General features: G+C 35.8%; 1 protein-coding gene and 1 pseudogene across 4 annotated transcripts; both read left to right on the top strand.

Moving 5' to 3' along the window:
- The first annotated feature begins 27,387 nt into the window (after positions 1-27,387).
- On the top strand, positions 27,388-54,129 carry PABPC4L (poly(A) binding protein cytoplasmic 4 like). Of its 4 annotated transcripts, XM_048212321.2 has the most exons (5): positions 27,388-34,020; positions 34,797-34,859; positions 36,920-37,033; positions 37,141-37,371; positions 38,987-54,129. In XM_048212321.2, the coding sequence occupies exon 1, from the start codon at positions 28,241-28,243 to the stop codon at positions 29,351-29,353; it is 1,113 nt and encodes a 370-aa protein (XP_048068278.1). In that variant the 5' UTR covers positions 27,388-28,240; the 3' UTR covers positions 29,354-34,020; positions 34,797-34,859; positions 36,920-37,033; positions 37,141-37,371; positions 38,987-54,129. The 4 variants fall into 4 exon arrangements, with proteins under 4 accessions (XP_048068278.1, XP_048068276.1, XP_048068277.1 ...); XM_048212319.2 differs by having other exon boundaries at positions 27,388-34,859; positions 38,987-52,239; XM_048212320.2 differs by lacking the exon at positions 36,920-37,033 and having other exon boundaries at positions 27,388-34,859; positions 38,987-52,239.
- An 11,186-nt stretch (positions 54,130-65,315) lies between these two features.
- On the top strand, positions 65,316-66,950 carry LOC113255789 (alpha-enolase-like; annotated as a pseudogene).
- Positions 66,951-72,089: the final 5,139 nt, after the last annotated feature.

Here is a 72,089-nt window from a genome sequence, read left to right as displayed (position 1 = left end):
TCTCCAAAACAGTTCCATTTGGTAAAGATTATTATTAATATTCCCATTCTAGAAATAATGAAACTGAATCTTAGGAATGTTAAGTAACTTGCCTGAAATTTCTCATCAAGTAAGTGATAGATCCAGGATTGAATTCATGTATGACTCCGTGAGTACTCTTTACTCCTACACTACTCTGTTCCTTAAGCTATTTCTTTCTTTCTTTGTGCTTCTGGGAAAAAAAAAAAAATCTGTTCACATTTGCTCATTAGTACAAATCCTGTTTATTTTCAGGATTGTCTGTTTATAATTCTAATCTCTGTCACAGTACAGTGAGTTTTTTGAGGGAATAAATCAAATCCTAAGAAGTATAGCATAGTGTTTATATGCAGTTAACTCTGGAATCTAACCGCATAGGTTCAAATCTGTCTTATGCCACTTCTAGCTGTGTGACCTTGGGTGACCTAACTAAATTTCTGTTTCCATGTATGTAAAGAAACAGGTTCCCCAAACAGTGTCTGACATAGAGTAAAAAGCAATAGATAAAAATTAATCACCACTAGTACAGGGTCTGGTGTGTGCAGGTATGTAATTTATGATGGTTGAATGTATAATAGGATGGCCACAAAATGCGAAAGTAGTTTGTTCAAACATACACTGACTTATACTGTATATTCTATTGAGCCCCTTAATTTAGCGCAGTGCCTTGCAATAAAATGCCTTCATTCCAAAGTACTTATTTTAAAAATCAATTAGCACTTTCTTTTTTTAGTCTCAATTGATAAGCTAAACAAGGAAATCATCTTGACACTGCATATTTACACAATGTTTTATTATCTTGAATTATGTTACCTACTTTTATTCTCTGTCTTATTCATACTGTAGTCACTAAATTTAACTTTTTGTACATTGGTACTATTTACAAAATTCAAAAAAACACTCAAAAGCTACAAATGTTAAATGCTATAGCCTGAAAACATTCCTAAAAAAGTTCTTAAGGTGCTTTGAACCCTGGAAGTATTACCATGGACAAGGGAAAAGCTTCTCAGACCACACACTGAAGTAGACAATATCTACACATAATTATTAGAGGTTTCTGAAGAAGGCAATAAAATTTTGTTTACTTATGCTTATGTATGAAGCGTTCTTATTTTTTACACATTTTCTGTTCTTTTTAGACATATTTTCCTTTCTTTTTATTACTTTTCTTTTTACATTCAACAAAACAAGTGATAAATAATTCCAAATGAATACCGAGTTTCACTTGTAGTGATCTTCCTGTTACCATACTCAATGGATGGGCCAAACCTTAAACAATTTCATTTCATTTTATTTTTTTTAAGATTTTTATTTATCTATTAGAGAGAGAGAGAACGAGCAGTGGGGAGGGGCAGAAAGAGAGAGAGAAAGAAGCAGACTCCTTGTTGAGCAGGAAGTCCAATGTGGGGCTCAATCCCAGGACCCGGAGATCATGACCTGAGCCGAAGGCATCTGCTTTACCAACTGAGCCACCCACATGCCCTCCTTTTATTTTAATAATTTTTTTATTTTGTTTTGTTTTCAAATGTTCAAAGAAAATGCAAGAATAGTATAAGGAGCTTCCAGATACCCTTTACTCAGATTCATTAATTCTCATGCTTTGCAGCATTAATTTCTTCTTTGTCTCTATGTATATATTTACACATACACATTTTATTTTTTTCTTAACTATTTGGGATTAAGTTGGGAATCTTACACTCCTTTACTTCTCAGTACTTCATATGTATTTTATAAGAACGAGCAGATTCTCATACACAGATACAATACATGATAAACGTCCAGAAATTTAAAATCAATATAATATTATCTAATCCACAGTGCATATTCCCAAAGTACCCCTGACAAATTACTAATTAATTGCGATGGGGAAAGAGCAACTTGACAGTGGAGAAACCTGGCATGAACTACCCTAAAGAAGTGATTAAAATTAACATCACTAATAGTACAACAAGCTGCGCACTAACCTGACACGATGTGCGTCCTGAAATAATGATGTGTTATCATTTCTTGGAAATGCTGCCAGAAATGCAGCCTGAATCTGAATATGAGGATACATCAAACAAACCCAAATTGAGAAGCATTCTGCCTAAAAATTTGCTGTGTCTGTCAAACATGTCAAAGTCACGAAGACAAAGAATAGGTAGCAAATTGTTCCAGATTAAAGACTTACTATTAATTAAGTAGTAATTCTTAAAAGGGTAAATATGTTACTTCAGTTTTCCCTTTACTTATCCATATATTACTGACTACTTCCTTCTCTCACTTTTTTATTTTGGCACACTTTGTTATTCTTATTTCTTTTAATGGTCATCTTTATAAGTTTAAATACAATTCTTTTATATTCCTGTTTTGATTTATGTAAATGTTAGACAATATTAATTCTCAAGTATAAAAGAGGAGGGCATTTGGATAATTAGTATTCCTTTTTTCTCTCTGTGTGTTAGTTGTATTATTCTTTTTTTTTTTTTTTTGTACCTTTTTAGATTAGGTCACATTTACATTCTGTTCTGTAGCTATAATTCAGTTTATCAGGATTGTTCTATGTGTTACCTCTAAAAATTAAACATTGTTAAGTGGCATTTATAGTAGTATGATTATATAAACATTATTCATCTTAAAAACTAATTAATGTAATTGGATCAACTGCCATCTGCTTTCTCCTGGGAGTTTTTCCAAGCTTTTTTGTATGTTCTTATTTTTTTATGCCTCATGGTTTTATTATTTTATTTACTTATTTCTTCTTTATATATTTTCTATTACTTCCATATGACCTTTTAAGAGTAAAGTAGTTATATGTAAGGAGTCTGCTGGTTTGAACCATAATCACTCTTTATATACATTATGTTATTTTTCTCAAAAACTCAATGATTCAACTATAAAGAAGTGGAAGCTTATACTGTGATATTATTTACAAAATAATTCCTATTTTGCCTTTATAACTTTAACACTTTCATCAATTATGCCCTACTTGATAATCAAGAAAGAAAATGATAATGTAATTAGAAATATATTCATTTAATATATTTCTTAATGAAAAATAAAGGGGGAAAGTCAAATACCTGCAAGATATCTAAAAATGCCAAAGAATTTATTGTGAATTCCTGACACTGGGTCTAATTTTCCTAATGAATCAATAGACTTTGTGAACTTTTTTTTTCCGTTAGCTGATATAGACATGGACTGTATCTATTCTTCCCTCAAATTGTTTTTATCAACTTCCAAAGTCATTAAGATTTTCAAATAAAACAAAAAGCCAGATAGTGAGAAAGTTAAACAGCGAGAAGGCAACGGAGAGCAAGAGTAAGGGCAAACGGTGCGAATACATAGATAGGTAGATAAATAGCTATTACACATGGATCTCTATGTCCAGTGGTTCACCACAGTTTCACTAAGCTGTTAAACTTCAATACGGGTTTAATGTGAGAGCTCGTGGCATTCATCCAAGTGTCTAGTAGAGGTCTCTTGGGATTATGACCAAATTAACATCATGCAGAGATGGATACCTTTATAAATTTTGAAGGTGAAAGGATCCTTATTCAGAGGATCATTGCATCTTATCAGAACTCAGTTGTTAGTAGGTGGGAGTATGAATATGCTCGTGTGGATGCCTGTGGATACTGAACATCAGGGGGACGGCCTGGGTCAGTTCTGTAGCATTGTTTCTCTTTGCTGGGTTATGCCAGAGCATGACTTTCTGTTAGATTTTGCTAATATGAGCCTCTCAGAAAATGAAAGCATGAACAGCATCTGCTGTTCCTCTTCTGTTGTCCCAGCAGTAACAGTCAGGATGCACCATTGAACTTATTTTGTTATTCCTTGAATCAGCCTCATCATGTTTTCTCAGTCTTTCATGGATGTAAAATAATTTCATGTAAACAATTTCACTTAAACCAATAAAGATAACCATTAAAACAAACAAGAATAATAAGAATAACAAAGTGTGCCAAGAATAAAAAGTGGAGGGGTAGGCAATTAATAGTACAGTGATAACTAAAAGAGAAAACTGAAGTATCATATTTGCACTTATAAGAATTCCCACTTAACCAACAGTAGGTTAGTACCGTACTTTCAGAACTCCGAGCCTCAACTCCGTGGGAACTCTTCGCCAAAGAATTATTACTGCATTTGTGTAAAATTATTCAAACAGCAATACTTAATGATGATTTTTTTTCAAAATTTTTACATTGTGGAGATTTTTAAAAATATTAATGACTCAGTAACAGTATCACCTTAGCAATTCTAAATTTTTTGAGAGTAGTTTGGCTCCGTGTGAGATATTTAACTCAGTTTAAAGACTTTAAAACCAGTTACTCAAAGGCAAGAGATTGCATGGAGACAAATATTTCAGTCATAAAAACAAAGGTCAAATATCAAATTGAATTTGTATTAAATCTGTAGCAACAGTGGTTTAAATGTTGATCTACTTCATTCTGGGGCGTCTTGAAAATTCACATATTAAAGTATTTCTGTGGAAGATAAATGAAAAAATAAGAGAGTTATGTTTCTGAAACTAGAGTTTAGAAACTTCCAGGAACAAAGGAAATTTATAACAAACTTCTTATAAAGCAGCATTCTCTCTGGCTTCTTTTATCTACTATAATTCCCTATCAACTATCTTGCAACAAGGATATTTATGTATCATTTTGAGTGGATTGCTCTGCAAATAAGTCATTTTACACAGAAGCAAGCATAGTTTGGTGATATTTAATCTATTTTATTCTGTTCCTCTTTCTGTGAAAATATTGCCAAATAAAATCTTAAGTGAAAAAAAAATCACTAAAACCACTTTAAAAATAGAAAATAAGTATACTATTACTTAACATACAGACTGGCACTGTTTACATACTAAAGTAAATATTTCTACACCTCTCCAAAATTCCATCTGTACTGCTGAATATGTCAAATGTAGGCACCTATAGCATAATCAATTTTAGGAAAAAAATGTTTCAACAGTAAGTACATAGTTTTGCAAAGTAAAGTTGATCGAATTTTGAAGTATTAGTTTGGGTGTAGAAAGCATAAAAGCTCATCTAAGAGCAAGCTAAACTCTTTAAAACTAGAAAGAACACATTTCATCAACTATACTTTATGTCATTTCACAAAAGATATGATGGGGTTTAAAAAATGCATAAAATATTTTTAAAGAAACATTAAAATATAAAGGAATTTCAGTTGAAAGAATATAGAGAAATCTGGTAAAACTAAGGATTAGGTTAACACCTAAGAATCCGTGGCATTTCGTCCTATATGGTTTGCCAGAGACAGGTCAGTTATTGGCTTCAGTGTTATGATTCCTTGAGCCTTCCCTTCTGTCTAGTATAGTCTGAGGATAGCAACTCTAGACTCCGATGAATCTGAAAAGCGTGTTACCTGAAACGGCTATACCCACCCTACACTTCTCATTTGCTACTTTCACCTCTTATATTTTAGACAGTTACCTAGCATAAAAGGAGCAAAACCAATAACCGTTTGGTGTTTTAGAAGATCGTCTAGATTTTAAGCTAGTGTAGATAAATTAGATTATGTAAATATTTGCAGTTAAAATTATTAAGTTATCCTATTTTCTGGCTTGTCTTTTTCTCTTTGGACATAAGTGAACCCAAGGGAAAAGTCTGAAAATGAAGATTCATACTTGAATATTATCCAGGATATATTTGAATAGTACCTTCCTCCCATCCCCTCCCTCACTCCAACACATGAAAATGCATCTTTAGAACACGTTTTTAAACTTTTAAGAATAAAAAATACAAAAATCACTCTCTCAATGTTATATTCTTCATTCAATTAGTAAATATTATGTCCTAAAACTTGTGGGTTTTTTTTTTAATATTTAGGATAGAGAGGGAGAAAAGAAGGTGGAGATTCAGATGTATGAAGTTGTTGAACAAAATAGAGTATCAACGTTATTAACATAAAATTTAAAAAAAGCACAATAACACTCAAGAGTACAGAGTTGCCTATTATAGGGAGAATGGAGAATGCAGTTTGGATTCCACACAAAAATGGAGCTTCCCTGTATTTGCCCCCCTGCACCATCCAACCACCAAAGCCAATGGAGTCTAAATTATAGGATTCTCTTGTTGCAAAAATTGTGTCTGAGTAGAAGACACTTATCTGGACAGCTGCGTGGGGGATTGAAACAGCTAATAAAATTAGCAGAGCAGAAAGTACAAAAGAGGAAAAGAGGTTGGGCCTGTCAGAATCCTAACAAGCTTCACAGAATCAGATACAAAGGATTTCTGGTGGCCCTGGAAGGAAAGAAAGAGTCTGGCCTGTTTCAGCTATTTAGATTTATTACAAATCACTTTCGAGACACACTATCCGGATTATGTGTCAGTGGATGTCAGTTTCTCACCAATTTCACAATCAGATCAAGAATTTCTCCTTCCATAAGAGGGAACAAGGAAGTGGGGAGAAGAGGAATAGAATGTATCTAGGCTGATATGAACTCTCCTGAGGAATGGAATCTAAGCCCCCTACTCTCTAAAATAATGAAAGATGGAGGCAATAATTGTTTTCCACTCTTACCTTCACACACAACAGCATGATGCTCTCATCAATTAAGTATATTATGCTTGTTGGAATGGGGCAATGATATTTTAAATTCCTTTTGTTGTTATGTATATGTCATATTCTGAAGCATTTGGGGAAAATATTTTTAAAACACATTTAACCTTTACTTATTTCAAATAAAGCCAATGGCACTCAACTTAAAAATAAAGTTTCACTTGATTATTAAGTAGAGACTCTAAAATATGATATTGTGACAAAAATTGTTTATTTTAGCAGTCCTCCTCCAAAACAGAATATCAATTTTTTTAAGTGTTGTGGACAAAGTGTTCTATCTTGAACTTCATTTCGTAGTTAATCTTGAAGTTAGATAACATACAGGTGGGACTTACCATGGAACAAGATAAGCATGGACATCCTGGGGCATGTGTTCTTATCCTGGTTCTGTAAAAATCTGGCTAAACTAGGTGATATAAGGCATATAAGTATTTGTACTTGAGTTTTATTGTAATTGTCATTTTGCTTTGTTTTACATTTAAAAATATAATGAGTTGAAGATGATCTCCAAAGTCATCTCCAATTTCAATATGTGGGCTCACAGATGTGTCTTGATTATTTTGATTATTAAAAAAAAACAATACTTGATAACAGTACTTGTTCATGTTTTAACTTTTTTTCTTAATTTTTTCCAAGAATTAAGAAAGATATAAAATAAAAATGAAACTGTCTTCTTTCTAGATCTCTACTCTCAGAATTCTATACAACAAAGAGACTGGGATAAGAAGAATGGTAGATAGTGTGTGAAATGTTACTGTAAGAAAATTTTAATTAATTAATGATTTCTGGCATCTTATAAAATATAAAGCTTTTGATTCAATATTAATTAAAACTCCTGCTTGTGATGGAAAATCATAGAGCATGGGACTGATGTGAAACAGACCCCACTTCTTACATCATGTGCAGGGGAAGGGCGTATTGAGTTCATTGAACTGTAGTCACATAGTGTGGCCATTATGGTGGATATAATGCATTCTGCTTTTCTAAGATGCTCTGAAATCTAACTCCATTTGATCTGGAGATTTGGAGGTGACAAGCCATAGTCAGATTATTCTGGGCATAAATGCCATGACAACTTTTCCAAGACAAATCCAGCCAGACCCTGAGAATACTTTTTTTCTGGAAGAAAGAGAAGGGGAATGGGCTTCACGTTAAATTTGACCTTCTTTCTCCAAAGTCTTGTATAATAGGCCTACTTCCTATCTGAAAATCCTGGTTTGAGTGATGGATAAATTGATATGTTTGTGTTCTTTGTGTTTGTATTTGGTAGGTTTACCTTTAACCTTAGTTTCTCTTTTAAAATGAGGACCCTTAATATGACTGAAGATAAAGATGGTGCTCTTTTGACTGTCATACCATTCTAATATACAATATTGTCTGTGTAACTTAAGTTTTTCAAGAATATCTTGGTCACATAAGAGCATTTTCTAGTGATTATTAGAATAATCAATGCTAGATGACCACAGACAAAACTCAATGCCTACATTCTCTTACCATTTTCATAAAGCAGGAGGAAATAAAAGACTTTATATATTCTGTGAGATAGGTGTCTGAACTAAAATTCTTCTAAGACTAAAAGGATGAATAATGGTACACTAGTCTTTCCCAACAAACCCAGTCTTTCCCAAACACTCAGTTCTCTTATTTCCTTGGTCTCCTGACCATGTCCCAATAGTTGTAGCTTTGATGAAATCTCCGTAGATTACCTTGGTCCCTCAAGGTCATTTCAGCTGCACCCTGACATTGTTTTCCCCACCCAGTTTCTCCCTCTCCCATGAAATTCAAATCCTCACTCACTAATTAGAAGTGTAGCAGGACAGGTAGACATATTGATGAAATTAGCTCACTGTAATTTTCAGTAAAGAACCCCTACTCCTTCTGCTCTGCCTACCAGTCACTTGGCAGGTTGTTAGATATTGTATTCAACTGCCACATGGCTAGAGTGAGAGCATGTAAAGAGAGGAAATACTTTTTAAAAGAAATATATAGATATATTGAATGTTTCTTATATGCCGACCATATTGTATGAATTGGGAAATGCTAGCAGCAGCTCAGTGTTACAAATTAAGAAAGAGAGACATGAAGAAAGAAATGCAGACTAAGGACTTTCAGAGCTCCAAGGAGTCAGTGGTTGGGAAAAACGGAATTACTTTACCTATCCCTGGTATTCCATGGACATTTTAAACCTGGTTATTTGAACCAAAACTTTATAATTTAGGGAAAAAAAAACATTTTTAATTCTTTGGGAAATCATAGATTTTAATTGCCACAGTTTCATCACCCTCCCAAATAAATTACTTCTAACTTTTTATGTTTCATTTAGTCTTTGGGCCCTTAATATCTTCATTAAGTAAATATCAGATGGCTAAGAAGAAACAATTTCAGCAGAGTGGGTTGGGAAGAATGCTGGAGAAGAAGAGATTTCAACAGCATTAAGAGAAATAATATTTGGAATTTATCATTTCTTTCCTAGCCAGTGTTAATTTCTGTAAGTCAATAAGCCAAATACATTTACGCGTCTTTGTTACAGGTAAGAAACTCTCATTTTCTTATTTATGTGAAACAAGTTGCTCACAATTCTTTTCAGCTTATAATATACCATAGTTTATGGACTTAGTATTTTAGAGTAGATATTCGTACATGCAAAATCTCCGTGTTACGCTTCAGAAACCTCTTCTTACCAACAGATTTGTAATACATTAACCAATCAAAACTATGTCTTTATTTATTTTGATAGATTTTGAAGTTTCTGTTACCATTTGGGAATGGGTGATAAGTAGTAATAAGAAATATGCATTAATATTTTATTGAAACTTATTTATTTAGGTATTTATATGCCTGTTACCCTCCTTACCCTCCTATGCTATATGCACCTGTAGATAAGAACTGTATCTAGCATCATTCCCCCCCTCCCAGCATTTAATACAATGCTTGGCAAATACCAAGCAAATATTTGTTGAAAGCATGTCTGATTTGATTACCACCGTTTTATATACGTATTAAAAGTCACCTGAAATAGCACATCCTCAAATAAAGGAGGATTTGACATTCAGATACACTTGTACATTTCCCACATCTTTTTACTCCCTTCAGCATAAAAAATATACACACAAACATTTAGCTATATATAATCCATAAACATCTGTGCATAAAAATATATGCATATACATTTGTAAAGAGTTTTAGTCTTCTAAACCCAGAGTTTATACTTGAGAGAAGAATTATACTAATTGCCCTTGCAAAAATCAAGCAGAATATTTACTCAAGTAATCTGAAGATATTTAAATGTAGGTTCTGAGAATTATAGATATTGGCATTCCTCCCTGGTATATGTGAAAGTGAAGAAAACAGTAGAAATAAAATTTTGCTGCTGTATTTTAATTTTAATGATAGTTATTAATGTCATTGCTTTTATCAACCTTTAAAGAAAATATTTCTATGAATATGCATCTGTAGTTTACTGAAAAGACAATGGACATAAAGAAAATATATCAAGAATTAACAATAAACAACAATATGCACTGATTACCTAATACTCTCTTTAAAATATCTTTCTACTGTAATTACTCAACCAACCAACCGACATGAAACAGTCCTATATATAGTTTAAACTTTTGCATATTTTGAGCACTGATTCTAATTTTTTAATGTCTTGTCTCCATAAAATTATTAAGTATACCATAAATAATAAAGTAGGAATAAATCTTGAAGATCATCTATTCCAGCCTCCCATGAAATAATGCCCCTTATCACACTTCTGCTGTGTATTCATATAGCTTCTGCTTGAATACTTAAACTTGTTACTACAAAAACCTCTAATTTTCATTTTTAAACTCCTGTAATTTTTAATGAATCCCCAAATTATGCTAAATTGCTCCTTAAATAACTTTACTAGTCCTGCCCTTTAACATAAACAGAGTAAGTTGGAACTCAGTTTCTCAAAATAATTGTGAAATTCTCCGTGAACGTCTTGTTTTCCAAGATAAATTTCCTTGTTCCTCGAAATAGGTCTTACGATAAACCCTATTTTTAGCTTGTTCTACTCTTACTTATAAATAAGTCATGAAGACTAATGTTTCTTAAATAAAAAGCAATTTTGTCACTATTTAGCGTTAAACAAAGGGCAAATATCAACTATAATAATTAGATTGTGAATTCCAAAACAGCACTTTTTTGGTAGCACTTTGAGCTTCACAAGAGCCACATGAATTGTTATTACAGAAACACTTAATATCACTTAGATGAAACATAAAATATGGCTCGCAGGCAGAGGAAAGAGAGGTAATGTTAAGGTTGTTAGAGAAAGAGAAATATGATAGGAAGCACCAAGAATTTTTCCTTGGGAGTTAAATTACTGAGTTCTACATTTTCACCACAAATGGCACTGCAGTATACAGGATGAGGTAAGTCTATGATCAAGAAATGGATTTTGTGTGTGTCTGTGTGAAGAGAGTGGAAATAAACACCATTCAAAATGAATACGCTAATGGCCATAAAAGGATTAAAGTATCAATAAAACAAAAAGTACTTACTAATAATCAATAAAGGAAGACAAAATAAATTGTGGTTTACTAGAGAAAAAGTAAAAGGTTGAAATGTTTTTAAAGACAAATTATATTGGTGAGAGAAAAAAAATAGAGGGTTGTTGAGGACATTTTAAAATTCACATGACTTAAAAAAAATAAATGAAAACTCCATTTCAATAAAAGTTGTCATAGCTTAGAAGGTCTGCCAACAGAAATTGTGTATCTAAGTCTTCTAAGCACCCTGTTCTCCTGCAGTGTAAGAGGGGCTGAATGTCTGCCCTTGCCTCATTTGCATGTTATATGTAGAATGGGGATGAAGATGCTGGTAAGATTGAAACTAAAGGAATGCTGTGCAAAGTATTTTGGGCTAGAGAGAATGAGGTGGGTAGAAAGTGATGTCCTCAGCAAGGGAAATCCTTCAGCGGCTCACCAGTGTATGGAGTAAGACCCCAGTCAATTAATGGGGGCCAGAGGATTCAAAAGTATTAAAGAACCATAAAGAGGGTTGTAGGCAAATAGGTAAACTAAATGAGTGCTTGAGTCAGATCCTACTGACTAATACTGGCTACAATGTAAAGGAGAGCTACCAGAGAAAGCAGAGACAGAGACACTCTTACCCCACTACCTTTCCAGAAACAGCCTCAGAATGGCCATTCAACAGTATCTGAAGTAAAAGGTGTATTTCTACAACATTTCTCATCAATGAAGCCAAAAACTGACCATAGAGTCAGGCAGTCTAGATTTGTATCCATATGACCTTAGGCAAGTTATTGAAAGTTATTGTTCCTCATCATCTTCATCTGTAAATGGAGCTATTAATAGGATCCACCACATACTGCCTTACAAAAATTAAATGGGATAATTCACACTTGCAATAGAATATGGCTCATAGTAAGCACTCAGTAAGTGTTGGCTTTCATTATTATATCAGATAATTTTGCATTCATACATATGTCATAATTTCTCCTTCACAAATGGAAAAATCAATTCTAGAAAAAATTCATAAAGATGATTAGCCTTACATCACCAGAGAAATAACCTTTTTCCTCAGGTTGACCTAATAGGATTCCAGGTCCGTTTATTTTATTTCTGGAACATGGCCATCTTTTCAATATCGTTTTTTCTCTCTCATTCTGTTTTCTTCTGGATCATCTCCTCTGAAAATTTCCTGAATAGAGGACTTTTTGTGGTTCATCTAAAATTAGCCTGTATCTCTTCTGGGAACAGAACAGCTGGAGAGGATTCTAGCTGTGTCGGTGTGAAAATTCCAGAGGGTCAAGGAGATCCCTGGGGCTTTATTAGCTCAAAGTCCCTGTCTGTCAACGTGGCACATCTTCCCAGAATCCCCTGACACCTCATCCATGGCCTGTTGATGCATTTGTCTTCACTGTCTCCTTGACACACTGTCTGTTAGGAGCTCACAAATTGTGGTCTTGCAAATTATTTAATTAGCTGAGGGAGGAAGAGATGCGGTAGCAAGATATAAAGGGAAGGTAAATTAGAGAAATACCAGGAATAGAGGCACAGAGAACGAAAACAGTATATTGTAAATGGCTCCTGGATTGAGTCAACAAGTGGGAATATGAATTCGAGTGATGATGGAAATGGAAAATTTCTTGAAGCTTTGTTTTTATTGGCTTTGTTTTTCAAAATGCCTACTAGACTAAATTAGTTATTGTTAAAAAATTAGAGATGGACAACATAGAGATTATAGTCAACAATAATATATTATAAACTTCAAAGTTGCTAGGAAACTAGATCTTAATTGTTCTCACTACAAGAAAGAAATGATAATTATGTGACATGCTAGAGGTATTAGCTAATGTTACCATGGTAATCATATTGCAGTATATAAATGTATCATCAAATCAACATGTTGTCGTACACCTTAAGTTTCCACAATATTATATGTCAATTAAATCTCAGTGAAAAATTAGAGACTCAGGTATGTTCACTGAGACATCAAAAATATATTTGAAGTTAAAATTACATATGTAATGGAAATAACCTTTATTTGATAATTAGAGACACATAGATTAAAATCCTCACTCTCTTCTATTCCAATTAAAGTAGTCTCTTCTATCCTGTGGGGGATACTTTTCAAGACCCTCAGTAGATGCCTGAAACTGCAGATAGGACTAAATTCTATGTATAGTATGCTTTTCCTATACATATATACCTATGATAAAGTTTAAATTTAAAATAAGTACAGTAAGAGATTCACAATTATAATTACAAAAATTAAATGGGATAATTCACACTTGCAATAGAATACGGCTCATAGTAAGCACTCAGTAAGTGTTGGCTTTCATTATTATATCAGATAATTTTGCATTCATACATATGTCATAATTTCTCCTTCACAAATGGAAAAATCAATTTCAGAAAAAATAATAATGAAATAATTATAACAATTATAACAATATATTGTAATAAAAATTAAATGAATGAGGCTTTTCTTTCTGTCAAAATATCTTATTATACTGCACTCACCCTTCTTCTTGTGATGATGTGAGCTAATAAAATGCCTCCATGATGAGAGGAAGTGAAGTGAATGACGTAGACATTGTGATGTAATGTTTGATTACTATTGACCTTCTGAGGATAAGTCGGAAGAAGGATCACCTGCCTCTAAACTGTGGTTGATGGCAGGTAACTGAAACCCAAGAAAGTGAAACCACTGATAAGAAGGGACTATTGTACTGGACAACTTATGTAGTGTTCTTGTATCTGATATCCAAATCTAAAACAATGGGAAATATATCTCCCCTTTAGGACTCTTGTCAGAAATGAAAAGGCAAGAATATATAAAACTGGTAATAATAAAACAATAATTTTTAAAAAATTGTAACTGTTGGTTAAGCTTTTATTCTGTGCTTAATACTTTATATACAAATGTACAGTTTAGGGGACATAGATGATGTGTAACATCATAGTTGCTTTTATTAGTTAAATACTAAATTTTATTAGAGTAATTTTAGGAAAAAATTATAATTCAGATTACATACCAGTTTGATCTCTTGTATATATAACAACTTTAAGCTATTTTAACTCCCAATACCACTGTCTTAACCCAGGTCATTATAAGTAATTATCCAAATGACTGTGTGGCTATCTAGACTCTCTGTCACTTTAAGCCCTTGTTCTTCCCATCCTCATCGCTGGTGGAGCAGTTCCTTTAAGAATGAAACATTAAAGAAACATTATGTTACTTTAAAAAATATTATGACAAATATCAGGATTTCATTATTTCATTCTTTTTTATAGCCAAGTAATATTCCAGTAAAGTATATATCTTCTTTATCCAGTCATCAGTCAATGGATACTTGGGCTGTTTCCATAATTTGGCTATTTTCAATGACATGGATGGAACTAATGAGTATTATGCTAAGCAAAATAAGTCAGCAGCAAAAGATAAATACCATATGATTTTACTCCTATGTGGAATTTAAGAAACAAAACAAACTAGCAAAAGGGGAAAAAAAAAAAGAGAGAGAGAAGCAAACCAAGAAACAGACTCTTAACTATAGAGAACAAACTGATGGTTACCAGAGGGGACGGGGAGGGGGGGATGGGTAAACTACGTGATGGCATTAAGCAATGTACTTGCTGTGATGAGCCCCGGGTGTTGTATGGAAGTACTGAATCACTATATTGTACACCTGAAACTAATATGAGTATGTTAACTAACTGGAATTTAAATAAAAACTTAAAAAATACATTATGAGATAAAGAGGTAATCAAAGTTAACAGTAATGGAAATAACATTTATTTGATAATGATAAAAAAGGTTTTGTATGTACTCCTCTTGGAAAAATATCAGGATTCATGATCAGTGAATTTTGCTGGCCTTGACCATAAGAAGTGATACAAGATAAGCTAGGAATCCTGAGGAAATACAGAACAGAACTAGATATGAAATAAAAAAGAGATAGCAATGAAAAAGAAATTGTGGTTTGCCCTTTGAGACTGACTCTATGCGTCTGAAGGTGATTATGATTGGCTGTAGACAAAGCTGAATTTTTCCTGATCAGTGTACCGGACTTGCTCATGGTTGTCGTCTTTGTGGGGCACAATGGCAGGTTTGCATTTGTGGGGTCTCTCCCTCAGGATTATTGAACTCTGGTGCAGTAACTGATTACCCTGAATCAAATTACAGTTATTAGAAACTGTTGGAAGAATTGTGTGTAGGATTAGTTGTGATATAAACTTGAAAGTTATAATCCTATGACCCTCTTTGGGGGAGAGGAATCCAAAGGAGATAGATATCTTAGCAGTAGGACAGCTGTGGACTATAGATTTAAAACAGAGAATTTCTAACTAGAAAGTCAGCCAAGACTATGCCTTCTTTTATTTATGTTTATTAGGATGATCCATACTGAGAATTTTCTTCATGAAATATTAGGAAAGGAAGCCCATGATGACTAATGCTAAGATGCCAGGCATTAATATTTCAATGTCTCATTCCTGAAGAAATAAAGTGGCAAGTAGGCGATGGTAGAGTTAATTGAAGAATTCCAGTAAATTCTGAATTGTACCCCACCCACCAAGGAACCATGAGCTTTTAGTCTTAGAAAGGAAATAATATAAGCAATCCAGATGCTCCTCAATATCTTCATATTGCAAAAGTCCAGGATTTTTGTAGGGCACATGTAATGATGCTTGAGTTCGAAGACCAAACTGAAATGTTCCAGAGCCTGAAAAACAAGATTATGGAGACTTTAGAGGCTTTTTGCTCAGGTGGTGGTGGACAGGCTAAAAATACTCCCCGGTAAATTTTTGATGGAGTAGAAAATGCCAAAAATAGAAATCCAAGTTGCTTTCAATTTTGTTGTGAGGCTAATGCTAATTTTGCAAAGGGCATTAGAAACAAAGGGGGCTAAGGAAAACCACTGAAACTCAAAATAGAGAACTTACAAAAGAGAGGGACTAAAGCCACATGCCAGGCAGCTTGCAACCTTACTGATTGCACTTACGTGCATCATAGTTTGGCCAGTGGAGATGAAGAAGTGGTGCTGAGTGCAGGGTTATACTGGTAATAGAGAAGAGAGAAAAAAGAATGCCAGTGAGGTAAGTGTTATCTTCCTTCAAAGTCATGAGAATTCTGCTCCATATATGGCAGAGGTTATCCTTAACATGTTCAATTATTTGTTTAGTGTCAACAACTGTGAAGGCTTTGATTTTACCCTACCTGCAAAGTATTCCACTACCAAGTTAGCATCCCAGTGCTGTGGATCTGGGCAGAAGATATAAAATTCCTGAATCAGATGCCAAGAACTTCATCACTCACTGTAGTAGCAGCAGCTGGGGTATAGACATCTTCTTTTGCCAGTTCCCCAAACACAATTGCCAAAGGGTTATATGAAAAGAGTCAGGTAATCCCTAAATATTGAGTAGGTTTCATTAATGGAGGGGAACTTGAGCTTAGGGAACTGCTATCTTTTAGAAAGGATTGTAAGAATGCTTGTTGTTGCTTTGGATAGAGACACTATCTCTATCTTCCGAGACTGTTCACTATATAAACATCCTAGAAAAGTCTGGAAAAATGGTAGTCCTTGCTGCTTCTCACAATTCATGCAGAGACACAAAAGACCTGTGGACAATCATTCCTTATCAATATCCATCTCTTCTATACCATCTTGTCTTCTGGCAAACGTTCCCATGAGTATACAATTTTGTTGGTCACTCTAACCAACAGCAGCTGGGAACAGATCCACTCAATTTATCTCATATTTATTGTCAATATTAAGACTATTACCAAGAGGACTCCAAGCAACGGGTTGAGACAAACTTGTAATATTACTTTCAACCATTTATACCACACTTCTAGACCCAACCAACTGAAAAATTCCTATAGACCATCAGGCTCTACTTTAGATGGAGAATGACTTTCTTCTTATTTTTCTCCATTGACCTTTCCATCTGGCCTGAGGTACTAATCCTGGTATGGTTGGATATATATGTGATTGTACAGAAACTGCCTTGGCTTGCAAGGATAAAGTCTGGATAATTCTATTATCAATAACAAACTTGGACAGTGAATTGAAGCTGACCTGAATGTCTTTCAGGGCCAAAATACTGTTATTAATCACTTTAGATAAAGTCAGGAACAAATGTCGTACCACCAATTCTAACTGGGTGACTTATATTACGGGGATAATTGTCCATAGGTTGCACATAAATTACAAATCATTTACCGCTCTGGGAAGATTATCCACAAATTTCCTCATTTTGCAGACCTCTCCACAGCCTTTGACAGCTACATGATGTATACATGGTATTTCCTTACACACCTGAAGGTCTCTTATGGCCATTTCTAAGGTGCAAGCTACCATGTTTTCAGGCGAGAGGCAAGTGAATGCCAAGCTTCTAAACAGAAGTACAATCCCACAGATCCACATAACTCCCCTAGAAAGAAAGTCTCTTTATAGTTTTTTGTGCCCTTATGTGGGTCCTACATCAGTCAGTTTGGTAGGGCCTCTGATGTGTTCCTCCTCTCTAGCTGGTTCATCTTAGCATTCTTAGTTTAATTCAAATAAGCAGGGTTTTTTTTGTTTGTTTTGTTTTGTTTCTGAGGAACTGTCAGGCAAGAGCCAGTCCAACCTATTTTTTCAGTCTGTGCCAATATCTAGGTGGCATTCATCTATTGAATGGAATGACTGAATAATAGTCACGAAAAAGGAGCAGGGAAAACATCTAAGATGTTGACAGGAAGTGCAGGACCCAAGACCATCTCTTGCTGTTTTCAATAGTCTTTACAATGAGTTTAAGGGTAATGGCATTTGAATTACAGTCAGAGCAATGTGATAAGAGATGGAAGACAAAGTAGTCAATTTAATTTAAAGTGCTTGCCACAGGTTGAGAGCAGCACACCAGCGTCTTTTTTTCTTCATGAGCAAGTGTCTGGCATGATTCTGAAAAACAGAGATCATTGATGTTCCTCCTTTCACCATACCTCCTGGAGTCTAAAATATTCCCTGGGTACACAGATTGGTGCTCACCTTCTTTTTGCCACATAATTGCTGTGTCCCATTTCTGGATATATAACTTCACCCATTATCGAATCATCTTCTACTTGCACCCAGACCTTTCATCCATAAAGGCCAGCTACCTGAGAGCACACATTCCCTATTTTGGTTGGCACAGACCACAATAAAGGGACTGGTGAGTAGCGTACGGCTGAATACTAGTAGGAGTAGTATAAGGTACAACTGATAAATGGTCATTACTCTTATGGTCTAGAAATATGCCAGTCGAAAAAAAGGTATCCAGGTAGCTGCATTAGAAGAGAGTTTGAATCACTTGAACTCCTTTCGGCCAGGCTACTACTTGGAGGTTATATTAACTGATCTAGCCTGGTGATGACATAAGGGGAAAGAAACACCAGCATGGTCATGAATGGGCAGAGTAGAATGCCAACTATTCATAATAGGTCAAAAAATCCGTGGCTTGATCCTGATCATTACTCGAGAAGTGGCCAAATGAGATGATCACTTGCTGTGGACAGCCATACTCAGTGATTAAAATCTCTGACTGAAAAATCTGGACCAAGAGAAGTTCAAGAAAGTAGAGTCAGAATCATTTTCAGTTAATTTTTGGGAAGGACATTCTAATTCTCCATCTACCAGATATCCTTAGGTAGTGCAGAATATGGAAAATCTATTAAATATCATGAATATCAACATATTGCTTAGTGGCTTTGTGAAAAAAAGTATTCCATTGTCAAACTAAATATTCTTGGTATAAAAAAACACAAACATATGACATTTTAGCTTCAGAGGCTACAATGGTGCAATCACAATGGTGCAGACGGAACTTGAACAGTGACACTATAACCTGATAAATGTGTCAGTGGTATGGTGCTGCTCCAGGAGGGGGTAACCCCATTAGAGCTTTCCAGGAGTGGGCAGAACTCAAAGTAGTGTGACCTTTCTCACTTCAGAAATGTAGTCATGAAATGTAAAATATAATGATGGACTCAGCAGCATTGGCGGCAATCTGCTAATTAAGAGTTTAATCATCTGCTTGGTTGCTGTCAGTCTCCTGAGTGAATGACCCTCAACATGGACATTCCAGTAAGGAACAGCTATATATGTCCAAAGTTCAGTGCTCCCGAAGGGAATTGTCTTTAATCTGCCAAATTTGTAAGAATGTCCATCTAGCACCTAAGTTACTAATATAAATCCAGTTGTACAATCAACAGAAACAGTATATTTGTGTTCTTAAATGATCCACAAGGTCCATTCAGCTTTTCTTCCCTACTATAAATAATGCCCAAACCCTTCAGTGGGGCACTCCCTCCTTCCAAGGAAACAGGTAGGATTGTGACTTGGGCATCAATAGCCAACAAAGCCATGGAAGTCTGACTTTCTCCCTTCCCCTAAAATACCTCAACATGCTTGAATGGTTCTGTTTGACATCTGGTTTCCCTTTGGGGACAGGCGAGACTTGGGCCACTCACCAATTATCTTTCTTATTAAAGTGATTGAGGTGGGGGTAGAGGTGGAGAAAAGGATCGGGGTTTGCAAATAAGGAAAGCTGCACCTTGTCATAAAATAAGGCGTCACATTTATTATCAGGTTCAAGTGGTGTGATAGTAGGTTGGGATTCAACTAAATGAATTTCCAGTATTTTTACCCTGCTCAAAGATCTTTATTATGCAGTATGTTCTTAATGACTGGCACCATCTCTTTCAGTCTTGGGGAGAGTCTATTGAACAGCCACTTGCAGTTGGGGCTGCTGGGTTTGTGTGCTTTAGCCAATTTGGGCTTGCCTCATGGGGTAGTAGCTTCTTAAAGGAACAATTCTGAGGTATTTGTTGCTCTATTGTTATAATAATATCTCTTAAGTCTTCACTTTGTTTTAATATAGGAGCTACGGGACTTTTCCAGAGGAGTAGAAAGGGGTTTACTACAAGATTTTGTATACATTTCATTTAATCAGTGATTTATTCTTCAGTGGCTCACCTGCCTCAAATCCCATCAGGACAGTAAGAGCATGAATACTGGTCAATTACTCATCTGTAGGTTCCCACAAGAGTTCTTCTGTCTCAGGAAAATCTGGTGGGCCAAAGCTGCTTTCTAGTAGTCAGTACCTGCTGAAAAACAAAGCAACACAAATCTGGAGACCTTTACTCTTATCTTCAAATGGATCTGAGGCTGATGGAATAGACTACAAGAGCAGCTGAGGCAGGAGATGGCATGCTGTTGCCGTTCCTCCTTAACAAGCCTTACATGTCCCAAGCATCCTCATCTACCGTGAGAATCAGCCAGAGTTCTGTTGGTTGTTAATGCCTACAGTGTTCATGAATTTCCTTCTTTCCACATTCAGCGGAGGTACAAGTTTCTGCAACTGTTGTCTGAGAAACCTCAGAACAGTGTGCCAACCCTGGATTAATTTTAGTATTAGTGGTTTCAAAGGGATGGACCCATGGCTGACTACCAGATTAGTGAGGAAATCACCTCCCCAAGAAGTTAACAGTCAGGGCACCATTTGGGCGGCTGACTTTGTATCTATTTCCCTATTGTTACCCTGAAGCGACCTCCCCAATTCCTCCAGATTAACAGTCAAGAAACTGAAAAGCCATTTTTTTTGTCCTATAGATGATATTATTTTGTCAATGCTGGTCAATGATTTTTGCTGCTGAATCTCATAGTCTTCCCTGAAATCCCATTAACTTACTTATGAGGACCTTAACCTTCCTTTCCATAAAGCTATGGCTATGTCAGTATTGCATCCTCATCACTAAAACTGTCAAGAACTATGAAGAGTCTGAGATTTCACCTTTACTTGTAAGCTACAAGTTTAGCTTGCCACATTTTTATGGGTACTGGTAAAATAAACAATGCTCCTGGGTGAGAGACAAAGACTTTATTACTCGTAGTAACAACAGTAGCAAATACACAACAGTGGTGTGTGTGTGTGTGTGCGCGTGCGCGTGCGTGTGTGTATGTGTGTATATAACAGTTCTGCAAGCCCAAATTTTCCCATATGGTGTTGTGTGAACATCTGGGTGACACGGACACCCACAGTGGGCTTCCTAAGAGGAGAGTAACCCAGTGCTCAGAAAACCTGAATATTTTATAATGGAGAGGAAGCATGCCTGTTCTATGCTCCAAAGAGAGATAGTATCTCTATCTTGCTAGGCTGTGAATAAACCTGCACTTTGCTTCAGAGAGGGAGCACTACCTCTATCTTTCAAAGCTGTTTGAATCATCACTTAAACTATAGTGCCTTAATTGACAAGCTGTGCAGAAATGTAAGCGATCTATAAACAGTAATTGTGTACCAACACTCAAAGCATATGCTTTGAGAACCTATTGCATGCTAGCTCTTATTCTAGCCATTTAGAATATGGTGGCGACTAAGACACAATTTTCGCCTTCATGGAATTTACATTTTAGAGATGGTGGTGGTGGTGGTGTGCTGTGTGTGTGCACTGGGGGGCAGTGACAGAAAATTAAAAATACCAAACGAGTCTGCATGAGTTATGTACGGGGTGATGGGACTATTAAAGAGGATATCACATAGCAAGTAGCTAGAGAGGACAGTTCCTAAGCCAATTGTTTAGTTCTGACAGTTTGACATAACAGCAAATATCAGAAAATGCAGTAACACACCCAGGTAAGATCGCAGGAATTGCTACCTGAGGAAAAGATTTTGCTAAAAACAGAAGTTTTTAGCAAACTGCAGGAAAGAGACTTTATAACTTCAAGATTTTTTTTGAGTATTTGAGTTTGCCAGTTGCAGCCAGAAACTTCGACCAGGCAGAAAAGTTGTTGCATCATAAAATGTTTTTACCTGATTACAGAAATAGGTCTGGCACAGGGCGGGGGGGGGGGGGATGATAATCATCCACTCTAAACTAGTAACAGCCTGCTCACATTACTTAATATGGCACCCCTTCAGGGATATGCATGAAGGAGTGAAGGAGAATGAGAAGGAAAAATCAGTAACGCCTAAGGATCAATTCCCAGGAACCCTGTCAATCCTGTATCTTCTCCTGCACTGACTTCTATAGATCTTAATGCAGAGACCTTTGGGCTTAAGCACACAGAAACTGGGACACTGTTTTCTTGGTAGGAATTTGACTGACTAATGCCAAGGACTGCAGTGTAGACAAAGACTAGAATGATGATCAGGAAAGATCTCTGTCCAGAGTAGATGACGGTTCCCCACAACCGGTGTCAGAAAATCATCCCTGTGTGAATGACCAGTAATGACATAAACCTCTCTATGGAAGATGCTAGATCTTCCCTGATATGAAGAGTAAGATAGTAGCTTTCAATCCCTCTCTCTTCATCAAGGTTAAAGCACAAAAGACTCTCCTTTGCAATGGCACATGGATTCCATTAAGAAAAGAGAGTGATTTTGAACATTTTGAAATAAGTCAAGCAGAGAAAGACAATTATCATATGGTTTCACTCGTTTATGGAACATAAGAAATAGGAAGATCAGTTAAGAGAAAGAAGGGAAGAATGAAGGAGGGGTAAACAGAAGGCGGAATGAACCATGGGAGACTGTGGACTCTGGGAAACAAATTGAGGGCTTCGGAGGGGAAGGAGGTGGGGGATTGGGATAGGCCGGTGATGGGTAGTAAGGAGAGCACATATTGCATGGTGCGCTGGGTGTTACATGCAACTAATGAATCATCGAACTTTACATCAAAAACCAGGGATGTACTGTATGGTGACTAACATAATATAATTAAAAAAACATTTAAAAAAACTGGGGATGTACTGTATGGTGACTAATATAACAAAATAAAAATTATTAAAAAAAAAAAAGAGAGAGAGAGAGAGCCAAATTTTCTGACTCTTTGTTCCTTCTGTTCTTCCTTAACTTTACCCCTGGTGAGGTTGAGAAGATTTTGGCATAATGATACAATGGATTGGTGTTATGAGGAGTGATCAACACTAATGCTAGAAAAGTCTTATTGCTTTGTAGAAAGGATCTCTGAAGAATCTGAGAATGCAGAGTGAACAGTTTTCTGGGCTTTGGCAATGTGTCGCAAATGTAAGATGAAGTCAGAGTTCTTGAGCAAAGGGAGAAGGTACAAGTGAAGTGGGGAAGGCACAGTGACAAAGTTAAAGGCTTTGGCACCCATCTGAGGGCAGTCAGATTGCAACTTTAAATGTTTTTCCCACCAGTGGTGTCTTAATTGCCACCATATTCTCAGTTTCTAGAACTATTCTACCAGTGGTTAACTACCTCAGGCAATGATTCAAGAAGACTTCAGAAAGTGCTTTGGTCTAATTAGTATAAGAGAATTTTATTTTAAAATGCAAAGTGGTTCATGATTACGCATCTTTACATTATTCCTGCTTCCTGTTTCCATGACTCCATGACTTTCATATTATCTTCACATTACCTTTCTGAAATATAGTATAAACATGTCATTTCGATCAGTTATTCCAATAGTTCTCATTTAGAATGAAGTCTGTACCATAGCCTAGCAAGTGAGGTACTCTGGCTTATTGCCCCTTGTCTTCTCTTGCCTCAATTCCTGCCACTTCCTTCTTCACACTTTGTATTTCAGCAATATTAAATGGATACTGATTGCTACTAATTTATCCCTAGATTTTCCTGGAGTTCACAAAAAGACACCCAAATTTTCTTTAGCACCATCTTCTCTACAAAGACTTTCTTAACCTTCATAGAAAGAATTCTTCAAATATCTCCTGTGCTACATTTCTATATTACCTATTTCAGATTATTGATTTTACATCGTTTTAGTTTAGTTTTTTTTTTTTCTAATAAGAGCTGTGAGACTTTTGCCGAAAAATGATGTCTTATTCAGTTTTACTGCAATGATACCTGCTATTTTTACTAGTAAATGATATTTTGGATTGAACTGAACTTTGGTCAAGATCTACTAGTAATCAAATGTAACTTATTGTGTGTGATGGTTCGATATGCCCATATGGAGAAAGCTAACTCTGATATGTAAATCACATTCCTCATGCTAAAGAAGTTAACACTACCTTTGGGTAAAAAATATCAGAAAGCAATTAAAACTGAAAAAAGACCATAATTGTCAAATGAAATGGGACTCAAATAATCTGAAAGAGACAATATACTTTAGAGTAAATATTAAACATGGCACTTTCAAATACAATAAAAGCAAGTTTTATTCATGTAATTACTTTCAATTAAGACACTAAAGATCATTGTGAGCAAAAATAAGAAAAATTTTATTAATAGTTGACTACATCAGAGCAATGATTCAAGTAGATGTCGGAAACTACTTTGGTCTAATTAGTACAACGGCTTTTATTCTGAAACGCATTTTCATACTCAAAGTAGCTATTTATTCATTTCTCCAAAATAAATACCAAAGTAAGCAATGACCTGCATTGACATCAATATCAGTGAATAGGAACACTGACAGTTTTCCTGTCATTTAAACAAAGCGACCCTTTATTCCCTCTTAATTCTGTGACCCACCCACATAACAAATCTGTACATTGAAGGGACAATGGAGCTGAGAGAAACATAAGGTAGACAAAATTACAACTTACTTCAAAATGAGGCAAAATAGTGGCCCTTAACTGAAATATGTTCAGAGTAGTTGAGGGAGTAAGAAAACATTCAAGTCAGCAATATACATAGCTGTACCAATGAGCTAAGGAAAGCATAAGACAATATCATAGGTGATAATTTTAAGTCAAGGTTCATCAAAGCCAATGAACTCATGCCAAAATTGGTATCATATATACAGTGGATATGTTAAATAAATTGTTTCAGAAAAGGAGAAGTAATCAGTGCAGTCAGCTGAACTATTGAGAGAAAAAAATGTTGGCACCAATGGAGCTGAAGGATGACAGAATCTGGATAATCAAAGAACGGCATGTGCATCTGCAACGAATGAAGGACTGGCTTGACAGAAGATACATGTACCTGTGACGGGATTGAGTTTGCAAAGTTTTGGAAGCCATTTGTTATTTTTCACTAAAATCTTATGGAAGAAAGATTAGCAAAATTAATTTTGGCAGCAAAACACTAGATGGACAGACTGGCATATAGACAGACTGGCAGACGGGCAAAAGAAGATGAATGAATAAAACTCATGCAATGATACAGAAGGAAATGAGGCAAAGACAGTGCAACTGGAATGGAAAAACAGGGTGAATGGAAAGGCTACCCAAATTAAATTAGTGAATGAACACAACTGACAAAAGAAAAAGATGAGATTTAGAGAATTAAAAAGAGGGAAGTATCACAGATGTTTAAAAGCACTTGCTTTGTTAAAACATAAAAATAAAAATAGTGTAATAAGTAGAATAGACAAGAAAGAGAATGATTGGTGGTAATTTAACAAATTCAGGTTTGTATCTATTGCACATAAGTAAATTAGAGACAAAAAACATAGTACTAAATTCTGAATTTGGAAACTCTTCCTCATTTTTCACAATATGTTGAGTAAAGATCACATAAGTAAAATGGAAAACCCATGAGTTCTTGAATTATTTTGGTATCTTGTTATACCTGAATTACTATTGTACGAAGACCTAATGAGGTCTTAGGAATTTTTCCAAGAAACAAAAAGTCTTGAGACAAAATTCTCAGGAAAAATATAGTTTAAAAAATCGATTTTTTAAAATCTATAATATTGAGTATGACGATAATTTTATTTAAACAATGCCAAGTAGTGTCTGAATTTTTAAAGCATGTGCTGGAATGTTGCTGATATCCATTGATGTATCTACTAACTACATGACTGGTCTTTCTTCCTTCTTTAGTTTTTTAAATTTTTTTTTAAAGGTTTTACTTATTTGAGAAAGAGAGAGTGAGTGAGCAGGGGGGAGACGGGGGAGAGGGAGAAGCAGACCTCGGCTGAGCAGGGAGCCCCACGTGGACTCAATCCCAGGACCCTGGGATCATGACAAGAGCCAAAGGTAGACACTTAACTGACTGAGCCACCCAAGCACCCATCTTTCTTCCTTTTTTAAATTGAAGCCTTGAAGACATGGCTGAAGAAAAGATTATTTATTTGAACTAATGATTTTACAGGAGCAACACGTAACAATAAATTTCACAAACAGAAGCCATTAATCAGAAATTTGGGAGGAATCACGGATCCATTATTCAATTTTAGATATGCTAAAAGCAATTTGGATTTTACAATGAAAATCACGCACTGGTTTTAGTGGGTTTTTTTATGTATTACTAATTGCTAAAGTATCGTTATATTACGAAGGAGAAATATATTTTTTCTGGTTCTTACATTAGAAAAGATGCCACTATGGGGACTCACTAATTTAGCTTTAAGTCTCTTTATTTAGCATAGTTCACAGAACAACAGAATTCGCATCAATCAGGAGCTTTTTAGAAATGGAATTTCCAGTCCATTCCAAGTTTCTGAATCAGGATCTGCTTTCAGACAAATCCCCAGGTGATTCCTATGTCCATTCAAGTTTGAAAAGCTCTAAATTAGCCTTATATAAACTGATCCACCCAATTCCATTTTGCAGGTAACAATCCTGAAGATGAGTTATTATATACATTTTAAGGTTTTATGAGACTGATGTTAAGGACTTTATTCAATGCTGGGGGAAATAAAATCATTATTACTGAAAACCCAGGGCTGTCAGGTACTGTGATAGGCATTTCCAGATCTGTTAATTCATTTAAACCTTACAATACTCTCCGAGATAAAGGACACTTTCTTCATGTTTCTGGGCATGAAAAACAGCTTCAGGTTAAATACCACATCTACTCCACAGTCAATAAATTGAATAAATATTGAGCAACCCATTTCTGAAAGTCCCTGGTTTAGGCCTAGAAATAAAATGGGCATGGCCGTTACTGTCATGGAATTACAAGTGTAGTGTAAGTTTCTAAGAGGGAAATTTAAACTTTCCTTAGGGAAGGTTCCTTAGGGAAAACTCTATTTGGATAGAGTATTTAAACCGATTTCTGAAAAGTACATTTTTGAAAAGGTGGCCCTGAAAAAAATAAGTGAGTTTGCCATGGATTTGAGTAAGGGGAACCTAGCAGCGAGTGGAGACTTGAACTTGGCAGGAATACTGCAGAACTTCGTAGCCCAAGGTGAGGATGTTGAGCCTCATCCCCGAGTCAAAGGAAGCCATTGGAGGATTATAAGCAAGGAAGTGACAAGCCCTCATCCACGTTTGGAAAAGATCCTTCAGTGAGACCGGTGCAAAGCCCTGCGGGCGGGTGGGTTTATTAGGGCCACTCCCCTAGTCAGCCTTTCTCCACCCAAGTCACCGCCTCCTGCTTCTCGGCGTAACTGTCTGAGGGAGGTGGGAAATGTGTGAGAGGGGCGGGGGGAAGAAAAACATTCTCAAAAAAATATTAAAAAGAAAACATCCCACTTGGCAGCGGGTGCGCGGGAAGTTCAGCGCGCGAGTTCCGGGTTTCCCGCCAGCCGCCAGCCCGCCCCCCGCCGGCCGCAGCCCGGGTGAGCCCCCCAGCCCCAGCTCGGCCGCAGCCTGCTGGGCCGCGTCCGTCGGTCGGTCCGCTTCCCCTCCCCCACCCGTGCATCCCCCGGCGCCGCGCGCGCTCGGCGGTGCCGCGAGCGGCCGGGGTTTGCCAGGGCGCCCGCAGCCCGCCTTGGCCCCGGCCGCGCCTCGGCGGCGGCGCTTGCACAACTCGGCCCCGGGCGGGTTCGGGTCTCGACGGGGCCCTGCGCCCTCCGCCCACACCGCGCGTCCGGAGCAGCCGCCTCAAACGCCACTTGTGGAGTTCTTCCCCCGGCGGCTGTAACTTTACACCAGCCTGAGAGAGGCCTATTTTTATTCAGAAACCAGCAACCAGAGTGTCTGTAGAGAACGCTCAGATTGAGGGCCAGCCCACCACTTGAAGGTTTCTCACAGATCGGTGGGGAAGGAACGTCTTGCCCTCCTAGCCTCTCGTTGAGATTTCAGAATTCTGCTGCCAGCATACAATTAGAGCGGAATTAGTTGCTTGCGGGGGCGGGGAGCTTTTCGATGAGGCTGTTGCCCTGACCTGGTTGGAGCTGACCCTGAACCCCACCTCCGGCCTCTAAGCCCTGATCCTGAGGCCATCACGCATGAGCCGGGCCCAGACCGTGGCCTGGTCACCTTCCTGCTGGAATCGTTCCAAGAGCTGCTAGGGACAGGCTCACGGTGGGGAGGAGCAAAGAGATGAATATAGAAGCCAAGTACCGCCAGGCATCCCTGTATGTGGGTGACCTCAGTGCAGATGTCACCGAGGACCTGCTGTTCAAAAAGTTCAGCGCTGTGGGGCCTGTGCTGTCCATCCGCATCTGCAGGGACCTGGTCACCCGCCGCTCTCTGGGCTATGCCTACGTGAACTTCCTGAAGCTGGCTGACGCCCAGAAGGCCCTGGACACAATGAACTTTGACATGATAAAAGGCAAACCCATCCGTCTCATGTGGTCTCAACGTGATGCCTACTTAAGGAAATCTGGCATTGGGAACGTGTTCATCAAGAATCTGGACAAATCTATTGATAACAAAACCCTTTACGAACATTTTTCAGCTTTTGGGAAGATCCTGTCCTCCAAGGTGATGAGTGATGATCAAGGCTCTAGGGGCTATGCGTTTGTGCACTTTCAGAACCAGATCGCGGCCGACAGGGCCATCGAGGAGATGAACGGGGCCCTGCTTAAGGACTGCAGGCTGTTTGTTGGCAGGTTCAAAAACCGTAAAGATCGGGAAGCCGAGCTCCAAAACAAGGTCAATGAATTCACCAATGTTTACATCAAAAACTTTGGAGACGACATGGATGATGAGAGACTGAAGGAAGTTTTTAGTAAATATGGCAAAACCCTGAGTGTTAAGGTGATGACAGATTCCAGTGGGAAATCCAAAGGCTTTGGCTTTGTGAGTTTTGATAGCCATGAGGCTGCCAAAAAGGCTGTGGAAGAAATGAATGGAAAGGACGTAAACGGACAGCTGCTTTTTGTAGGCCGGGCGCAAAAGAAATCAGAGCGACAGGCTGAGTTAAAGCAAATGTTTGAGCAGCTGAAACAGGAGAGATTTCGGAGATGCCAGGGCATGAAGCTCTATATTAAGAACCTCGATGATACCATTGATGATGAAAAACTGTGGAGGGAATTTTCTTCATTTGGATCAATTAGCAGAGTCAAGATAATGCGGGAAGAAGGGCGAAGCAAAGGGTTCGGCTTGATCTGCTTCTCCTCTCCTGAGGAGGCCACTAAAGCGATGGCTGAGATGAATGGCCGAATCTTGGGCTCCAAGCCACTCTACATCGCCCTGGCCCAGAGGCCCTAGGAGAGAAAAAACTTCCTGCACCAGCCAGTGTTTGCCGCAGGCCTGGGAATGGTAGTGATCTCTGCCTGAATTATCCTTAGAAAATTCCGAATCCCATCTGATGGCTGCTTAATTTAGTAAACTTTGTGATAAAAGGTTTTGTATACGAAGCTATTTTTTTCTTGTGTGGAAAAATAAATGAATCTTGGAAGCTTGATTCATTTTACAGAGGCACATCTTCTAATTACAATATTGTATATTTCTCTGATTTTGATTTAGTATTCATAGCAATAAGTATAATTAGATATATTTTTATTATATTTTAAACCATCTGAAGTGAGGTAATTATTTGAGTTTATTTCATATTTTCTTTATTATTTTAATAATTTGCTAGCTTTAATTTCTTCTATGAAAATATGCTAAAAATAGTTCTTATACCTAAGGATCACAAAGTAATTTATTTTTACAAACAGAAATTTTCTAATTTCTCATCTAAGCTTTTTAAAGAAACCAAAAGTTTAAGAATTGCTAGTATAAACTCAATATCTAATTTCATTTTGAATTAATGCTTAAAGTACTAGGAAATAGCTGAATTTCTTTTGAATTTCTATCCTGACATATGATTGTTTTTCTGATGGCTGAAATTAACGGTGGAGGTTTCTAATGTTGCCTACAAACCTGATTTATAGGATATTTTTCTATTCTTTCCATTGGTAGACTATATGTAATTCTTGCGCTTACTAGTTATCAAAATTGGGACTTGAATAGTAAAAACTTTAACTTCTACATTCCTTAAGTTATAAACTTTTATCAATTAAGGTGACAAAAAGTTAGCTTGGTCTTAATTCTCATCATACCTATACAGGTTAGTATTATGCCTTAAGTTTTTACCAGACACTGATATTATAAAAGTCATATATAGAGAATATAGAAATTCTGTTTAACAATTCTTTTTCAATCTCTATTTTATATTGTTCGATGTAATGATACTATCTCAGGGTTTAGAAGAGTATGTTTGTTTTTTATTTTTGTGAACTCATGTCTCTTTCTATTAGAACATTAGAGATACATAACCCATTAAGATTCAGTTTTGGCCTCAATTTATCAGAAACTCACTAATTTTCTGATAAATTGGAATTACATCAATTCGCCTATTTTCTAGAATGATTTTTAGTCCCATTTCCAGACCTCTCTCTCTCCTACTCTTGATCAATATTACTCAGCTTTGTTTTATACTTTTAAAAAGGGTTTTATTATATTGATTTTTATTATGTGCTATTTGAAATCCACCTTGGAAACAGAGACAAGAGCTATTTATTTATATTTAAATAATTACTTCTAAAATTCTGTTTTACCAAAGGTGTCTGGAGAATAGCTTTTTGTTCTTGTTGTTGTTTTTTTTTTTTTTAACTCTGCTTAGAGGTTTCCTGTAACCATATACTCAAATCTTCTGTTTCTTATATTACCAGTACAAAAGATATATTAAAAGATTTTCTTTGGCAATAGTTTAGCTATGAAAGAATGAGAAAATCTGTTTCTATTTATTTTTGTATATACTATGTGTCTGTTCATGGCACATTTTCTAAATTAAAAGTCCCTTTTGGACAATGAAAAAATTATGGACAATGAAAAACTTACAGCAACATATAATACTATTATGCAGACAAATCTGTTAAAATTTGTTGCATATCCTCCCAATTTTGTATACATATACACATAGATAATTTAACAAAAGTAGAATCATTATAACCTTATTACAAAGTACTTTTTTAATTTTACAATATGCCATACTCAACTTCCATATCCACAAATAATTATTTGCATTAGAATTTTAATGAGTTTTATTCCTTAAATGTTTGTATTATAATACAATGAATTTCCTCTTGATACAGATAAAGGTTATTAGATTGTTTCCTACCCCCACCCTTTTTTTTCTTCTGTCATAGATAACTTTGAGATAAACATCCTTGCAAACTTGTGTATGCTGATATATCCAATTATTTTCTTAAGAAAAATGTGTGATTCATTGGAATTAATGTTGAAAAGGGCAATAATTTTTAAAATAACTTTGATAAATATTGCCCAAATGCTCTCCAGAAAACTTGTGCCATTTACATTTCCATTATCAGTGTGGAGGGCTGCCCATTTCCATATATTCCAAGAACAAGAGTGTTTAAGTTGTTAGCCAATTCAAAATGATATGTAAAGCAAAATATTTCATGGTTACTTTTTTTTTTTATTACTACGAAAGTTAAATAGGATTTCTTGTATTTGTTGGCCATCTGTGTTTTCATAATTGTGACCTAATGTTTCATGATCTTCATCTCTTTTCCTTTTGGGTTTTTTTTTATTATTATTATTATTTGTATAGATTTGTTACATTTCTTAATGTATTAAGAACAAAAGTTTAGACTTTTTTCCCCAATATTCTCACTTTGTTTATAGTTTTGAGGGTCATTCCAAAGTTAAATTTAAACTCAGAATTTTCAGTCTTTTACTTAGATGGCTTTGATGTTATAATTCAAAACACTTTGAACAACTCAAATACACACACACACAATTAATCTGTATCATCCTCTATTACATTCAGAGGTTTATATTCTCGGTAATTTCTAAGCAAAACTTTTATCTATGGAGTATCTTAGCCACAGCCTATGGTAGACCTCTTAAAATATCTTGCTTTTCAAGCTTTATTAATATGTTTGGTAAATACCTACCTACTGTAAGAATCCTTGTGAGACTCATATGCAAACTCGAATTCATTGGGCCTCTGAATCACTGTGTTGAGAAGTATTTACCTCAAAAAAAGAGAGTTTTTAAGAAGACTGGGCAATAAGACTGGGAAGTGTTGTAGGTGTGTCAAGCCTTGACATCTCTTTCTGGATAATCCAGTCTATCAAAGTATTCAAATATTTGAACAATATGTCATAATGCTTGTAAATGGATTGTTAAGATGATATCAGGGAACTGAGTTCTCTCTATGTGCACAAGGAATTAATAGGACATAATATCAGATGTCTAGATGAATTGTAGCTGTAGCTTCATGACACAGTATTCTACCATTTTAGTAGAAATTGCTTATTTTTAATATTTACTGTAAGAAATGACAAGGTTAGTTTACAAAAATACATAATCCTGTGGATTTTCTTGATTAATTTATTTGAATTTTGCTCATTTTCAATTTTGTGTGTGTGTGTGATAATATCAAGTCATCCTAGTTGGCAGTACAAGTTCATTCTTTGAAGAAAATTTAATCATGATGCCCAAGTGCCTTGATAAATAAGAAGAATCTTTACTTTTCTGATAAGCATTCCACTAAGAGCTAATTTACATAGGTGCCTTGAGCCACTGCTTCTATTCTTGCCTTCCTCTACCTACAAACATTGCCAAGTTTGTTGTAGATGCCTGCTGGCATGCATTGCCAATTCAATAAATGTGCCTTCTAACATTTACTTAAAAATATAAAATTTCTGAATATTTTTAAATTTTTAAATGAAAATCTTTAGTTAGTAAAAATAAACATTTTAAAGTGGTTTAAAATTGGTAATTTCATGTTCTTAATATTTTTTATAAATCCATTGAGAAAAGATCAAATAAGGTTTAATCTTTCAATGGTAAAGACATGTCTAAAAATGATTTTTTATTTAATTTTTAAGTATTTCTAATTTTCTAAAGATTGGTTTGTCCTAGGAGTAAACTGAAAACAACTTGCATTTTTAAATGAAGATACTCATAGTTCATGTTTTAAAACACCAACTTCCTTAAGAACTAATATTTCTTTTATAGTTACTCATAATTATGGGACCATGATTGAAAAGAGCCACTAATGTAGATCAAGTTTTCATGAGGAATAATTGACTAATTTTTTAAAAGATTTGATTTATTTACTTGACAGAGAGAGAGAGAGAGAGAGAGCGAGCACAAGCAGGGGAACGGGAGAGGGAGAAGAAGGCTCCCTGCCGGGGCTCGATCCCCTGGGATCATGACCCAAGCCCAAGGCAATGCCCAACTGACGGAGCCACCCAGGCACCCCAATAAGTGACTATTTTTAAAACATTTCTGCATTTAATTGTTAAAGTAAAATTCAGCTAACATGTTGAGGATTTAGAATTAGCTTACTTGTATTTAGAAAATATGCTTTCTAATATATATTTTTTAAACAGATAAAACAGTAGATAAAAAAAGATTTTTTTAATCTACATTTTAAAGAGTGAACAAATTAAATGTCCTCATGATACCTTTGGCTGATAGAAAATTCCAGTTCCCGGGGCGCCTGGGTGGCACAGCGGTTAATCGTCTGCCTTCGGCTCAGGGCGTGATCCCGGCATTACGGGATCGAGTCCCACATCAGGCTCTTCCGCTATGAGCCTGCTTCTTCCTCTCCCACTCCCCCTGCTTGTGTTCCCTCTCTCACTGGCTGTCTTTCTCTGTCGAATAAATAAATAAAATCTTAAAAAAAAAAAAAAAAGAAAAGAAAAGAAAATTCCAGTTCCCACTAGAAAAGAAAATTTTATGTAACAAAATATTCAGAGTTTAAATGTCTTCAGGCATAGTATTCTAAGACTTCTGTACCACTTTGGAGGCTATTGGTTCTTCTCCCCTCCCCGTCTCAGCTTTATCATCAGGGAAATGGCAAGATGACTGTAGGAATTCCTGTCATGATACTGAGACACAGCAACATTCAGAAGGTAATGTCTTTCCTAGAAAACTTTTAACAACTTTCTGCCTCAGTTCTTATTGTCCATTATTGGTATATAGATTAAACAAGATCTGCCACTAGAATTGAAGAAGTAATCAACTTTCTAAGTTTTGTGCAGAAGGCACTTATGACAGGAAGATAGGAGAGTAGAAATGGATGTTGGAGTATGCATCTGCTAACCCCTGGGTATTTTTTATGTATATCTAATTTTGAATTTCAGTACTTATTTGATATTTTTTTCTTCTTTTTAACTTTTGCTTCCAAACAATTCTTAAAATTCCATTTTCTCCCTACAAGTAGTTTTGACATGAGTCAAAAAGGTGATTTTTCTCTTCTACCTCAAATTGTACAATCTTAAGGAACAGATTATGCAATGTATTCTGTATAAGATTAAACTCATTTTTGTTTGATAACAGGACTTGTGTTTTTACATATCATACTCTATTAGGTCTAAATTAAGCATCTGCTGAAAATTTTAACTGAAAAGGTTAGATTCAATTTAGTCACCCAAATGAATTTCCACCAAAAATAATTGTCAATAGATTACAAATGGTTTCTTACGGTAATATTTGAAAATAAATCTACATTTAATAGGTATTGGTTTCTTGAGTTTTACTATAAGGTAGTCTAAGCTAAATATGTTTTCAGGCATGCTAACATTTTAGAATCGTACCACCAGAGGGAAGAGACTCTTAATTTACTGTGTATACAGGCATACCTCATTTTATTGTGCTTCACAGATACTGTGTTTTTTACAAATTCAAGGCTCCTGACAACCCTGCATCGAGCAAGTCTACTGGCACCACTTTTTCCAACAGGATCCACTCGGTTGGTATCTCTTGTCATATTTTGGTAATTCTTTCAATTCTTCAACTTTTTCATTATTAGTATATATTTTATGGTGGTCTGTGATCACTGTTTATGACTTGCTAAAAACTCCAGTGATGATTAGCATTTTTTAACAATAAAGGATTTTTAAATTAAGGTATGTATATTGCATTTAGATATGATGCTATTGCACATTTAATAGACTACAGTATATTATAGACATAACTTTAATATGCACTGGAAAACCAAAAAAGTCATTTGACTCCTTTTATTATGACATCCACTTTATTGCAGTGGTCTAGAACCAAACCCACAACATGTCTGAGGTATTCCTATATCACCAACTATTGTGATATTCTCTATAAAGAATTTTAAAAGAAAGTTCCTACTGACAGTGTAATGAATAAATCTTGAGAAAAATCTAAAATGTTATATGCCTATAAAATGGCTCCAATATATAAAACTAACTTAACCACAAAGATAAATTAATAGGTGCTAATTTTCTTTCCTAAAATATTTGTTATTAGGTCCATTAGTACACTTAAATGATAAGAATTAACAAAATTGGACTTACCTAAAGCTTTTTAATTTATTTCTTTCTGTATACACACATGTGATATAATCCTCACAAACTTTAACCATGCAACCTATATTTAAAGAAATACAGATGTGCTAAATCCTGAGTTACGATTACATTTAGATTTGAATCTAAGGTCAGATTATTCTGCAAGTTTGCTCAGAGGAAATATTTATAACTATGTGTTGGTTTTGTCTCATGGCCATGTCTTATCTTAGTGTTCACAGAATGCTCTTAACTATATTGAAGTTCCCTGAATGAAACAATTGAATCCATCAAACAAGAGAAGAAAAAATGATTTTATTAGTGGCGTTCTTTGCCATAGTAAAGAAAATGCTTAGCTTCTGATAGATATTGGCAGTTTGTACAATGATATTGCATCAGATTTTGTTAACCCATTTATATTTACATCACTTAGATATTAAAAATACTCTCAGCTTGAAGTTCTGCCAAATACTAATAGCACATTTGAGTTCCAAAGGCAATGCCACTGAAATGGTGGATGTTGTTATAACTTTATTTTATTTTAATTTTTTTTCATAGCGTGAATATTGATCATGATTCATTGTGGTGTGTGTGTGTGTAGGTGTGTATGTGTTTAGTTTGGTATTTCCATTGGGACTTTCTTATCTCAGGAAACCATATCTGGTAGTCTATAGTGAATCACAATTTTGATTTACATTCCATTTTATCTTTGTACATGTGCCAGTGGCATACCAGGGCACCACAGTTTTGACATATTGCCAATCCTAGTTCCTTGAAATTAAAGTAAGGCTTTATAATAGTAATTCCAGCAAATCTTTGTTAATCAAAGAAGTACCTCAATTTGAATGCAAGCCAAATATTAGAATTATAACTAGACTACTTTGACACATCATTATTTTACTGAAATACCAAGGGAGGTGTTAGAAATGATAATCTAGTATTATTCACCACTCTATTCACTAATATTTTACACATAGTATTTATACGAACGACATTTATATTGTATAGATTACAATTGGTAAAAAGCAATTGGCGCTGAGGTTATGTGGTAATCTTATTTTATTTGAATATTTGTTTTGATTTTAACCAAAATGAAACTGTCAAATGCAAATTTGATCATGCCATTCTGCTTAAGAACCTGTCATGGCCTTCCATTACTCTTAAACTCAGGTGTAAATCTTTACCAGAGGAGAACTTGCATTCTTTGGTCCCTGTGTATTTTTCAATCCTTTTCTTATGCTACTATTTCCCCCTTAGTTGACATGCTGGAAATAGATTGGTTTCATTTCAAGTATCAAGTATCAAGTTAATCCCTGCCTCATTTAGAACTTTAGCTTTTTATCAGATAGTGTGCTGTCTATTGCAAGGGGTAAAAGGAGTCTTCCAACTGGTTTATGAAAAAAAATGATGAGGGGGATTTGTTGCCAGATCAAAGTAAGAGATCTTCTTTTCAAAATGGAAGTATTTTTCTTTTCTTTTTTCTTTTTTCCTTCCCAAGGGTCAAGGAAGACTCCCTATAGGATGTTACACTACAGAGGCAGCAGTACCTTTTTGAAATTATACCACATGGTATAGTGTTGCAGGGAGAAAAAAAGCAAATTCTTTTGAAAAGGTCAGAGAAGCTCACCTTCAAGCATTTAGAATGTTATTTTAAATATTTTATTATTTTTTTAAACCAAAGCTCATTATCTTCCCTACCTATGCTTTTTCATGTTTTAGGATGTAGAATGGATATGTTTCTTTGTGGGAGATCTGATCATATTCTAGAAGGAAACCGAGATGGAAACTGTGCTGCCAAAAAAAGTAAAGCAGGTCCTAAGTCCTTAAGAAGATGACATATGGGGTTTTGGCGTAGAGAAATAACAGCCACAAGTCATCACATCTTACCAAATTCGTTGTTGTGTATTGGCTTAGGAAGTACGCATGTAAGAGTGGCATATTCCTGAGAAGGTACGGGTGAAAAAACTTGGGGAAAATCTACATATTGATGAAGGATATTTATTTAGTTAGTTTTAAAAATTATTTTAGTTTTTATTAAAATATAATGTGTGCATAGAAAAATGTAGAAATTTTAAGCATATAACTTGATGAATAACACAAAAATAAGTATATTTATGTAATACCACTCAAGCCAAGAAACAAGACATTGCCTACACTCTCTAATTCCCTCCCGATCACTTTCTATCACACTTATTCGAGTGTAATTTCTGTCTTGCTGTTAAACTCTAAAGATAATTTTAGTTACCTTGAACTGTACTCAGATTAATTCATAGAACATGCATCCTTTTGTGTCACTCTGAGTCAAGATGTTTTAGTAAGATTCATGTATACTACTTGGTGTAATGGTAGTGTGTTCATTGTTATTGTCATATACTATTCTGTTGTATGGCTATACTACAAATTATTTATTCTTTTGCCATGAATAGACATGTGGGCTGCTTCCATTTGGGGACTATAGTGAATAATGCAGCTATGAAATTATCATAGATGTCTTTTTTTTTTTTTGAGCTGCAGTTCATATACCATGAAATTAACAATTATCAAATGCGCAATTCAGTGTTTTTTAGTGTACTCACAAAGTTGTACAACATCAGCATTACACAATTCCAGAAACTTATCATTCAAAAAGAAACCCCATGCATCCATTAACAGTCATTCCCCATTCTCTCCTCCCCCCAGCATCTGGCAACCGTAATCTAATTTATGTAGATAAGGATTTGCTTGTTCGGAACATTTCATATAAATGATATCATATGTGAGCTTTTGTCTCTGGCTTCTTTCACCTAGCCCAATATTTTAAAGTTCCATCCATGTTGCAGCATACATCAGTACTTAATTGCTTTTTATGGAAGCATAACATTCCACATTGTTTACACTTTCATCATTTCTTAAACACTTGTGTTGTTTCTACTTCCTGGCTGTTGTTAATAATATTGTTGTGACATTTGTGTGCAAACTTTTCTGTGAATATGTATTTTCAATTCTCTTGGGTATATTCACAGACAAAGGTATATTCTCTTTTTCTTTATAGATTTTGTTTACCTCTTAAAAGAATGAACTTTTGGTTTCCTTAGTTTTCTCCATTATTTCTCTCTTTTTTTTCTTCTCGTGTTTTGTTTATTTCTGTTTTAATCTTTCTTATTTCCTTTCTTCTGCTTGCTTTGGATTTAGTGTTCCTAGAAAAGAGATAACAGGATCAAAATGGTGCCACTAGTGCTAAGCTGTACATCAGCAAACCAAGACTTAATACTTAACCTAACTGGAGTTTCAGCCTCTCCCAGGATTGTAGCCTTTAACCAGTTGATCTGGAATAATCCCTCTCAGGACTAGTGAGGTAATCCACCTGATAGACCCCCTTCCATCCCCAAAAGGAAGGTGACCTTGCCTGAAACAATATACTATTTTCCTTGTCTTGCCCCCTTTCTGCTTTTAAAAGCCTTCAATTTTGTAGAGCTCTTCAGAGCTCCTTTCTGTTTGTTAGATGAGATGCTGCCTGATTTATGAGTTGTTGCATAAAGCCAATTAGATATTCAAATTTACTTAGTTGAATTTTGTTTTTTAACAGATTTGGTGGCAGCATCAGGACAGAAGGAGACTTCCCACAGCTTTGGAGACAATCAGAAACACGGTCATGGTACCCACAAACCCTTTCGAGTTCTGTGTCTTTCTTGATGTTTCCAAGGACCATTGATAAGTTCCTCTTGGTTCTGACCTCTGCTCTCTTTCTATTGAGCTCCCAGTCTAATTGGTTTCCAGGAAGGTCCCCATTTGGAAGTCCTGTTCCTTACTGGGAACTGTTAGTACTTCAGACAGCAATTCACTATTTGATTGGAACCCTAGTCCTTGCTTCTATACCCAGATTCCATGTTGGGAAGTGCTAGCAATTTAGTCTACGATTCCCCATTTGTTTGGAATCCTTCCCCAAATTCCATATTGTGAACTTCTGGGGACAGGTGCAGGTCTCAATTTGAAAGATGAATCTGTGGCAGACTTTAAGCCCATTTGGAAGCTGTCTTCTTATGGCATTCCAGATTCCCTATGGTATCTGCCTTATTTATAAATGGATTATCTCCTGAGATTATTGGGTTTATAAAAAGGCAGAAAATAGGATGAGAGACCACCAGTCTGACTGAACTTATGACCATAGTTGAACACTTTGAAAGGACCTTGGAACAAGATCATAAACCAAGTTCACAAAACTATTGGCCCTACAACTACAACAGCTCCAAGGCCAGAGACCTTAGTTAACACTGGGCCTCTCACACTGCTCCCCCTAAGGGTCCATCATCAAAACACTGGCCCACAGATTGATGTCTGATTTGTAATCAACCTGTACACTGGGAAAAAGACTGTTCTCAAAGGTCCTGTGTAAATTCTTCGGTTCATACAGATTGAATGCCCTTGTATCTATCCCCAAAGAAAAGCCCCCCTCATGAGTCCTTCCCAGAGGTTTTGGGACTCGGAGGGGGTTCTTCTGTAAACTGGTACCAATAATTCCCATAAGCAGCAAAGGGGAAACTAAAATTAAAATTAATGGGAAAACTCGCCTAATTCTAGTAGTTATTAGAGCCACACTTGCTACTTTAAACCCCATTCTCATAGGGCAACAGATCAACAAATACTTCAGGGGAAAAAAAAATCCTTCAGAGTGAAAATGTTTCCATAATGAGGGTATCTAGTAAAATTTTGAGAGAATTTCTGTCTCAACCAGTACAAGTGACTCTGATACGTCTCACTGGAAAATATTTGTTTTTGCTATGTGATAGAACCCCAGTCAATCTATAAGGTACAGATTTTCTTTCTAAATTAAAAGGGCTAATACATTTTGCCTCCAATGGAGAACTTACCTTAGAGTTTCCTGACCAGTCTGAACCTAAACTTTCATGTTCCTTATAATCTGTCCTTGATAGAAGAGGAAGAATTCCAACAAAAGTTCCCTAATTTAATCAAGGTGCCCGAAAAACTGTGCTACTTTTAATACTGATATTGGGAGAATAAAAATGCAGAACCTAGAAAAACTTAGATAGACATAACTAAACCTCTTCCCAAGTTACCTCAATATCCATTAAAGCCTGAGGATATACAGGGATCCACACCAATTATAGAAGACCAGATTGCCCAGGGGTTCACATTTCCTGCACTAGCCCCTCTAACACCAATCTTCCCAGCCCAAAACCTAATGCATGGAGATGGTGATTTGTGCAGGACCTGAGATCTTTTAATAAGATAGTTATTCCCTTATTTCCCAGTTGTTCCAAATTTGAAAAGCTTTTTGTTATAAGTCCCACCAGACTCAAAATAGTTCACTGTTACAGACCTTTGTTCAGCCTTTGTCAGCATCCCTGAGGACCCTAACAGGCAATATCCATTTGCTTTTACTAAGGCAATATATCTAGACAGTCATGACTCAAAGGTTCACTGAGACCCCCTTCTTATTTTTCTCAAGTACTCTACAAGATTTAAAGAAAAATATCCCTTTTACGATATGTAGACAATCTCTTGCTATGCTCAGTTACTGAACCATAAAGGATCCCATTCATTTGCTTACAACAGTTAATTGTAAAGAGAGACAACGTATCGAAAGAGAACTTACAATATTTGGAAACACTGTTTATTACCTAGGTTATAATCTAAGTGTTGAAGGATTCCAGCTATCTCCAGTAAGAATTAAGCTCATCCAAGAATTTCCCAGGCCCGCAACTAAGCAACAACTTCGTGGATTTCTAGGTTTTGCTAGCTGTTGCAGACCATGGGTTCCTAATTTTTCTTTTTTGCTTCACTCTGTGAACTTACTTCAGTCCCTGAACCTCTTACTTGGGAACAGAAATGTAAGCAGACCTTTATAAGACTAAAACCAGTATTACAAGAACTGCCTGTCCAAGGGTTACTTAACCATTCCAAACCTTTCACCTTATTTGTGCGTGAAGGAGATAACCAACCCCTGGGAATGCTCATGCAAGAACATGGTAAAAAACATAGCCCTATTGCCTATTATAGTATACAGCTTGATTCAGTTGTCTGTGCATATCCGAACTGCCTTAAGGCCATGGAGCTCCAGCTGCAAAATTAGTAGAAGCCTCAGCGGATTTAACCCTAGGAAATGACATTTACTTATAAACTCCACATGCTGTCCCAAAGTCTTCTTAACTCTGAATTGACTCAACATTTTTCTGCAAGCAGACTAACTTCCTATGAGATCCTTCTGCTTTCACCACTTAATCTAAATCCTTAACGTTGCACATTCTAAAATCCTGTTACATTATGACTTTGTCTGACGGAGGCCACCCCCATGACCATGAGGTAATAATATCCCATTTCATGACACCACATTTTGAGTTACAAGACATGTCTTTGATAATCTTGATCTAATCGTTTATGTTGGTGGATCACATTATAAAAATGAAAACGGGGATTTCCAAGATGAAACTTGGAAAATTGCTAGTATGCTGTTACTACCCAATATGAACTACTTGAAAGGGGAAATTTCCCAAAAGCTAAATCAGTCCAACAAACAGAGCCCCAGGCCCTTACCAGAACATGCCAATTATCAAAAGGACAAACTGTTAATATTTATACTGATATATCTTTGGAGTCATCTATGACTTGGGGAAGATGTAGAAACAAAGGGGTTTTCTTATGCCCACTGGTACCCCAACCAAAAATAGACAAGTAAACAACCTTCTTAGTGTTATTCTCTTATCTTCTGAAATTGCTGTCATCAAAATTGAAGCAAAAGACCAAACCTGAGTATCAGGAGAATGTCCTAGCTGACTTTCATGCAAAGACAGCAGCAATAGAATCTATGAAGGTTGTGGCAAATGTAATTGAATTCCTTTCTGCTTTTGCGAGAAAGAAAGAAAGAAAGAAAGAAAGAAAGAAAGAAAGAAAGAAAGAAAGAAAGAAAGAAAGAAAGAAAACAAAAAAACAAAAACCTCATGTTGCCAGACTTTTGCCATCTTAATGTTCTCTCAACATGGCAACAGTCTACTCCTGAATCAGAGGAATTAAGAAAAGCATAACAATGGTTAAAGTTCAATGAACAATCAGAGCTATAGGAAACCTGAGATGGCTTGGTTTTTCCCAGATCCTTGGCAAACGCCATTTTTCTGTGTTTACATTCCTTCATCCACTGTGGTGCATTTAAGATGACTCAAATTATGAATAAACATTGGTGGGGAGACTCCTTCAAAAATGTAAAAACAGTTTACCACCAATGTCTGGTCTGTCAGGTCCATAAACCTGGAAAAACTATTTTTGTCCCCAGAAGTGTCAAACCTTCTCCCTCTGAACCCTTTGAACACCTACAGTTGGCCCTCATTCAACTGCCACCTAGTATGGGTTATTAACATAGTCTTGTTATTATATGTATGCATTCTGGATAGGCTGAAGCCTTCCCCTGCTGCAAGGGCAATGCCCTCGCAGTGGCAAAGAAACTGTTAGAAAATGTGTTTCCCACTCGGTATACCTCCCACAATTTCCAGTGATCAAGGCACCTACTTTAGTGGACAAATCATAGGAGCCTTAGCAAAAAACCTTGCAAACTTCTTGGAATTATCATTATGTCTATCACCCTCAATTATCAGGCAAGGTTGAGAGAACTAATGGGACCATCAAACTCAGTCTCTAAACTTGCTGAAACTACTGGACTCCCTTGGTCTAAGGTATTGCCTCTGGCCTTGCTGACAGTTCAGAGACCCCCTTTGGGAAACATAAACTCACTCCACATGAGGTAGTCACCAGTAGGCCAATGTCTATTGGAATACAACTTTCTGCTGATCCTTTATTGTGTCATGCTGATATGACCAGCTGCTCTAAGTCTTTAATGCCTTATGCCAAAGCATATCATCGACTGATTGAAGAAACCTTGCTGGAATCCAATTCAAGGGATCCTGTGGGTCATAGTCTGGAACCTGGTGACTGGGTATTCCGGAAACCATACCAGAAGAAGAGAGCCCTGGAGCCCTGCTGGAAGGGACCTTTCCAAGTGTTCCTGACCACTGACACTGCTGAAAAACTAGAAGGCATTGAGCCTTGGGTACACATCTCACAGGTAAAGAAGGCTCCATATGACATATAGTCCTATACCGACACTGGAGACTTCCAAATCAAAATGATAAGGAAGAGAAGTAGTTGAAAACCATATAGAATGCTTCCACTCAAGTTGCTGGATCAAAACTTAATTATTTTACTAAACATAAAACCCTTTCTTCTCTTTCTTCCCTTTACTCTGGCATTGGCCTGGAAAGATGAGCCCCTCATCTGTGTCTTCCAGGCCATTGCTAAGGGAGGTAACCTTATAGACTGCTTGATCTGTCATCAAAGATTCCAATCTATCTATGATGCTAGAGACTTCCTCAACCTTCCTATGACCAATTTGTCTTCAATTCCCAGTGTCACCGTAAACTCTGATTGAGAGTCCTTAGAAGTTTCTTCTCCAAGTTCAACTCTTATGACCAGAACAACCAGCACCTTTTTATCATTTCTCCAATTATATCTATTCTTGCTCAACTCAACACAAATACCTATGTAAATCTTAGTAGAGTTGCACCCCCACATTCCCATGCTTATCTAAATCAAATCTTCCCCCAATCACAAAAACATCTCAACTGCAGCACCCATCTTTGCGAAGTATTTAGAATAACTCTTTATTTCAGCTTGGGAGACTTACTTTCTGAATGTGCTGAAAACCTAACTGACCCCTGGCTTGAACAGGCAAGTGCAATAATCCCTGTGAATGAATCCATTAATAGTTCCACATTAATAGGAATGGTTTGTGCACTGATAGCATTTATGTTTGTGGTGATTATCATTTTCCTTGGACCTGTGAATGCCTAGGTATCTGGTGCATGACCAGGCAATGCCTCAGGACATCCAGCTATGCCCCTAGCAGTTCACAAGTGAACTAAGACAACTCATTGGTCAACTCCCCGGAATTTACATCATCAGGTTAGACAGGACTTAACCAGGAGGCTTTCATAATTCAAGATTCACTTCCTTTGGCAGGGCCCTACTTTCCTGGTTAGGTGTAACTGTAAATGGACTATGATCAGGAACCCCTCCTTAACTCTTGAAAATATGGCAGAATCTGCTGCTAGAATAATTGGTGCCAAATAAAAGTCCTTAGACTCTCTGGCTAAGGTTCTTGATGATGGGATAGCTTTTGATTATCTTTTAGCTGAGCACTGAGGTATCTGTGCTGTGGCCAACTCTACCTGCTGCACCTGGAGTAACACTTTTGAGGTGGTAGAAATTCGGTTATATGAGATCACTGAGCAAGCCACTTGGCTTAAAAAGGTAACTCCTTCAGGGGGTTTTTCTTACTGACTTGATTTTCATTGGTTTGGGTCTTGAGCATCTGTGGCTCCAGAGTGCACTTCAGACAGTGAGAATTATCGTACTTGTAATAATGATAGAATCTCCTGAAGACATTGTATTCTCTCAAGAGTTTTGAATGCATGCTCACAGCCACTAACCATCAAGCAACCGATCTCCCTACGAGTGGAATGCCAAAAAAGGAATGAAGAAAATAACCCACTAAAAATTAGGAGCCTGAAGCCATGGCCGGTGAATACCACAGAGAGTCAGCAGAGAACATCATGACTTATGAATATCACATGGAAGATCAGTAAAAGCAGCAAGACCTATAAAGCAATAGCTGAGAGTGGTGCTACTGCCTTAAATTTTGATCACATCTCAGGAGAAGAGTCTGATCAAAAGAGGGAAATTGCTAAACAAGAGACAACAGGCCCCAAATTGAGTCATTTGTGCTAAGCCCAACATCAGTAAACCAAGACTTAATGCCTAACCTAACTGGAATTTCAGCCTCTCCCAGGATTGTAGCCTTAACCAGCTGATCTGGAATTACCAAGTCAGCATTAATGAGGCTATCCACCTGATAAACCTTTGCATCCCCAAAAGGAAGGTGACGATGCCCCAAACAATACACTATTTTCCTTGTCTTGCCCCCTTTCTGCTTCTAAAAGCCTTCTATTTTGTACAACTCTTTGGAGCTTTTTTCTCCTTGTTAGATGAAATTCATGAATTGTTGAATAAAGCCAATTAGATATTCAAATTTACTGACTTATAAAGGCAAAAAAATCAGATTGACATTAGAATTTTCAACAGCAATGTTTTGTGCCTGAAAACCATGTGATTCATTTAAGATTCTAAGGGAAATAAGTAGGATCAAAAGATATACTATCTAAATTGACCTTCTAGTCTGAAGATCCTGGACAAACTTTAAGAATATGAGAGAACTCAGGGAATATTGTTCCCATAAGTCCTTCCTAAATAAATTTACTAGAAGATTATAGTTTGAAAATGAAAATAATTAAAGATATCAGCTTAACACTGGTGATAAACTTTGAATATATATTTATTTGTAAAAAGTGATAAACATAAGGAACACCTATAAAGCACGCCTTGGTTATCTGGTCTGATGTTTTAAATAAAGTAACACAATTAAAAGTAATTTGGAAAACTGAAAGAGTATGTGGAAAGTAAAATGAGTTCACTAATTGCCTTATGTAAGTATTAACTGGGAGTAAGAGACATTACTTCAAATTGGATTTGGAGGGAAAGTGAGATGAGGAAGAAAAAGTTTCTAGTTAATTTCAATATTGCTAATAGAAGGGAATAATGGACAGAAACAAAAAAAAATGAGAAGACTGAGAATATTCTAAAAATTATTAGTATAAAAGTTACTATTAATTTAAAACTACAAATCTTTAAAATACCAAAATATATGATGAGAGAATAAATGATCACATATTGATATGCCTCTATGTTAATAAATCCTTAAAAATAAAAGAAATTGGAGGCTAAATATAGCAATTGTAGCAACAATTAAATGGGCTTAAATTACCAGTAGAAAAACGTATTCTCTTATTAGTTAAAAATTATGTCAAAAAATAAACCAACCTTAAGAAGTGGTAAAAACTAAAAAGATGCACCAATACATTCTATTCAGATGCAATGGAAAAGAAAGTACAGACTAAAATCTTGATATTTGAAAAGACAAAGCTTAGACCAAAGAGAGTATAAAATGATGAAATTATAATTTTATAATTTTATAAAGTTAAAAAATATTTCTCTGTGAAACTATAATGGTCATGAATTTTTATGCAAGCAGTGCAATTATTTTCACTCAACAGGAACTACAGCAGGCACAGAGAAAAATAGACAAGAACAATTAATAAAAATAAAATTTGACACGTCTCTAGATCCAAGACAGATCAAATGAACAAAAATTTTGAAAACACACTGAAGTATTGAATATTTGTTATCAATAATTTAGACTTTACATATTGAAATTTTAACCCAGATAAAGATACTACACTTCTCTTAAATGCACAGAAAATGTTCATGAGAATTGACTCTTTTTTAATGCCACAAAGGAAACCTTAATACATTCTAAAAAATAGTAGTAAGACAAAGGCATGGAGGGATGGGGTAACTGGGTGATGGACATTAAGGAGGGCATGTGATGTAATGAGCCCCGGGTGTTATATAAGACTGATGAATCACAGACCTATATCTCTGAAACCAATAATACATTATATGTTAATTTATTGAATTTAAATTTAAGAACATAATAAAAATAAATTAAATTAAATTTAGAAAAAGACAAAGAGCATTCTCTGAACTCTTTGCAATAAAACTAGGAATTCATAACAAAATAGAAAAACAAAATGTTCTACTTAGAAATTAAACACATAGTGTTAAATAACTCTTGGATGAACCTGGAAATGTATGTCAGACTGCAACACTTCTCAAAATGTAAACAAGACATATCAGAATCTGGGCTACAGCTAAAGGATTTATGAGGTGAAATTTGATAGCATTAAATATATACATTAAATATATGCATCAATAACAATTAGAAAAATAAAGTAATTAAACACTAAACGTTTAAAAAGTTATTTAAAAGCCTACAATAAATTACACCAAAAGAAAATAGAAGAACTTGAGGGAGTTATCACCTAAATTAAAGTGTGCCTCAGCACTGTTTTAAGCTATTGGTAGTAAAGCAGAGAATAGAGTTCCTACCCTTTTATAAATGATTTGGATAAAAAAGGTCAGTTTTGGAATGCATGCTGTTTTCTTTTCTCCCTAAAGTTGTAGTGTTAAGATAGTGATTATTAATGCAATATGGCCACAATTTGACTGTATAAATACAAATCTTTAATATTGAAATATTTAAGATTTTTCAATGGACATGGTATTTATCAATCACCACAAAATAAATCCCACATTCCATATCATACTAATAATTTACAATATATTTACAGTATATTTCAGTAGAGTGTTTCTCTTTCCAGAACCTATTGAAATTTTTTTTCCCGTGCATCCACATTCATAAGAACATTTTGATAGATATGATGGTTTCTGTTTGATCAATATTAATTTAAAGCTGCTGGATATCCTTGGAGAGCTAATCAAGAAGGTAGAAATTTTTCCACATTAGTGTTGTCAAGTGACAGTAGATTTAAGAGGTAATGAACATTATTTACTTAAAAAGAAAATGTTTTCCCTTATGCAATTACTGTTAGAGGAATCATTAGCCACAACAAAAGCTGTATGAATCAGTTAAACATATGTCTCATTCCATAATTTATACTTCTTCTTAACAGTCTGTGATCCCTTGGGTCAAGATTACTTTAGAAATACAAAGAGAACCCTAAAACTAAATAATTTCTATTATAAAATGAACATGTAAATTATCTGCTAAATTACTTGTACTTAATTAGTAATTTTGCATAATGACATACATTCTCTTTGGGTCTCTTCAGGCTCTGACAGATAACACTTTACAAATGTTACTTAAGTTCCAATTACAGCACAAACCTTGTAGAAATGTACTATTAATCTAAATATGCAAACGTGAGCAATCCTGGTATTCCTTAGGCAAACTGCAATTCAACATTTCTTCTAACCGGTACCTTGGGTCATTCTGAATGAATATGTTTCTTATGTTGTTTCTTACACCAGAGACTAAAAATGTCAATGTTTTAAAGTTTGTGATCGGATAACACATTGTACAATTATTAGAATAAACTCATTTGACTTTTAGTTTAGAAATGCAAATTATAAAAATACTTATTTTTTTATGTGAAAGCTGTCTTTTTTGGTAGTTAACATTAAAATAACCATGTAAGTCATTGCTACTACGGATGACGCTGCAGTGTTCAGCTTGAATTGTTCTAATCTTGTCTTAATTACTTTGTGTCTTAAGCCTATTACATAGAATTCACTGAGAAGGGCAATACATTTAGTTGAAATAAAAGCTCAAAATATAAGTTATTTTATTTATTTACCAGGTATTTATTGAGTGCCTAAAGGTGTCAGGCTCAGTCTTGGTGATGGAGCAATGAGGAAGGCAGACAAGTTTCCCATTCTCAAGAAGTTCACAATGTGTGTGAAATGGGTGAGTGCTCTGTGTGTAAATGTGTTTGGATGTGTGTGTGGGGGGGGAGGAAATGGATAATGACTAGAGGGACAAAAATAATATATTATCAGAATTTATAAAGTGATATAGAAGAAATAAACAGGGTTATTTGATAGAGGGAGACTGGGATAAGGCATCTGCTTTTTTTTTTTTTTTTTTTTAGATTTTATTTATTTATATATTTGAAAGAGAGAGAGCACAAGCAGGGAGAGCGGAAGGTGGAGGAAGAAGAAGCAGGCCCCATGGATCAGGGAGCCCAATGTAGGACTCAATCCCAGCACCCCAGGATCATGACCTGAGCAGAAGGTAGATGCTTAACTGACTGAGCCACCCAGGCACCCCTGCTTTTTTGTTTTGTTTTGTTTTGTTTGTTTTTTTTATTTGAGAGAGAAAGAAAGAGAGAGCAGGAGAGAGAGAGTGTGTGTGAGGGCGGGAGGAGCAGAGGGAAAGAATCTTCAAGCAGAAACTCTTCACTGAGCCCAGTACTGGATGAGGGGCTCAGGACCTGAGATCATGACCTGAGCTGAAACCAAGAGTCAGTGGCTTAACCGACTGAGCCACCTGAGCGTCTCAAAGTGCTTCTTAAAATAAAACCTAGAGTTGCCTTTCATTTTACACATAAATAAAAAATAGATTTTATACAACTTCTATGTATATCAACTGGAGCTACTGGGTACATTTTGGGGAGATGATACTTTGATTTGTTTCGAACTTAACCAAAAGTAGCTCAACATTTTGGAAAATCATTTTTCCATGGCAGTACCACTGGTAGTGTATGAGTTGTCGACACACCCTACACTGATATACTTGTATGTGATGATATTTATACAATAAAGGTAATTTTAGATTTTATTTTAAAGTGTTTCATATAGAGAGAAAAATGTCTATATTACTCGGTTGAATATTTATTGTTGGGTTTTGTCACTTCATCCCAAAATGATCATCATGGTTATATTTAATTAAATAACATATTTTTCTTAATTAAGCAACAAAAATGTTGAGAATAAATACAAGTTAAAAAAACACAATAACCACACAATTCTGAAGTTTAAATAAATTTTGAAAAGTGTTATTTTTTTCAGCAGAATGTTTAAAAACTCTTAAATCCATAGCTATCAAGGTTTCTTTTCTTTCCTATAATAAGAAAAAATAGGGGCGCCTTGGTGTCTCAGTCATTAAGTGTCTGCCTTCGGCTCAGGGCGTGATCCCAGGGTCCTGGGATCAAGCCCCACATCAGGCTCCCTGCTCTGCTGGTAAGCTTCTTCCTCTCCCACTCCCCCTGCTTGTGTTCCCTTTCTTGATGGCTGTCTCTCTCTCTGTCAAATAAATAAATAAAATCTTTTTTAGAAAAAAGCAAAAATAATACAAACTATGACAAACCATACAATATTAGAGAAAAATTAATCCTGCTAGTTGTATGTGAACATATTTGTACTATGATGGAAGGTAGTTCAAATGTGATACAATTTATTCCTTTCCACTGAGCAAAGATATGGTTTTTAGATGATTTAATGATCAGGTAAATGAAAATGAGGTATATAATAAACTGAAGTTACCATATATACAATTCAAAAAGAATTTTTAAAAAGTAACAGAGGAGATGTCATTTAGAATAACATACACAGAGCTTGTCAATATTTGAAACCTTTAAAATTATTTTATAGGAAAAAATATTCTCTTTTCCAATAACATTGCTTGTACAAGAGATGGAACACTAACGGGTTAGTGGTAACACAGGTTTATAGCCAACTTAAATAAAAACTCCAGGTGTTTTAGAAAATTATTGCATTATTCATCAACAACATTTAGTTGCCAAAAACTTTGAAAAAGACTTCAAAAATCAATGAAGTTACTGGGCTCCTAATGCATAATTTTAGTAATGTAAAATGAATAATAATTTCTGGAATGAGAAGTTATTTGGTAAACTTTTATTGTACACATTGAACTATGATTCTTCAAAGAAACTTGTCTTCAAATACTTTTCACTGTTTCACTGTATTTTTTTATTCAGTTAAAATTGAAATATTGCAATTAAATTATGAAAGTTATAAATTTTTCAAATATACTTGTGAAGTAAAAAGAAGTTCTTAGGCTACATGGAATTGAGATATATCTTACTCAAATGTAGGGAATGATCAAGAAATTACTAAAAACTACATAATACAAAAATAACCTTATTCATGAGGATTTTTTTAAAGTTTTATTTAAATTCCAGTTAGTTAACCTACAGTGTAATATTATTTACAGGTGTACAATATAGTGATTCAACACTTCTGTACAAAACTCAGTGCTCATCACAAGTGCCCTCCTTAGTCCCCATCATCTATTTTATCCATCCCCCTCCTACCTCTCCTCTGGTAACCATTAGTTTGTTCTATTCAAGAGAATTTTTAAATTTTCTCATATTGGCTGAAATTTTATGAGACTAGATTTAAACAAAATGATTTGGAAACATCTTGCTATTACTGGTTGCTATTTAAAAAGTAATAATTCTAAGTCAGCAAGAACTTGGAATATCTTATTGAGTGACATTCCAGACTCTAGTAATTAACAAAAAAATAAAAAATACTTTTGAACACTCTATCACAACTAAGATGTGAAAAGGAAAAAAAATTAATTAAAAATAATAATGCAAAAAGCCATAGGAAAGTCGTGAGGCACACTGGTACAAATAAATTACATATACATTTGCAGCTACATATTTATTTGAAAATAATTTTATTTTGATTGTTTATTTATTGTAACAAAACCAATTGCAAATACATAGTAGGAGATTTGAGACGATTTTTAACAGAATTACTTTTAAAGAAAATTTGAACAATATTAAATTAGCAGACTCATGAAAAGTAGTGATCATATTGATATTCACTAACAGAGTTTGTTTAAAAATATCTATTATCAACCTATGTATCTTTTATTTTCATCCAAAAATAGTAGATCTCTTATGTAAATTGCATATTGAAATTACTTTTTTTTTCTTTTTTTTTTAATACAATCACAACTTTTCTATAGCTTTTGGATATTAGAACTTAAAAATCTAAATTCCAGTCCTGGTTCTGCTATTTTCTATCTTGATTGAGTGTACCGAAGTTCTGTTAACAGTCAAGAGTTTCTATTTTTTTAATAATGTGATACTACTGTGCTTAGATCCAAGAGTTGCTATGAGAATTAAGTAAGAGAATGTAAAGAAAAAAATGTTTTGCATAGATCAGTATTCAAAAATTAAAACTATAATTATTTTTATTATTAGAGAAGATATTGTATTAGGATGTTGATAGATATACATTATTCTCATTAAAAAGTCCACTCTAGGAATCTGTATTATTATGTATATAATGAAATATAATAAACAATATTCTACTGAGGAAAACATTTTTCATTTCATTGCCTATATCAAAAATGTAAATATTTGAGAAACTAACTCATAATCCCATCTATTAGAATTACACTAAAAGAAAAGGTGTGAAAAGATAGAGTTGTTAACTAACATTATTGTGCTGTTCATTTTGCAATTAAATGTGTGTCAAATCATCACACTGTATACCTTAAATTTACATGTTATATGTCAATATCTCAATGATGCTGTAAAAAAATAGGGAACAGTTAGATGCATGGTACATCTCTACTATCAGTTTTAGAAAGGTCAAAAAAAAAAAAAAAAGACAAAGGCAGAGATTTGAGTGATGTGTCACAATCAAGATGCCTGGGGCCACCAGAAGCAGGAAGAGGCAAGAACGGATCATTCTTCAGAGCCTTGAAAAGGAGCATGGCCCAAACGATACCTTGATTTTCGACTTCTGGCTTCTAGCACCAATGAGAGAATGCATTTCTGTGTTTTAAGCCCCTCCTCCCCTCCAAAAAAAAGATATATATTAGTGGTGCTATTTTACATTTTTGAGACTCACTTGCTTCCTGAATGCAGGCATGTAAGTGGCATTTTTACTAATTAGATGCTTCCTTATTAGATTTGGATGTACAAATGAGCAACACAGAGTGGCAGCTACATATTTGAGCAAGCATACAGGGACGCCTGTTATTCTAGGACTGCTGTGTGGCACATCTGTGGCACTAGTCCTGAGAATTATACATGCAGAGGGATAGTTGACACACGTGGTTTCGTTTGAGTTGGAGAACTCCAGCACAGTGTTAATTTTCTCCTGAATTCAATGAATCTGCTTTCTGCCTGGTTGTAAAATAGCCAAGATTAACTATCAGACACTCCTGGAAAGGTTGTGAGATGCGTATTTTTTTTTAAGGAATTATTTTCTGCTTAGAGAAGCTACATGGAGTCCGTAATAACAATTTGCAGATACCTAAACTCATTCCTCCGTTTCTTGATTTACCTAATGGGGTGGTGACCGTTGACGTGCTGCTATGACAGAATGTTTAACACATTTGTACAATCACCTGACTTACTTTCTATTTCCTCTTTCAAATATTTCAGAAAGGTTTTGTTCTTCATTGGTTAGGCTCATAATTTTAAATTGTAGAACTTTCCTCTTAACTCCACATGATACATAATATAGAATTATCTAATCTAAGTTTTTTTGCATATAACCTTGCTCTCCATAAATACTCCAACTTCTAACGACAATATCGTTTGTTATTTTTAGTTGTCAGGATTTAGAACACTTCTATTCTAGGCTGAATGTGAGTAGACTGTTACTGGTATGTAGGAAGATTCTGAAGATTAAGATCCAAAAACACAGATTTACAATACTATGATTTATTAATGGATGTTGCAGAAGTAAGTATTGTGAATGGACTTGCAAAGAGAAGAAAACTTTATGAAACCAAATTTGTACCACTTACTAAGTAATACCTCAAGTATATGAACAAATGGATTTTGTTTTCTTTTATTACTTGCTTAAATGAATTTAATTTAATTTGATTCATATTCAGATTATACCTTTTCAGGACTTTTTTTTTTTTCATGTAGTTCATATCATCCCTTTTTCTTGGAGTCTTAAAAATAGAAATATAGTCTCATTATTTTCCTAGGCATAGACATAGGAACTAAATACTCTTAAACTTTTCATATCTGAAATAATTTTTATGCCTCTATTTTAATGGTTTAGGTATTTTTAAAATTTTGTATTCAAATGGGGCACCTGGGTGGCTGAGTCGGTGAAGCGTCTGCCTTCTGTTCAGCTCATGATTGCAGGGTCCTGGGATGAAGCCCCGCATCCGGCTTCCTGCTCAGTGGAAGCCTGCTTCTCCCTCTCCCTGCTCCCCCTGCCTGTGTGCACGCTCTCTCTCTGTCAAATAAATGAATAAAATATTTTTTAAAAATGTGTATTCAAAATATGCCCCTCAATAATTTTATAGCTTTACCCCAGTGTCTTATAGTATTCTTGGGTCCTGAGGAGATTCTACATTAATTCAATTCTGGTTTTTTTTAAGTAATTATTCTTTCTTCTTTTTTACTTCAATAACTTTTTTTTTCTCCTTGGTTTTCTCAGTTTATTCATACATACCTACATATGCGACACTTTTACTCTTCTACCTGTTATTCATTTATGCCTTTGAAACTGAAGATTATTGATTTTCTCCTGCATTTGGAAACTGTTCTCTGAGGTTTTTACTTTCCCCTCTTCTATTATCTCTTTGGTAATCTAACACTCCTTTTACATGAAAACTGGAACCCCTAAATTCACCTGTTATGTCTCAGCTTTTTTTCCTTCTATTTACATATCTATTTGGGGAATTTTCCTAACCACTTCTTCTAGTCCTTCCATTTCCCCTTAAAAATTACTCAAATGGGGACACCTGGGTGGCTCTGTTGGTTAAGCGTCTGCTTTCGGCTCAGGTCATGATCTCGGGGTCCTTGGATTGAGGTCAGCATCAGGCTCCTTGCTCACTGGGGCGCCTTCCTGCTTCTCCCTCTGCCTGCTCCTCCCCTCGCTTGTACCCATTCTCTCTCTCTGACAAGTAAATACATAAAATCTAAAATAAATAAATAAATAAAAATAAAAATTCTTCAAATATATATACATATTCCTTCTTATTTGAACATTTTTAAAACATCAGCCTGTATTTGAATACAAGTTAATTTCAAAAATTAACTCCTTAATCCCTAATATTGCCAATTCAATTGTTGGTATTAATGATCTCATCTAATTATAACAAGGATTACATAAAGAAATTATGTAAAATGTAGTATTTGGCATCAATTGTTAATGTTTAGAAACTAATTTTTGGGAAGACCAAGCTACACAAAGAACACTTAAAGATCTATAATCTTTCGTATTGGCCCAAGGATTTTTTTTTTTTTTTAAGATTTTATTTATTTGAGAGAGAAAGAGAGAGCATGAGCAGGGGTGGGGAGGGGCAGAGGGAAAGAAAGAAGCAGACTCCCCCCCAAACAGGGACCGCAAAGGAGAGCTCAATGGGGAGCTCCATATCTGAGCCCAAGGCAGACACTTAACTGACTGAGTACCCAGTTGCCCCCGTCCAAGAATTTTCTAAACTTTTATATAGAATCTCCCTCCCTCAACAGAATATATCCCTTCCTCAAACCTTTACAAGTCATTTAGTACAATACACAAAAAGGCACATTAATCTAGTTGAATAAATGAAAAAGGTGAATGAGTGAATGAATGAATGAATAAATGAGTATCAAAAGTATAAAATCATCTTTATGTAAACCATATTTGAGCAATTATGGGTCTCATTTTCTTTGTTCCTAATTTACTGAAGATTTTTAGGAAATAATTCCTACATCAAGTTAGTGGCATATGAAGGACAACAGTTAAGAAGTTAATATAAAAGTGCTATCTATCTCATTATTAAGGCAAGAATCAATATTTGAAAGAAGCAAGCAGACAAATGATCAATAAAGATATAAAAGATCTAAAAGGCAATATTATCTTTGGCCTAATTGACAAAACTGATGTCTGAAACACTATATTCAACAGTAGCAGATTTCATTACTTTCATGTGTACACAGAATATTAACCACAAGACAAGATTTAAACAAATTTCAAGAGATTATAATTATTCAGATGATGTTCTCTAATGGCGACAAAATTAACCTAGAAATCAATAACAAAGGATGATGATAAAAGAACTTATTTAATACAAAATTAAACAATACAGTTTTAAATAAGACATTGGTCACAGGAAGGTCATACAAGAAATTTGTGAATAATTTAAACTAATAAAAATAAGGAGCAGACATAATAAAACTTATGAGATTTTCCTAAACTAGTGCTTAGAATTTATATATATATAATATGTATTATTATATAATACTTATTTTACTTCATATATATTATTTCATATATATGAAAGAAACCAAAATAAAATATAAAATAGAAATAACTTAAACCTGAAATTAATAAAATAGAAAATGAGTAATAACAAAACCAAAAGTTGGTTCTTTGAAATGACTTTTAAGATTAATGAAACCTTAACATGTCTTAACAAGAGTTTTACTACGTTATAATAAGCTTTAATTATCTTAGTGTTTTACATACTGTTCTGTTCTCCAATTTATCCCTTTGCTCATTTCAAAGTCCACATATTTTAAATTTGGTTGGAAAAATAGTAAATTATTAATTTTAGTCTAGAAATACATGATAAAATTTTATACTTTTCAAGTTTCCCTACTATTAATTCTATTCCCTTTATTAACAATTAGTAAAATAAATTTTGGCAATGTATTTGAAAAGGTATGATGAAATGTATTATTTTTTTAATTTAAATTAAATGAACTAACACATAATGCATTATTTGTTATAAGGGTACAGGTCTGTGATTCATTGGTCTTATGTAATACCCAGTGCTCATTACAACACATACTCTCCCCAATGTCCATGACCCAATTAGCCCATCCTTCCACTCCCCACCCCTCCAGCAGCCCTCAGTTTGTTTCCTATGACTAAGAGTCTCTTATGGTTTGTTTCCTCTCTGGTTTCATCTTGTTTCATTTTTTCCACTCTTCCCCTACGATCCTCTGCCTTGTTTCTTAAAGCCCACATATCAGTGAGACCATATGATAATTGTCTTTCTCTGATTGACTTATTCCGCTTAGCATAATAACCTTTAGTTCCATCCACATCGTTGTAAATGGCAAGACTTCATTTTTTTGATAGCTGTGTGATAGTCCATTGTGTGTGTGTGTGTGTGTGTGTGTGTGTGTGTGTGTGTGTGAGTGTGTGTATCACATCTTCTTTATCCATTCATCAGTCAATGGACATATGGGCTCTTTCCATAGTTTGGCTATTGTGGACTTTGTTGCTATAAACATTGGGGTGCACTTATGCCTTCGTATCACTACCTTTGTAACTTTGGGGTAAATACCCAGTAGTGAACATTGCTGAGTCGTATGGTAGCTCTATTTTCAACTTTTTGAGGAACCTCCATACTGTTTTTCAGAGTAGCTGCACTAGCTCACATTCCCACCAACAGTGTAGGAGTGTTCCCCTTTCTCCACATCCTCGCCAACATTTATTGTTTCCTGATTTGTTAATTTTAGCCCTTCTGACTTGTGTGAGGTGGTCTCTCATTGTTGTTTTGATTTGTATTTCCCTGACACTGACGGACGTTGAACACTTGTTCTATGTCTATTGGCCGTTTCTATGTCTTCTTTGGAGAAATGTCTGTTTATGTCTTCTGCCCCTTTCTTGATTGGATTATTTGTTCTTTCGGTGTTCAGTTTGATAAGCTCTTTATAGATTTTGGATACTAGCCCTTTATCTGACATGTCATTTGCAAATATCTTCTCCCATTTTGTGGTTGTCCTTTGGTTTTGTTGACTGTGTCCTTTGATGTGCAAAAGATTTTTAACTTGATGAAGTTCCAATAGTTCATTTTTGCCATGGCTTCTCTTGCCTTTGGAGACATGTCTAGCAGGAAGTTGCTGTGGCCAAGTTGAAGAGGTTGCTGCCTGTGTTGTCCTCGAGGATTTTGATGGATTCCTGTCTCACATGTAGGTCTTTAAATCATTTTGAGTCTATTTTTATGTATGGTGTAATGAAATGGTCCACTTTCATTCTTCTGTACATGGCTGTTCAATTTTTCTGGCACCATTTGTTGAAGAGACTGTCTTTTTTCCATTGGATGTTCTTTCCTGCTTTGTCAAAGATTAGTTGACCATAGAGTTGAGGGTGCATTTCCGGGGCTCTCTATCCTGTTCCACTGATCTATGTGCCTGTTTTTGTGCCAGTACCATGTTGTCTTGATGATCACAGCTTTGTAATATTGTTTGAAGTCAGGCATTGTGATGCCCCAGCTTTCATTTTCTTTTTCAACATTCCCCTGGCTATTCAGGGTCTTTTGTGGTTCCACACAAATTTTAGGATAATTTGTTCCAGGACTGTGAAAAAAATGTCAAGGGTATTTTGATAGAGATTGCACTGAAAGTGTAGATTGCTTGGGCAGCATAGACATTTTAATGATGTTTATTCTTCTAATCCATGATCAAGAAATATTTTTCCATCTCTTTGTGTCTTCCTCAAGTTCTTTCATAAGTGTTCTGTAGTTTCTAGACTATAGATCCTTTACCTCTTTGGTTAGGTTTATTCCTAGGTATCTTATGGTTTTGGATGCAGTTATAAATGGAACTGACTCTGTAATTTCTCTTTCTTCAGTTACATTGTTAGTGTATAGAAATGCAACTGATTTCTGTGCATTGATTTTGTATCCTGCCATGTTGTTGAATTGCTGTGTGAGTTCTAGGAATTCGGGGGTAAGTCTTTTGGGTTTTCCACATAAAGTATCATGTCATCTGCAAAGAGAGAGCATTTGACTTCTTCTTTGCTAATTTGAATGCCTTTTGTTTCTTTTTGTTTTTTGATTGTTGAGGCTAGGACTTCTAGTACTATGTTGAACAATAATGGTGAGAGTGGGCATCTCTCTTGTGTTCCTGACCTTAAGGGAAAAGCTCTCAATTTTTCCCCACTGAGAATGATATCCTCTGTGGGCTTTGCATAGATAGCTTTTATGATATTGAGTTATGTTCCCTCTATCCCCATACTATGAAGAGTTTTAATCAGGAAAGGATGCTGCATTTTATCAAATGCTTTTTCTGCATCAATTGAGTGGATCATATGGTTCTTGTCTTTTCTTTCTTTAATGAGATCTATCACATTGAATAAATCCCACCTGGTCATCATGAATAATCCTTTTAATGTACTCTTGGATCCTAGTGACTAGGATCTTGTTGAGTGTTTTGGCATCCATGTTCATCAGGGATATTGGTCTGTAATTCTCCTTTTGGATGGGGTCTTTGGTTTTGGGATCAGGTTAATGCTGGCCTCATAGAATGAGTTTGGAATTTTCCCTTCCATTTCTATTTTTTTGAAACAGCTTCAGTAGAATAGGTATTATTTCTTCTTTAAATGTTTGTTAGAATTCCCTGGGAAGTCATCTGGCCCTGGACTCTTGTTTTTTTGGGAGGTTTTTGATTACTACTTCGATTTCCTTACTGGTTATTGGTCTGTTCAGATTGTCTATTTCTTCCTGTTTCAATCTTGGTAGTTTATAAGTTTCCAGGAATGCACCTATTTCTTCCAGACTACTTAATTTGTTGGTATATAGTTGTTCATAACATATTCTTATAATTGTTTGTATTTCTTTGGTGTTGGTTGTGATCTCTCCTATTTCATTTGTGATTTTATTGATTTTGGTCTTTCTCTTTTCTTTTGGATAAGTCTGGCCAGAGGTTTATAGATCTTATTAATTCTTTCAAAGAACCAGCTTCTAGTTTCTTTGATCTGTTCTATTGTTTTTCTGATTTCTATTTCATTGACTTCTTCTCTAATCTTTATTATTTCTTTTCTCCTTCTGGGTTTAGTCTTTATTTGCCATCCTTTCTCCAGTTTCTTTAGGTGTAGGGTTAGGTTGTGTATTTGAGACCACTCTTGTTTCTTAAGAAAGGCTTGTAGTACTATATACTTCCCTCATAGGACTGCATTTGCTGCATCCCAAAGATCCGAACAGTTCTGTTTTCATTTTCATTTGTTTCCATGAATTTTTTAAAATTCTTCTTAAATTTCCTAGTTCACCCATTCATTCTTTAGTAGGATGCTCTTTAACCTCCATGTATTTGAGTTCTTTCCAACTTTCCTCTTGTGATTGAGTTCCAGTTTCAAAGCATTGTGGCCTGAAAATATGCAGGGAATGATCCTAATCTTTTAGTACTGGTTGAGACCTGATTTGTGACCCAGAATGTGGTCTATACTGGAGAAAGCTCCATGTGCACTCGAGAAGAATAAGTATTCTGTTGTTTATATCTACAAAGGCCATCTGGTCCAATATGTCATTCAAACTCTTGTTTCTTTGTTGAATTTCTGCTTAGATGATCTGTCCATTGCTGTGAGTGGAGTGCTGAAATCTCCTACTATTAATGTATTACTATCAATATGTTTCTTTATTTTGGTTATTAATTAGTTTATATAATTGGCTGCTCCCATGTTAGGGGCATAGATATTTACATTTGTTAGAAGTTCTTGTTGGATAGACCCTTTAAGTATGATATAGTTTCCCTCTACATCTCTTACTAAGGTCTTTGGTTTAAAATCTATTTTGTCTGATATGAGGATTGCTACCCCAGCTTTCTTTTGAGGTCCATTAGCATGGGAAATTGTTCTCCATCCCCTCACTTTCAATCTGGAGGTGTCTTTAGGTTCAAAATGAGTCTCTTGTAGACAGTATACAGATGGGTCCTGTTTTTTTATCCAATCTAAAACCCTGTGTCTTTTCATGGGAGCATTCAACCCCTTGACGTTCAGAGTAACTATTGAAAGATATGAATTTAGTGCCATTTTATTGCCCTTAAAGTCCCTGTAAATTTTCTATAGACTTTCTCTGTTTCTTTCTGGTTTATGTGACTCTTGGGGTTTCTCTTCAGTTACAGAATTCCCCTTAATATTTCTTATAGGGCCGGCTTGGTTGTCACATATTCTTTCAGTTTCTGCCTGTCCTGATAGCTCTTTATCTCTCCATTCATTCTGAATGACAGCCTTGTTGCATAAAGTATTCTTGGCTGAATGTTCTTTTCATTTAGTACCCTGAATATGTCCTGTCAGACCTTTCTGACTTGCCAGGTTTCTGTGGACAGGTCTTATGTTATTCTGGTGTTCCTTCCACCATATGTAAGGAATCTCCTTTCCCTGGCTACTCTCAGGGTAGTTTCTCTGGCTGTAAAATTTGCAAGCTTCACTATTATATGTCAGGGTATTGATCTATTTTTATTGATTTTGGGAGGGGTCTTCTCTGCCTCTTGGACTCAAATGTTTGTTTCCTTCCCCAGATTAGGGAAGTTCTCAGCTGTGACTTGCTGAAATGTACCTTCTATCCTTCTCTCTCTCTCTCCACTCTCAGGGATCCCATCAATTCTGACATTGGAACTTTTCATGGCATCATTAATCTCTCCAATCCTTTTATCATGTACTTCTAGCAGCCTATCTCTGTTTTCCTCAACTTCCTTCCTTTCCATCAGCTTATCTTCTAGATCACTGATTCTCTCGTCTGTTTCATTTACCCTGGGTGTTAGAGTATCCAGTTTAGACTGCATCTCATTCATAGCATTTTTTAGTTTGGCCTGATTAGATCTCATTTCTGCCCTTAGAGATTCCATATTGTCACTAATGCTGTTTTCAAGACTAACTGTTGACTGTACAATTGCTATCTTGAATTCTATCTCTGACATCTTGCTTATATCCATATCCATTAGTTCTGTGGCAGAGGACATTATCTCTGTTTCTTTTCTTTGTTGAGAGTTCCTCCTCCTAGTCATTCTCTCAACTGAGTGAATGAAAAGAGTCCAAAATATCAATGATGACCCAAGCAAGATGCACCCTAGCAAAATACGGAGTCGTCGGGAGCCACCACCAAAAAGCAAAACCAAAATGAAACACAAGAATAATTTTTTTAAAAAAAATTTTTAAAGGGGGGGAGGGGATGGGAGACTATAATCTCTCAGTGTGGACAAAGCAGGGTGTTCCAGTTGTTCCTGGGTGTATTTTGGTCTGTGCGTTAGAGGACACTACATCTCAAAATTACAAGGAAAGTAAAATTTATATAACTATATAAAGACAAAATTGAAGAGTGAAGAAAGGACTAAAATAAAGCATGAATCTATAAAAAATATATAGGTGTGAAAAAAACAAGTTAAAAAGCAACTATGAAATATAAGTTGATATAATAAACATCTAGTTGAAATGAGGGAAAGGTAAAAAGAAAAAAAAAACAGAGAAAAGGCATAAGAAAAAGAAAAAAAAGAAAAAGAGAATTTTATCTGAAAAATAAACAAGTTGTGAGGCCATGCCTATCCCTCAATATACTATTTTCCCCTGGTGTTAGGATTTTAGTCTTATGGGATCCATAGGATTGTCATGCACCTGTTCTTCCAGTCTGTCTTCCGGGGAAAGGGCCTGCTATGCTCTTTCTTAAGTGATCCTGCCTGGGCAGAGTTGCCCAGCCCCCTGTCAGGGGGTTGGGCTCAGTGGAAACTGGTCCTCTGTGTGGCTTTTGTTCCCTGGAGGCTTTCGATGCCTCTTCTGAGGCTCAGAGCAAAATGTCCGCATCCACAACTCTGGCCCAGGGCAGAAAAATCACAGTCTGCTCTCTTTAATAAACCCTCCAGGACAAACAGTCTCCACTTCTGTATGTGCCCTCAAAAACTGCAACCGCCCATGGTGCACGCCCATAGCAACTCTCTCAGAGGTAGTCCCAGGGGCCTGGGAGTGCCACTGCCCTTTGTGATACTAAACCATGAGCATCTGCAGGCTCATGTGCACACCCAAAGCTCCTGGATCATGTCTGGGTGACACTCTAATGTCCTTTCCAGGCTGCTACCACCCTATGAGTTTTTGCCAGGTTTCTGGTGCAGGTTTCAGATTTTTTCAGGCTGCTCAGGGAGATTATGGACTGGCCCAGCTCACAGTTTATGGCAATCTGAGCTGAGAGTCCCTTCCTGGGCTTGCTGACCATAACTTGCTTCCTGTCTCCACTGCTTGGGAACTCTACCGGCTCAGGCAACCCCTTTTGCTCTGTGGTTCTTCATTTCCCAAGACCACAATGTCCTACCTAGAATTCTGCCTTCTCATTTCTAGAGCCCCTTTCAGAAAGGGATGTCTCTCACTAGAGCATATTTCTAAAGGTTCTGATTTTGTGCTGTAGTGTTGGATCATTTTCCAGGAGCCAGCTTATGGAGGCTCCCTCCCCCTTGTTTGTCTTCTGATATCTCCCCACAGATTCATGCCTCCACATGTCCTACCTTGCAAAAAGCAGTCGCTTTTCTGCTTGTAGAGATCTAGATGTATATTCCTACATCTCAGGCTGATTTCATGGGTGTTCAAAATGGTTTGATAGATATCTAGCTAAATTCAGGGGGTCAGTTGAAATGGAGTCACCTACTCCTCTGCCATTTTGCACCCCCTCATTTTAAATCTGGTGGTGTCTTTGGGTCTAATACAAATATTTTACAGACAGCACATTTATGGATCTTGTTTTTTTATCCAATCTGATACCCTGTGTCTTTTGATTGGGACATTTGGCCCATTTACATTCAGAGTAACTGTTGAAAGATATGAATTTAGTGCCAGTGACTGTTATGTAGATTGTCTCTGTTCCTTTCTGGTCTATGTTACCTTTGGGCTCTCTCTTTGCTTAGAGGACCCCTTTTAATATTTCTTGTAGGGCTGGTTTGGTGATCACAAATTCTTTTAGTTTCTGTTTGTCCTGGAAGCTTTTTATTACTCCTTCAATTTTGAATGACATCCTAGCTGGATAAAGTATTCTTTACTGCATATTTTTCTTGTTTAGCACCCTGAATATATTATGCCCTTCCTTTCTGGCCTGCAGGTCACTGTGGATAAGTCTGCTGTCAATCTAATGTTTCCCCACTTGTAAGTTACACACCTCTTGTCCAGGCAGCTTTCAGGATTTTTCTCTTTGTAGCTGAGATTTGTAAGTTTCATTATTGTATGTCTGGGTGTTGACCTATTTTTACTGATCTTGAGGGAGGTTCTCTGTGCCTTTTGGATTTGATGCCTGTTTCCTTCCCCAGTTTAGAAAGTTCTCCACTATAATTTGCTCCAATATACCTTCTGGCTCCTTGCTCTTTCTTTTTCTTCTGGGATCCCAATTATTCTAATATTGTTTTGCTTTATGGTATCACTTATCTCTCAAATTCTTCCCTCACGATGCAGTTGTTGTTTATCTCTCTTTTTCTGTCTATTCTTTGTTCTCCATTGTTTGGTCTTCTATATCACGAATTCTCTCTTCCGCTTCATTTATCCTAGCAGTTAGAGCCTCCATTTTTTATTGCATTTCATTAATAGCCTTTTTTATTTTGACTTGGTTAGATTTTAATTCTTTTATTTCTCCAGAAAGAGATTCTGTAGTGTCTTCTATGCTTTTTTCAAGCCCAGCAAGTATCTTTATAATTGTTATTCTGAACTCTAGTTACAACATCTTACTAATGTTCATATTGATTTTGTCCCTGGCAGTCAGTAATGCCTCTTGTTCTCTTTTTTTGAGGTGAGTTTTTCTGTCTTGTCATTCTGTCCAGAGAAGAAAAGATGAACGAGAGAACAAAATACCAAAATGGCAGCAATGACCTCAGAGAAATATACACTAAACAAATCAGAAGAGACCCAGAACCAGGAAAGAAAAAAAAAAAAAAGACAGGTGATCAGAATAGAGCAATACACTGGATTCTGTGTATATTTTGCTCTGTTTTTTAGAAAACTAGATCCCAAAATTGTAAAGAAAGAACTTATATATGTACAAAAATAAAATTAAATACAATGAAATGATAGAGTGTAATTGTAAAAATGAAAAATTAAAAGACAAGAAAAACAAGAGAAAGAGAAAAACCACCACCACCACCACAACAAAAACAAAGGAAGGGATGTAAACAGACAGGTGAGCAGAACAGAGCAATACACTATCTCCTCAGTGTATTTTGGTCAGTTTGTTAGAGGAAACTATATCTCAAAATTGTAAAGAAAGAAAAATTATATATACAAAAATAAAATTAAATACACTGAAAGGATAGAATGTAACTGTAAAGATGAAAATTTAAAAAGGCTTTAACAAAACAAAACAAAAAAAAAGGAAGAAGAAAAGAAAAAAGAACATGATTAGACAGGTGAATAGAACTGAGCCATACACTAGATTTTGGGTGTATTTTGGTCTGTTAGAAGAAACTGCATCGAAATGTACTATTAAAGTGCAAGTGTTCTAACAATTCTACATGTCTTGAAAAAGTAGACAATTATTATCAAGGTATAAAGAGCTTTATATTGTAAGTTTCCATTTTAAAATAAGATGATCAGGTCTCTGGGAGCAGGACAGGACATTGGGGCAGACAGCACAGAGAGGAGCTCAGGGGAAACTTTGTGCACACAGACCTTCAGCTTAATAGTCACCCTTGATGTCTGCAGCACCCTCTGTTTCTTTCCACCTCATGAGATCCGGCAGTCAGAAATAAACCATGTCTATTCTCAAGATATATGCCAGAAAGATCTTTCACTCTCATGGGAATCCCACTATTTAACTTGATCTCTGTACCTCAAAAGTGACTCATTTAGTGTTCAAGAGGCCCTAGAGCTCCTAGACAATGATAAAACACTCTGTATGGTGAATGGTGCCTCAAAGGCTGTGAGCACATTAATAAAACTATTTCATCTACTCTGATTAACAGGAACCTGAATAGGAAAAGAATGAGAAACTAAGGATAAAGACAGATAGAATGGAAAATAAATCTAAATGTGATGCTAACTCCTTCTTGGGTGTTTCTCTGGCCATCTGCAAGGCTGGAACTATTGAGAATGTGGTGCCCCTCTACTTCCACATTACTGTCTTGGCTGATAATTTTGAAGTCATAGTATGATCAACAGTGCTGGCAATGAGCTGGCCATACAGAAGTTCACAATCCTCCCGTTTGGTGCAGAAAACCTCAAGAAAGCCATGTGCATTGGAGCGGAGGTTCACCACAACCTGAAGAATATCACCAAGAAGAAATATGGGAAAGAAGCCACCAATGTGGGAGATGGAAGCATGTTTACTACTAAAATCCTAGAGAATAAAAAAGCAGCTGCTGAAGCATGAGATCAAGACAACCACTTATACCCATAAGGTTGCCATGAGCATGGACATGGCTGCCTTGGATTTCCTCCAGGCAGGGAAAGTGTGATCTGGACTTCAGGTTGTCTGATGACTCCAGTAGGTACATCACACCTGACAAGCTGACCAATCTGTGCAAATTCTTCAAGGACTAACCAGTGGTGTCGATAGAACATCCCTTTAACCAAGGTGACTGGGAAGTTCAGAAAAGTTCACAGGCAGGACAGGAGTCTAGGTGGTAGAGAATGGTCTCAACAGTTACCAACTCAAAATAGACTTCCAAGATTTCATAAGTGAGAAAATTTTGCAACTGCCTCCTGCTTAAAGTGAACCAAATTGGCTCTGAGACAAGTCTTTCCAGGCATGCAAGTTGGTCCAGTCCAATGCATGGGACTTCATGGTGTCTAATCCCTCTAGGGAAACTGAAGACACATTCATTGCTGGCCTGATGGAAGGGTTCTGCTCCAGGTAGATCAAAACTGGTACATCTTGCTGATCTGAGCACTTGGCCAAGTACAGCCAGCACCCCAGAAATAAAGAGGAACTGGGCAGCAAGGCTAAGTTTACTGGAAGGAATTTCAGAAACCCTATGCAAACATGTGAGCTCCTGAGTCCTTCCATCACTATTGGAATGATTAGACCTTTGCTCCTGATGTTCCCACGGACAGCTCAAGGTCCCAATTGATACTTGCAAGGCCTTTGGTAGTTAATTCCCCTCTTTCATCCATGTGATGTTCTCTCACTGATTCCTTAGAAGTGCTATAGGGGCCAAACTTGACCATCTAGAACTCTCTTGGAAGCTCTAGCTCTGTAATCATGTGATTGGCTCAAAACACTCTTTTCCTCACCTTGATTCTCATCAAGTTTTTGGAGCTATGTGTATTCACAGTGTAATCTCAGAAGTGTCTACAGGTAAGATCCCCAGTGGTTTTGTGTATAAAAAAAGAAAAGGCCTCAGTGACTAATTAAGAAGAAGAAGAAGAAGAAGAAGAAGAAGAAGAAGGAGAAGAAATTCAAATATGTTATCAGAAAGCATATTTAATTAATACAAGTTAATGTCAGGGAAAATTTTCAAGTAAAACAATTTTTACTAAGTACTAAAAAACGCTATATTTTGGGATATAATGATTTGCATGTGCAACTGTGACATCTTATTTTTTAAAAGTTTTTTATTGTGAGTTGTAATATACATTAAACTACATAAACCACAACCATACAGCTTCATGATTTTTACACAAATTCCTGTGTAATCACAAACAAGTCAAGAATAGGTCTTTACCAGCATTCGAAAAGTCACTTAATGTTCCTTCCAATCATAGTCCCCTCTCTTTCCCCAAAGTAAACACTATCTTGAATTCTAACACAATACTGTAGTTTTGCCTGCTTTGTACTTTATCTAAATGGAATCATCTAGTATCCATTCATTTGGATTTGACTTCAGGTACTTGACATGCTGTTTGTGTGATCCATCCTCATTTCTGAGTTGTTTCTTTTTAGTTCATGTGTTTTCATGACTATATAATGTCTCATATAGTAATATATCAAAATTTATATATCTTTTCAACTGCTTGTGAACACTTGGGTTATTTGGAATTTTGGCTATTAAGAAGAAAATTACAAAACATCAAAAACATCAACACGAAACATCAACAAACATTCCTTTTTTTTTTTAAGATTTTATTTATTCGTTTGAAAGAGAGAGACAGAGATAGAGCACAAGCAGGGGGAGAGACAGAGGGAGAAGCAGACTTCCTGCTGAGTTGGGAGCCTGATGTGGGGTTCGATCCCAGGACCTGGAGATCATGACCTGAGCCAAAGGCAGATGCTTAACCATCTGAGCCAATAGGCACCCCATCAAAAAACATTCTTGAATATGAAATCCTCATACATGTGCATGTATTCTTGTTGTTATAGTATTTAATTGACTAATTAAAACTTATTACTAATTCTAACACAAATCCTAGGATTCTAGAAATGCAAAAGTGGGGAGATTCTGTACATTGAGTTGAAATTTGGAAGATCTATGCACGAAGAGTCAAAGTGCACAAAAAAAAAAAAAAAACATGGCCATTAAAGGGAATGTAGCACAGCTTTGAAACATCTCCCATCCCTGAAATAAGCTTCATTGAGTTAACTGATCATAGTTATGTATCAAATATTATCAGTACAAACATAACTGACCAAACAACTCAGGTAAAAGTCCTATAGATAGGCCTACATAAGTGAGTAAAGATGTGTCACATTTTTAGTAATTGCTGCTTTGCCAAAACACAAAATAATAAAACCAAAAACCAAACAAAAAACAGAAAACAACAAAAAATATCCTATCCTTAGTCACCCTATTGCTTACATTTCATCCTAATGAAAAAAAAAGTCATAATAACTGGCTTGGTAAATATGCCTGGACCTGACAACATGGGCTCCCTCTCACTGAGCCTGTAACATTGCCACTGAATGCTGAATGCTAGACCAATTCCCAGTAGAGACTAAGGTAAGCCTTAGGTATGGCACCATCCTTAGAAGGGTTCAGTTAGCCAATGTGACAGGCTGTAATAGATTGATTGATTACATTGGATCCTTTGTACGCTTGAATAGTAATTAATTCATCCATTTTGGATTGATGTATGTCCTAGGTCATCAAGACCTACCTTCTAAGCAACCCTCAGTTTGGCTTAGACAGGTTTCTTCTAGACTATAGGCCCCTGACCTGCCTTTTTTTAATAGCATTTACTACAGAAAACCTTCAATTGTAAATTTTTGTTTTGTCCCTTGGAAATGTGTGTAAATTTTGTCCCAAATTCTTGCCAGTTTTTTAACTCAGGAAATGTCTATCTCAAGGACTGAGGAACAATCTCTTTGAAATGTAAGCATCAAAGGAGATAACACTTCTATTATGTAGTCTCTAAAAGAGGGTAGGAGCCTAAATTCAATTAGCAGCAATTAGCAAATGTAGACAGCCTGATTCCAGAGAAAAACATTTACAAACTCAGAAATAATTCAACATGCTAGACACATACCACTGACAACCCCTTGGATTATTCTTTAGTACTTTTCCACTAGCTCATCCCAATCCTTAAAAACTTTCCTTTTGTTTTAGTGGACTTGAATTCAATCCCCTTCCCTATTGCAATAATCTCAAATAAGGTCTTTCTTGCTTGTTTAGCATTATCTGGTGCAATTTTTGCTTTGATATGGGTGTGGCTATGTGTTTGTGTTTTCCTTCTCTGTGGTGTCTTGGCAAATTTACTCAACAACAAGTTCACTGATTTATTATAATGGGATCATGAACAGAGCCTTGGGAAAGAAATGCACAATATGGCAAAGGTGATACAACAATGGGCACAATGTCCACGGATTTCTTTGAACATAATACCTACAATATTCCCAATATATGGATTACCTTTGTTTGAGTGCCTTCTCACCATTGTTCCCAGTCACCAACTGAGTACTTTTTTTGCTTCATTTAGCAACTTTTGGCCTTATGGACTAGAAGTCCTAGTTCTGTGAAGAGGGATGCATTTACATGAGAACATGTGAAGGATTTCATTAAATTTAAAATTATTGACCGAACTTAGTTATTTTGATCTCCTTATACCAATAAAACAACAATCAAAAAGAAAGTTCACTATACTGGCAGAGATAAATGACCACAATTATCATAAGGAGGTGGTGTTGCTACCATGTAATGTGGGTAGGAAGAAGTATATCTGGAGCTAAGGAAATTCCTTAGGGGACTTCTTAATGCTTTCATTCAGTCAAAATCTTAAATGGCAATCACAGGAAACGCAGTTTGGTGAAGACATGATAACCAAAGAATTGGAACCCTCAGACATGAAAGTATGATTTATCACATTTGCCAGCACTCTTCGGCTAGCTCAAATGCTGACTCAGGTCGAGGGAAATCTAACATGCACAGTAGAAGAAGAATATAAAGAATATCAGCTATGGCCAACCTCAGGACCAACTGCAGCAATTGGTTACGTCTTCTTGCAATGTGTTGGTTGTTGTTGTTTTAAATTGCAACCAACCTTTAAGGAACGTTAAAATTAACAGGGTTGGGCATTTAACACAGGCCCTAAATAATGTAAGGTGAAGACAGTAGCTTTTATTGCTATGCCCTGCCCAATACACAAGTAGTTCAGTATATTATGGTTAGTTTCCAGTGCCAATCTCTGCATCCTCGTGCCTTAGGACTTTTTCTGGAAGTACAAAAGGCTGTAGTCTATGAACTTCCAGTGCTGGAAATGTTAAGGGCTTCACAACACTCTGGGAGTTGATGGATAATTATACAGCTCCCTTGCCTCTCAAGTGAGGTAATTTTGAGGTGTAACTTTATACCACTTTCTAGAGTTTTCTCTGTGGATTGAACTCCATTTGCTGACCACAATAGCTAACTGAAATGTACCCTTATGACTATCTTCTCTTCCCTGTCATTTTCTCACATTTCAACCACGACATTTGTGCTTCAAAATAATTATTTCCACTCAAATTTTTATCTCAATATCTGCTTCTAGAAAACAAACAAACAAAAACAACAACAGCACACACACACACGCACACACACACTTATACAATATGATCTCTGATCATGGACTATCAAAAGGAAGGGGTAATTTTTAAATCCCCATGATATGCACAATGGTAGGTATCTGCATAATTTTATAAGATCCTCATAGAATGGTATTTGTAGATCAAATTGAATTCCCTTGCCTTTCTTTTAATTCATGAATATGATTATAATGAATGTGTTTTTTTATATAACTTTGTACACACATAAATTTCTATATAATAAGCAAACTTTCACAATAAGATAAATGTCATCCTGATTACTTACTTGGTCTTAGTTCCAGATAAATTTCTTAAATTTCATTTTTCAAAAATACTAACAAAATATTTAAGTCCTTGGTAAATTGTGTAGGATCAGAAGAATATCCTGGGAATATGTTAAAAGAAATTTAAATAAACAACACGCAACATTTGTTGATGAACATTACCTTTACTTTAAATTCAAATTAGGATTCATTCTCATGCAAGAATATTTACTACATATTATCTCACTTATTTTTAAAAATGAAACTGAAAAGTTTGCATTGGGTCAGCACATGATGAAAATATGGAATTATGTACATCAATAATGAAGCATCAGAAAGAGAAATTAAGAAAACAGTCCTATTTACAATTGTGCCAAAAATAATGATATGTAGGAATAAATCTAACCAAAGAGGTGAAAGACCTGTACTCTGAAAACTATAAAACACTGAAGAAAGAAATTAAAGACAACATGAAGAAGTGGAAAGACATTCCATGCTCATGGGTTGGAAGAAAATCTATTGTTAAAATGTCTATACTACCTAAAGCAATCTACACATTCAATACAATCCTTATCAAAATACCAACAGCATTTTTCATACAACTAGAACAAAGAGTCCTGAAATTTGTATGGAACCACCTAAGTCCCCAAATAGGCAAAGCAATCTTCAAAAAGAAGAGAAAAGCTGGAGGCATCACAATTCCAGACTTAACCTGTATTGCAAAGCTGTAATAATCAAAGCAGTAGAGTACTGGCACAAAAACAGACACATAGAATGGAATTGAAAACCCAGAAATAAACCCACAACTGTATGGTTGACTAATTTTTGACAAAGTAAGAAAGAATATCCAATGGGAAAAAGACAGTCTCTCTAACAATGATGTTGGGAAAATAAGATAGCAACACACAAATAATGAAACTAGACCACTTTCTTATACCATACATAAAAATAAATTTGAAATAGATTAAAGACCTAAATGTGAGACCCGAAACCATAAAACTCCTAGAAGTGAGTTCTCTGACGTTGGCCTTAGAAACTTTTTCTAGATAGGTCCCCTGAGGCAAGGAAAACAAAAACAAAAATAAACTATTGGGACCCATCAAAATAAAAAGCTTCTGCACAGCAAAAGAAACAATCAACGAAACTAAAAAGCAGCCTACAGAAAGGGAGAAGATATTTGCAAATGACATGTCTGATATATCTGATGAAGGTTTGGTATCCAAAATATATAAAGAACTCATAAAACTCAACACCCAAAAAAGGAATAATCTAGTTAAAAATGGGTGGAAGACATGAACAGACATTGCTCCAAAAAAAACCCATGCAAATGG

The sequence above is a fragment of the Ursus arctos genome, unplaced genomic scaffold (assembly GCF_023065955.2).
Source record: "Ursus arctos isolate Adak ecotype North America unplaced genomic scaffold, UrsArc2.0 scaffold_11, whole genome shotgun sequence".
Classification (NCBI taxonomy): Eukaryota; Metazoa; Chordata; class Mammalia; order Carnivora; family Ursidae; genus Ursus; species Ursus arctos.
The sequence above is the reverse complement of the archived record's forward strand: the minus strand, read 5'-3'. Positions and strand labels throughout refer to the sequence as shown.

Excerpts from the sequence above, each read along its gene's own strand:
- PABPC4L (XM_048212321.2), top strand. The coding sequence starts at position 28,241 with ATGAATATAGAAGCCAAGTACCGCCAGGCATCCCTGTATGTGGGTGAC.